Here is a 72,089-nt window from a genome sequence, read left to right as displayed (position 1 = left end):
ACACAGCTCAGCAGACAGTATCACACAGGATAGGATTAGATACACAGCTCAGCAGACAGTATCACACAGGATTGGATTAGATACACAGCTCAGCAGACAGTATCACACAGGATAGGATTAGATACACAGCTCAGCAGACAGTATCACACAGGATAGGATTAGATACACAGCTCAGCAGCCAGTATCACACAGGATAGGATTAGATACACAGCTCAGCAGACAGTATCACACAGGATAGGATTAGATACACAGCTCAGCAGACAGTATCACACAGGATAGGATTAGATACACAGCTCAACAGACAGTATCACACAGGATAGGATTAGATACACAGCTCAGCAGACAGTATCACACAGGATGGGATTAGATACACAGCTCAGCAGACAGTATCACACAGGATAGGATTAGATACACAGCTCAACAGACAGTATCACACAGGATAGGATTAGATACACAGCTCAGCAGACAGTATCACACAGGATGGGATTAGATACACAGCTCAGCAGACAGTATCACACAGGATAGGATTAGATACACAGCTCAGCAGACAGTATCACACACCATGACAGGCTCCATGAGAACAGGGTGAGGTACAGGGGTTTCTTTTCATTTCCCAGCACACTTCCACTATTTATGGCCTCTCGCAGCCTATGATTTACTATGATTTATAGTATTTCCATTTCTGGAGCAGAGATTGCTGAGATACACATCCATCATTTTTAGATACACCCTTACAGTATTTATTAGAAACTGCTTAGACACCCCCCAAATTCAGTGTCTCTAAAAACACGTTCTATGGCCATTTTCCGCAGTCATAGCGCAGATATAAGACTCTGTAAATATCCCAAAGAATCCATAGTAAGACCTGTAAACTTCCACTAACTACTTGCTGATAGTTTCCAGGTAGCAAAAAATCCTTTACAAACTATGATGTCTCCATGGTGACCCATTTATTATTACTCATTATGTGGAGACCCCCACAGCCCCCCGACTCTGATAACGGCTTCTGAAGTTGTCTAGTTCCTGATTTCCAGCTAAGTTGCGCCTTTGACCTCCATGACCCCTAACGTGGTATCCAAGATGATTTCCCAGAGCTAAATATTCCAGTGGTAAATGGATCCGGTGTCCTGTAGGTCAGGGACTGTGTGATGTCTCCCAGTGGGACCCTCCATATTGTCCTATCAGCTGCCCAGAGGAGGTGACACCTCGATGAGAGACCCTTCACTTATCTCCATTCAGAACTAATCCTTCATATAATACTTTTCCATTATTGACAGCTCATCTATTATAAGTAAATGTCCCTCATACAGGACCCCCACAGGCCGCCATTCAGTGGTGTAATGAATCCTGGGAGTCTCCCGCTAACAGGATTAATGGATAATCCTTTACAAATAATATGAAGGCTCTTAACATCCAGACGGGTTCCCCCCACAGATACAAGACGTCTCACAACAATAAGCTTAGAGTCTAGAGACTAAAAATATGTACCGCATCAGCCCGACCTAAAGAAATAGTACACACAGTAGTTGTAATATAATAGTGTACATCAATAATACCGCCATACAATGTCCTATTACTGGGATATTAACGGAAGATTAATATCACAGTTTTCTAAAGAAAATCCCCACAATAGTAGATAATTATTAAGAATATAACTACTATAAATACTGCTCCCTATGTACAAGGATATACCTATTATAATACTGCCCTCTATGTACAAGAATATCACTACTATAATACTGCCCCCTATGTACAAGAATATCACTACTATAATACTGCCCCCTATGTACAAGAATATAACTACTATAATACTGCCCCCTATGTACAAGAATATAACTACTATAATACTACCCCCTATGTACAAGAATATAACTACTATAATACTGCCCCCTATGTACAGGAATATAACTACTATAATACTGCCCCCTATGTACAAGAATTTAACTACTATAATACTGCCCCCTATGTACAAGAATATAACTACTATAATACTGCCCCCCTATGTACAAGACTATAACTACTATAATACTGCCCCCTATGTACAAGAATATAACTACTATAATACTGCCCCCTATGTACAAGAATATAACTACTATAATACTGCCCCCTATGTACAAGAATTTAACTACTATAATACTGCCCCTATGTACAAGAATATAACTACTATAATACTGCCCCCTATGTACAAGAATATAACCACTATAATACTGCCCCCTATGTACAAGAATTTAACTACTATAATACTGCCCCCTATGTACAAGAATATAACTACTATAATACTGTCCCCTATGTACAAGAATATAACTACTATAATACTGCCCCCTATGTACAAGAATATAACTACTATAATACTGCCCCCCTATGTACAAGACTATAACTACTATAATACTGCCCCCTATGTACAAGAATATAACTACTATAATACTGCCCCCTATGTTCTATAATGTTATTTCTATAACAACTTTATAATACCGCTATATAGTGCAGTGGAGTAGTTGTGTTTTCAGGTTATCTGTGGGTTTGAAAGGGGTTAAACAATTAGGCTATTAATTAGCGATCTCACATTCTGTGCACTGGGTAGTAATGAGCAGCTTCCTGTAATTTGGTGGTATAACTAGGTGTGACCCGGCGGGCGCTGTGTGCAGCACAGTGTGACAGGTTTATAGCGCCAGCTGCCATCCAGCGCAGTAAATGGACATGTAAATGCTCACAGCCAAATCACTTGAGAAAGAGAACATTCTACTCAGAGATTTCAGGTCCAGACGTTCTTGTTACTAATTATCTTTTGAAAATTTACAGAGAAAAATGAGAAATTAGTGTAGATGTGTCCGGGGTAAACAGGAGGGCGGTATGTGAATATTTAAAGGCGCCGATTTATTTTTGTACCCTTATGTAGAATGTGGTGCAAATGTTGTGCATGCTATGTGCACAAGCTGTGGGACGTTACATGTGACTATATAATGTCCTGTTGGGCCATTTAATCCCAGAGTTCTTCCTTAATGGACCCAGTAGCACTGATCACCCTACTGGACTCCACTGGCTAGTAGTTCGAACTCATGTTCTTCCAGGTCCTATTACAGTATTATAATTCTCCTAATTAGGTTACATGGTACAACAGCGCTACCTAGTTTTGGAAACAGGCAACGTCATGCGCAATACTTTTTTAATGTCTGTATGTGATAACCTAAGGGTTAACAGTTTTATTTATGTAGTAATTGTAACTTTGATCATTTTCCTGAGGTGTAGCATGCTGTGATTGGCTGACACCCTGAGAGCTTTCTAGACTGAGCAGAAGTCTATAAATACAAGCTCAGCTTAGGGTTTTGGGTCTCTGTCTTGAGAATTCTGTCGGAACACAGCGCCAGACTTCTTGCTGATGCAACAGAGCTGATCCGGCTCCCTGGAGATTGATTCTAATGTAGCGGACCATTGGTTTCTGCTACCTAGAGGACTATTATCTGACTACAGCTAGCCAGGTAACAGCCCTGCTTGCCCTCAGAGAGAGGAGTTCTACCAGCCTGTTACCTGCTGCTGATGGACTGTATCATGTGAGTTCTCCTGTAAGCATCTCTGGGCTGCTGCTACCATCATGAGCCTCCCTTTTACCATCTTCATGCGGCATCGCCCTGTTCTTGCTTCACCCTCCTAGTTCTGACAGGTGATAAAACGAGTTTAGAACAAACCAAAAAAATAGGGTAAAGTGGAGTGCAATGTATTATGCAATGTATTATATTATAGCATGTAGCTATTCTATATTAGATGTTATAACCCTAAATGGATAGGCACCATGTAGCTATGTTGGCAACTATAATGATAACCTATTGTACCTCCTAACGCATAGGAGGAATGTGATCCAAACAAAAGCATGAGATGAAAACGATATGTATTAAATAAAGTTTATTAGTGAGACAAATAACTGGTTAAAAATACTTGGCCCCACAACAGGGGGAACGCAAGACAATTTGAAATCCAGGCGAACAGATCAGGTATTTTGTACAGAAAATAATGATGCTATAATAGCAATGAGGATACATGCACAGTAAGAAATGGGAACACAAGAGAGTAGCATATGAACAAACAATAAGAGTGTAATTATCAACAATGTGAAAACGGCTTACCCATATTGAATCTGATCGCTGCCTGGAAGTCAAACGCCCCGACGCGCGTTTCGGCTGGTAAACAGCCTTCGTCTGGGGGTGGAGTCTTCAGGGCAGCGAGCCACATTAAAAAATCTTTTTAGAGCCAATGAGTGTGTTGAATGGTTGACACGTGACCATGTAGTTGATCACATAGCGGCATGGAAATATCGCGTGATGTTGGGAATGCCGCGCGTGCGCACAACGCTCAAAGCGCCCGGTGAGCAACGCGATGCCAGAGAACGCTGCGATGTGAGAGATATCGCGAGTCTTAATGTGCCGCACATGCGCATCACAGAAAAACAGCTGGCACAGAAATAAGGGTGAGTTTACATCGTAAAAAAGGCATAAAAGAAGTCATATTAAATTGTGCATAAAAGACATTTCATATTATAATGGCTAGAATGAGAAAAATTCATTAAAAACCCACAATTGTGCTTATTGAGTATACATATAGGGGGGGAAAATGTTCGTCCAACCCCTATGTAGAAAGTATATATATATACACATATGTTCATCGAAAGGCTGTCCAAACAGCGGAAAAGGTGCATAATTAAGAGTGTAATATTGTGATTGGCGTATATAACGCGACTTGAAACAAATGTTTCTGTTTATAATAATACAAATAGTAAAAATAATACCATGAGTGATAAAAGAAAAAAGAAAAAAAGGAATAAAAAAGGTCAAAATACCAATGGCAAAGATCAAATTACATTCTATCTTTTTACATCATTATAATAAATCAGTGTTCTAAACCTTAACACATAATGGTCAATTAGGCTAAAAATACAAGTAAAAATTGCTTATCATTATTGATAAACTGCAATTTGAAAATGCAAAAATTACAAATGAAAAATGTGAATTAATGCATTACATGTTGTACAAATTATTTAAGAAACCAAAAAGGTAATTGTGAAGGTGAAAAGGAAAAGGGGAGTGAAGGAGTGATGGACGTGATAGTGAGGGGAGTGAGGTCGGTGCCAAGGGAAGTGTGCTAAAACAAACATATGATAACAATACAGCAGAATTAATTCCTTTCTTGATTGAAATAAGACATTATGAACAAATTTGAAACGGAGAAGGCCCAGCTATGCAGATGATCGGTTTTTCTAAATGTTGAGACACATCATAAAGGGCAAGTTATCCACTCGAAACTTATCATGGATAATTGTTCGTAAAGAATATATAGCAGATGAGAATATTAAGATAGAGAATTCCTGCAGCGCCCATACATCTAAACATGGAAACTCGAATGGCTCAAGGAAAAACTGTGGCAAGACAAAATTAAAAAGTAAGTTAAAAACATAGAATAACAACAACAAATAAAATGTGAGGGAGAACCATAAACGCGGTTACCTCACTAGCACCCTGAGGGATAACTCAGGTCAGGAACGGTGGAGTGTGATGCACAGAGCAGAAGCAGATGTGATCCTATAAGAAAGGAACAAAGCTTAATGTTTCATTTAAACCTTTGGGTTGAAGTGTATCCAATGTCCAGATCCATCGCGCTTCTTGTTGCGCAAGTCGTTTTTGTATAGGGCCTCCTCGAATATTGGTCATGACTCTGTCAATGCCCCGCACATAGAAACCACGAGGGTCAGCATTATGATGGATTTTGAAATGTTGGGCTATTGGTCGGCCCTCCGTATTGTAGTCATCTTTTTTTGCCAAAGTGATGTCCCTCATGTGTTCCCGTACGCGAATTTTTAACTCGCGTGTGGTGAGGCCTATATAGATCATGCCACATGGGCAGGTAGCATAGTATATGACTGCCCTAGTATTACAGGTGATTGTTTGAGTGATTTTGAACTCCTTTGTACCTGTGGAATCATGAAAAGTTGTGGCACATACTATGTTAGGACAGGCAATGCACCTGCCACATGGTCTACAACCCCACGCTGGTGGTCTAGAGTTAAAGATGGTTTTCGGTTTAGCTGTCTCGTAATGGCTTCGGACCAATAGGTCTCGTAGGTTTTTCGAGCGACGTGCCGTGACGCTGGGTTGGACATTAATGTATTGGGATATTGTGGGATCAGTTTGTAAGATTGACCAATGTTTTAGCAAGATGTCCCTCATGTGTTGCCATTGTGAATGATAATCGGTAATAAACCTTACCTTGGCTGGACTAGATGTCTTAGGCAACGGATGTAATAGGGCTTGGCGTGTTGTAGATTTCGCTCTTAAGTATGCTTGTTTTATTGATCGATTGCTATACCCACGCTGTTGAAAACGCATTTTGAGTTCCTTAGCTTGTGTCTCGAACTCCACATCCGTGGAGCAGATTCTGCGTATCCTAAGGAACTGACCGGTAGGGATCGCACGGATCGTCTGGGGAGGATGAGAAGATGAAGCGTGTAATAATGCATTGACCGCTGTCTCCTTTCTAAATACATTGGTTTGTAAAAAACCATCACTGTCTTTAGTTAACTTCACATCTAAAAAAGTCACAGTGGTCTTGTGAACCTCATAAGTTAATTTGATGTTGTATGGGTTGCGATTTAATTGACAGAAAAAGTTGTTCAATTCCTCCAAATTGCCTCTCCAGACGATCAAAATGTCGTCAATGTACCGGGTCCAAAAGACGACCCGGTCCATTAACGACAGATGATCGTCCGCCAGAAGGTCCCTCTCCCACAGCCCCAGGAACAAATTTGCATATGAGGGAGCGCATGCTGCCCCCATAGCTGTCCCCTGGAGCTGTAGGAAGAAGGACCCGCCAAATGTGAAGAAATTATGGAAGAGAATAAATTCCAGAAGTTGTATTAGGAAATTAGTGAAATCCAAGGGCAGATTTTCCATGGAAAGAAAAAAACATGCTGCCCGTATGCCATCGGCATGTCTAATGCACGTATATAGTGATTCTACATCACATGTCACTAGATACGTATTGTCGTCGATGTGTAATCCATCGATTTTGCACAATAGATCAGTGGTATCTTTGGTATACGAAGGCAGACATTCCACAATTTTTTTCAGATGATGATCGATAAATTTACTTACATTCTCTGTCAATGATCCTCGTCCAGAAATTATTGGTCTTCCCGGAGGTTGTGTGGCATGTTTGTGAATCTTCGGTAAAAGATATAGTGTAGGGGTTACAGGGTCGGAGACCTGGAGACAAACAGACAGTTCTTTACTGATAGTTTTACTGTGAACTGCTTGTGCCAGTATTTTATTCAGTTCATTTGTAAATTTGATGGTTGGATTGTAAGTCAGACGCTTGTAACAATGCGTGTCATTACGTTGGCGATATGCTTCCTTCTCATACATTGTATATGGCCAGATTACCAAGTTCCCCCCCTTATCTGCTTGTTTAATCACAATAGATTTGTCACGTTTGAGATTGTTGATACAATATCTCTCTTGATTAGAGAGGTTGTCACGACTGACCTTATGTTGAATTTGTGAAAATTCCTTAGAGACAACCTTGACAAATAAATCAACAGCTGGACACGAATTGAGTGGAGGAAACCGTTGAGATCTTCTCTTAATGCATTGTGGAATATCATCTTGTGGGATGTTCTCATTGTATAGTTCTTCAAGAATCCTTACCGCTTCTATTTCTGCCTCGCTGCCCGCTGCCCTGAAGACTCCACCCCCAGACGAAGGCTGTTTACCAGCCGAAACGCGCGTCGGGGCGTTTGACTTCCAGGCAGCGATCAGATTCAATATGGGTAAGCCGTTTTCACATTGTTGATAATTACACTCTTATTGTTTGTTCATATGCTACTCTCTTGTGTTCCCATTTCTTACTGTGCATGTATCCTCATTGCTATTATAGCATCATTATTTTCTGTACAAAATACCTGATCTGTTCGCCTGGATTTCAAATTGTCTTGCGTTCCCCCTGTTGTGGGGCCAAGTATTTTTAACCAGTTATTTGTCTCACTAATAAACTTTATTTAATACATATCGTTTTCATCTCATGCTTTTGTTTGGATCACATTCCTCCTATGCGTTAGGAGGTACAATAGTTCTGACAGGTGTAGGACAAGGCTACCATAACACCTGTGGCCCAGCCACCATCAAGCCAGCCACTCTGTTCCTTGTCAGCTGCCCCCCAGCCCCCAGTTGGGTTGTTGCAGTTACAAGATCTGACTACACTGGTTTTGTTTGTAGTCTGTTACCATGGAGACACCTAGGTCTACCTAGGAGCTTTATAAAACAAACAATAGACTTTTTTTTTTTATTTCCCAAGGCTTTTTTGAAAGTGTCTTCATTCTTGATGTGCAGGACTCATAGAAAGTTTGTTTACAAAAGTTCACACCCCATTTACAAAATTGCAACCTCCCTTTAAATTCTATAAATCCACCCCAGATTTCGGCAGTAATCACCCTTCACCCTGTTCACCGAGGGCATAGACCTGGGCATCCAATGAAGTTTTCCTTACAATACCCACTTTTTGTATGAAGTATTAGATGGAAGCCGTTCGTTTGGAGTACGCAGCTCCCATTCACACCCATACGTCTCCATAGATATAAATGATAAAACCTCGTTTTGCCTGTTCTCGTCAGAAAGACGTTCGTTAGTTTTGATGCTGTAATGCAGCGGTTTTTCGTTACAATGATCGTCTTTTGTGTGAAGGATTATGCGGCTGCTTAAAGATGACATAATGAGGGGTGAGGCATCTGAGGGGTGCTCCTTAAAATCTCATTTTAGTTTAGTTACAAGATTAATAAGCGTTGGCCCCCAGTGTGGAAAGGAACGTTCCAGGAAGGTCCCCCTGACTCCCATGAATAATGAGCCGGCCCGCTATCTCAGTTTTGGTTTGGCCCGAGACTCCTGACATTACAGATTTTGGATAACCCTCCTTAAAGGGACTCAGAGTATCTGTCATCACCTTTCCCCTCACAGATGGCAGACGCCCCGTCCCTCTTGTCTGTGTGGGAATCACTAATGGAATGATACTAAATATCAGGATATACATTGTTACAATATAACCAGTGGAATTAAAGGGACAGTACACCTAAAATGAATGGGGGTTATTACAATTTCCAGGATTGCATATAAAGGTATAGTCAACTAATATGACTCAATGGGGCACATTTACTAAGGGTCCAAATCACATTTTTCCACTGGGTTTCCCGAATTTTGCCGTTTTGTGCCGAATTGCTTCGGGATTTTGGCGCACGCGATCGGATTATGACACCGGCTTTCACACGACAGAAATTGGGGGACGTGGCTGTCGGAAAACCCGACGGATTCGGAAAAGCCGCGGAATTTGTGTCGCAAAAATAGCACTCACATACACCGAGGAGAAGAAGGTGAACTCTGGCGGACTTCAGCGCAGCAGCGACACCTAGTGGACATTGGGCGCACGACCTTAGTGAATCCCGGCAGAACCCGAATCAGCGTCGGAGAATGCACCGCTGGATCGCGACTGGACCGGGTAAGTAAATCTGCCCCAATATGTCAACAGTGTTTCCTTAAAGGTGATTTCCAAGCTAAAAATATACATTTTTGGGTTTGTGAACTGTTCCTGATACACGCTGGTTTTATGGTTTTAATACATTTTTCACAAATTAGGTCCTCAAAACTTTAAAGAGGTTGTCCCATGAAATTATATTTAACCATCATTGTGGACCTTCGCTGTCAAACCATCAGTGTTGTGTAACTTATCCACAAGATAGCATAGCATAGCAGGATAGCATAGCATAGCAGGATAGCATAGCATAGCAGGATAGCATAGGTTACTTGTGTGAAGCAACCCCTTTAAGGAACCTATAAAAAAAAAATCAAGCCCATGATAATGACACAGTGACAGTGACCAACTACTAAAACCCCCACGATCAGTGGTAATTTGTAGGGTTCCTGTAACAGTAACAGTTCAATCACCCAACAGTGCCCCCGCAGGAGAAGATTGGTATTACACTGTGCCTATTCACATCAATGGATTATCTGGTCCTTTATATGTTCCTATCAACCCCCTTCTACTCTGTCCATACATAAAGGACCTTCCCCTGTGTTATATTTGCTTGACTTTGGGGAATATTCTTTATAGGTAATCGGGTGAGATTTCACATAAGTCATGATACATAAACTTCATTCGCTAAGTGAAGTAATTTAGTGCGGTAAAACCTGGTGACAGGTTCCCTTTAGTTGTTTTCATTCTACATCCCATTAATTGTATAGTCTTTGGTGAATAGTTGTTCTCCAAGCCTCATCCTTCTCAAACCTAATATTATACCCCTTCCTTTGATACCCTCCCCCTACCCCAGACAGGTGAGAGTTTAACCCCTTCCATTGCCCACCCAATGACTTCCTTACCCTATGCATCTAAGTTAACCACTTCATTACCCAAGCCAGTCTCTATCATGTTCCTTATACATCGCCTTGCACTCATCATCCATGGACAATAGGGTTCTAGTTTTCGGGTCCTAGTACCCCTAACATCCATTTACCCCACATACCCCAAGCACAGGACCCGGAACACCCAGTTCTTCTCCCTTTCCTACAAAACCTCTAAAAAAAAAAAAAATTTTCATGACGACCGATCCCTGTATTATTGAACCTAAGCAGGAACAGCGCCACCTACAGGCTCTGACACAGTATGACATGATTCCAGGTCTGTGTGTACTCCACCGCTGCCATGAATTTCAGCCCTTAATGACAGATCATTACACAAAATAGACCTAGAAATCATATTTTTAGAAGCGAATCAGTAATAATTATCTACAGGTGGATTATACACGAGACTTCCAGTAAATTCTCTTTTACCAGGTTACAAAATTGCTGTCAAATGTGTTCCCTCTCGCCTCTCACTTCAGTTTTATGACCCTCTATCCCACCTATGTGCGGGGAGGTTTTTATAGGTTTTCTAATGTATATGGCCTCCTGCTCACCCCCGGCCTGAGAACACAGAGACTTCTACAACCGCTGAAGGCAAAGTTTTATAATGTCATTTTTTATATATAAATTCCACTCAAATTTATTCTTTCTTTTAAACCTTGTCCAAATTATTTAACTTTTCTGACGCCAACAAAAAAAAACACAAAGGGGGTCATTTACTAAGGGCCCGATTCGCGTTTTCTCGACGTGTTACCCGAATATTTCCGATTTGCGCCGATTTCCCCTGAATTGCCCCGGGATTTTGCTGCACGCGGTCGGATTGTGGCGCATCGGCGCTGGCATGCATGCGACGGAAATCGGGGGGCGTGGCCGAACGAAAACCCGACGGATTCGGAAAAACCGCCGCATTTAAAACAAAAAATCTGTCGCGGAGCTTGCACTTACCTTCACTCTGCCCGAGCCGGTGAACTCCAGCGCGTTCCGATGCTTATCAGCGCAGCAGCGCCACCTGGTGGACGGCGGAGGAACTACCTTAATAAATTCCGGCCGGACCCGAATCCAGCGCACAGAATGCGCCGCTGGATCGCGAATGGACCGGGTAAGTAAATCTGCCCCAAAATCTTCAATATACAATTAAGTAACATCATTGAAAATATTTTATATATTTTTTTTTTTCATTTTAATTCATTTTTTGTCAATTTTAAATATATTAGTAAAAAGTATTAATCTTTTTATTTTTTTTATATTTTATTTTCACGCATTTCCATAATTATTTTGTAATTTTTTTTTACTATTTTACATTTGAATAGTTATACTACTTTTTGTTTACTTTGAACCTAATGTCAGTCTTTGGGGGTCATTTACTAAGGGCCGAATCACGTCTTTCCGACGGGTTATCTGAAAATTTCTGATTTGCGCCGATTTTTACCTGAATTGCCCCTGGATTTTGGTGCACGCGATCGGATTGTGGCGCATCGGCGCCGGCATGCACGCAACGGAAATTGGGGCGCGTGGCCGTACGAAAACCCAACGGATTCGGAAAAAACGCTGCATTTTTTTTAAAAAAAAGTGTCGCTTCACACACGCTTACCTGCACCCGGCGTAGGACAGTGAACTTCAGTGAACTCCGACGGAATTCAGCGCAGCAGCGACACCTGGTGGACATCGGGCGCACTACCTTAGTGAATCGCCGGCAGAACCCGAATTCTCCGCAGAGAGCGCGCCACTGGATCGCGAATGGACCGGGTAAGTAAATCTGCCCCATTATTTTTCAAGCATTTTTATCTACAAATGATGGAGATTTTATTTGATTTATTTCTTAAATTTCACTGCTTTATTTTATTTAAATTTTTTTTTATAGATCTCTATTTTTTTTTTTTTTACAACTTTTTACTCTCAAATTACAACTTTAAAGTATAAAAACTTTTGCCTAACTCTGCACTAGGCAATAATAAGCAATTCTCTAATTTTGCAAGCGTGGCACCCGCGCCTCTTACCTGTTCTTATTCCTGTTCCCGGTGCTCCGGCCATGAACATGCTTCCTCGTCTCCTAGCCCTCCTCTTCCTCTACCTGCGTCCTCGCACGTTCCTGCAGTGGTGGAGTTGGTACAGGATCTGATATCCATTTGGGAGCAGAGTCGCCTTTCCTTGCTACAGGTTTCTGCTCCAACCAAGCTCCAGGCTGATAAGAGTCACAGGCCTCCTCCTGTCTTCTCTCCAGGTGACCAGGTCTGGTTGTCCTCCAGGTATGTCAGGCTAAAGATCCCTGGCTACAAACTTGGTCCTCGTTTCCTGGGTCGTTTCGAGGTGTTGAGGCGCATTAATCCAGTAGCCTACTGTAGCCCCAGTAGCTGCTGGACAGGAAATACTGTTGTCTGTAGTGTGTAGTGCTGGTCTCCTCTGCTGCTGGACAAGAAGTGCTTGTGTCTGTAGTGTGTAGTGCTTGTCTCCTCTCCACCTGCTGGACAGAAAGAGCCTGTGTCTGTAGTGTGTAGTGCTGGTCTCCTGTGCTGCTGGGCAGGAAGTGCCTGTGTCTGCAGTGTGTAGTTCTGGTCCTCCTCTGCTGCTGGACAGGAAGTGCCTGTGTCTGTAGTGTGTAGTGCTGGTCTCCTCTGCTGCTGGACAAGAAGTGCTTGTGTCTGTAGTGTGTAGTGCTTGTCTCCTTGCACTTGATGGACAGGAAGTACCTGTGTCAGTAGTGTGTAGTGCTGGTCTCCTCTGCTGCTGGACAGGAAATACTGTTGTCAGTAGTGTGTAGTGCTGGTCTCCTCTGCTGCTGGACAGGAAATACTGTTGTCAGTAGTGTGTAGTGCTGGTCTCCTCTCCACCTGCTGTACAGAAAGAGCCTGTGTCTGTAGTGTGTAGTGCTGGTCTCCTCTCCACCTGCTGTACAGAAAGAGCCTGTGTCTGTAGTGTGTAGTGCCGGTCTCCTCTCCACCTGTTGGACAGAAAGAGCCTGTGTCTGTAGTGTGTAGTGCTGGTCTCCTCTCCACCTGCTGGACAGGAAGTGCCTGTGTCTGTAGTGTGTAGTGCCGGTCTCCTCTCCACCTGCTGGACAGAAAGAGCCTGTGTCTGTAGTGTGTAGTGCTGGTCTCCTGTGCTGCTGGGCAGGAAGTGCCTGTGTCTGCAGTGTGTAGTTCTGGTCCTCCTCTGCTGCTGGACAGGAAGTGCCTGTGTCTGTAGTGTGTAGTGCTGGTCTCCTCTGCTGCTGGACAAGAAGTGCTTGTGTCTGTAGTGTGTAGTGCTTGTCTCCTTGCACTTGATGGACAGGAAGTACCTGTGTCAGTAGTGTGTAGTGCTGGTCTCCTCTGCTGCTGGACAGGAAATACTGTTGTCAGTAGTGTGTAGTGCTGGTCTCCTCTGCTGCTGGACAGGAAATACTGTTGTCAGTAGTGTGTAGTGCTGGTCTCCTCTCCACCTGCTGTACAGAAAGAGCCTGTGTCTGTAGTGTGTAGTGCTGGTCTCCTCTCCACCTGCTGTACAGAAAGAGCCTGTGTCTGTAGTGTGTAGTGCCGGTCTCCTCTCCACCTGTTGGACAGAAAGAGCCTGTGTCTGTAGTGTGTAGTGCTGGTCTCCTCTCCACCTGCTGGACAGGAAGTGCCTGTGTCTGTAGTGTGTAGTGCCGGTCTCCTCTCCACCTGCTGGACAGAAAGAGCCTGTGTCTGTAGTGTGTAGTGCTGGTCTCCTGTGCTGCTGGGCAGGAAGTGCCTGTGTCTGCAGTGTGTAGTTCTGGTCCTCCTCTGCTGCTGGACAGGAAGTACCTGTGTCTGTAGTGTGTAGTGCTGGTCTCCTCTGCTGCTGGACAGGAAGTGCCTGTGTCTGTAGTGTGTAGTGCCGGTCTCCTCTCCACCTGTTGGACAGAAAGAGCCTGTGTCTGTAGTGTGTAGTGCTGGTCTCCTCTGCACCTGCTGGACAGAAAGAGCCTGTGTCTGTAGTGTGTAGTGCTGGTCTCCTGTGCTGCTGGGCAGGAAGTGCCTGTGTCTGCAGTTTGTAGTTCTGGTCCTCCTCTGCTGCTGGACAGGAAGTACCTGTGTCTGTAGTGTGTAGTGCTGGTCTCCTCTGCTGCTGGACAGGAAGTGCCTGTGTCTGTAGTGTGTAGTGCCGGTCTCCTCTCCACCTACTGGACAGAAAGAGCCTGTGTCTGTAGTGTGTAGTGCTGGTCTCCTGTGCTGCTGGGCAGGAAGTGCCTGTGTCTGCAGTTTGTAGTTCTGGTCCTCCTCTGCTGCTGGACAGGAAGTACCTGTGTCTGTAGTGTGTAGTGCTGGTCTCCTCTGCTGCTGGACAGGAAGTGCCTGTGTCTGTAGTGTGTAGTGCTGGTCTCCTCTGCACCTGCTGGACAGGAAGTGCCGATGTCTGTAGTGTGTAGTGCTGGTCTCCTCTGCTGCTGGACAGGAAATACTGGTGTCAGTAGTGTGTAGTGCAGGACAGGAAGTGCTTGTGTCAGTAGTGTGTAGTGCTGGTCTCCTCTGCTGCCCGGCAGGAAGTGCCTGTGTCTGTAGTGTGAAGTGCTGGTCTCCTCTGCACCTGCTGGACAGGAAGGGCTTGTGTCAGTAGTGTGTAGTTCTGGTCTCCTCTGCTGCTGGGCAGGAAGTGCCTTTGTATGCAGTGTGTAGTGCTGGTCACCTCTGCTGCTGGACAGGAAGTGCCTGTGTCTGTAGTGTATACTGCTGGTCCCCTCTGCACCTGCTGGACAGGAAGTGCCTGTGTCTGTAGTGTGTAGCGCTGGTCTCCTCTGCACCTGCTGGACAGGAAGTGCCTGTGTCTGTAGTGTGTAGTGCTGGTCCCCTCTGCACCTGCTGGACAGGAAGTGCCTGTGTCTGTAGTGTGAAGTGCTGGTCTCCTCTGCACCTGCTGGACAGGAAGTGCTTGTGTCAGTAGTGTGTAGTTCTGGTCTACTCTGCTGCTGGGCAGGAAGTGCCTTTGTATGCAGTGTGTAGTGCTGGTCACCTCTGCTGCTGGACAGGAAGTGCCTGTGTCTGTAGTGTATACTGCTGGTCCCCTCTGCACCTGCTGGACAGGAAGTGCCTGTGTCTGTAGTGTGTAGTGCTGGTCTCCTCTGCACCTGCTGGACAGGAAGTGCCTGTGTCTGTAGTGTGTAGTGCTGGTCTCCTCTGCACCTGCTGGACAGGAAGTGCCTGTGTCTGTAGTGTGTAGTGCTGGTCCCCTCTGCACCTGCTGGACAGGAAGTGCCTGTGTCTGTAGTGTGTAGGAAAAAACGCTGCATTTTTTTAAAAAAAAGTGTCGCTTCACACACGCTTACCTGCACCCGGCATAGGACAGTGAACTTCAGTGAACTCCGACGGAATTCAGCGCAGCAGCGACACCTGGTGGACATCGGGCGCACTACCTTAGTGAATCGCCGGCAGAACCCGAATTCTCCGCAGAGAACGCGCCGCTGGATCGCGAATGGACCGGGTAAGTAAATCTGCCCCATTATTTTTCAAGCATTTTTATCTACAATTGATGGAGATTTTATTTGATTTATTTCTTAAATTTCACAGCTTTATTTTATTTTCATTTTTTTTAATAGATCTCTATTTTTTTTCTTTTTTACAACTTTTTACTCTCAAATTACAACTTTAAAGTATAAAAACTTTAGCCTAACTCTGCACTAGGCAATAATAAGCAATTCTCTAATTTTGCAAGCGTGGCACCCGCGCCTCTTACCTGTTCTTATTCCTGTTCCCGGTGCTCCGGCCATGAACGTGCTTCCTCGTCTCCTCGCCTTCCTCTTCCTCTACCTGCGTCCTCGGACGTTCCTGCAGTGGTGGAGTTGGTACAGGATCTGATATCCATTTGGGAGCAGAGTCGCCTTTCCTTACTACAGGCTTCTGCTCCAACCAAGCTCCAGGCTGATAAGAGTCACAGGCCTCCTCCTGTCTTCTCTCCAGGTGACCAGGTCTGGTTGTCCTCCAGGTATGTCAGGCTAAAGATCCCTGGCTACAAACTTGGTCCTCGTTTCCTGGGTCCTTTCGAGGTGTTGAGGCGCATTAATCCAGTAGCCTACTGTAGCCCCAGTAGCTGCTGGACAGGAAATACTGTTGTGTGAAGTGCTGGCTTCCTCTGCTGCTGGACAGGAAGTGCATGTGTCTGTAGTGTGTAGTGCTGGTCTCCTCTCCACCTGCTGGACAGGAAGTACCTGTGTCTGTGGTGTGTAGTGCTGGTCTCCTTGCACTTGATGGACAGGAGGTGCCAATGTCTGTAGTGTGAAGTGCTAGTCTCCTCTCCACCTGCTGGACAGAAAGACCCTGTGTCTGTAGTGTGTAGTGCTGGTCTCCTCTGCTGCTGGGCAGGAAGTGCCTGTGTCTGCAGTCTGTAGTTCTGGTCCTCCTCTGCTGCTGGACAGGAAGTGCCTGTGTCTGTAGTGTGTAGTGCTGGTCTCCTCTGCACCTGCTGGACAGGAAGTTCATTTGTCTGTAGTGTGTAGTGTTGGTCCTGCAACTGCTGGACAGGAAGTGCCTGTGTCTGTAGTGTGTAGTGCTGGTCTCCTCTGCACCTGCTGGACAGGAAGTGCCTGTGTCTGTAGTGTGTAATGCTGGTCTCCTCTGCTGCTGGACAGGAAATACTGGTGTCAGTAGTGTGTACTGCAGGACAGGAAGGGCTTGTGTCTGTAGTGTGTAGTGCTGGTCTCCTCTGCTGCTGGGCAGGAAGTGCCTGTGTCTGTAGTGTGAACTGCTGGTCTCCTCTGCACCTGCTGGACAGGAAGTGCTTGTGTTTGTAGTGTGTAGTGCTTGTCTCCTTGCACTTGATGGACAGGAGGTGCCAATGTCTGTAGTGTGAAGTGCTAGTCTCCTCTCCACCTGCTGGACAGAAAGACCCTGTGTCTGTAGTGTGTAGTGCTGGTCTCCTCTGCTGCTGGGCAGGAAGTGCCTGTGTCTGCAGTTTGTAGTTCTGGTCCTCCTCTGCTGCTGGACAGGAAGTGCATGTGTCTGTAGTGTGTAGTGCTGGTCTCCTCTGCACCTGCTGGACAGGAAGTACCTGTGTCTGTAGTGTGTAGTGCTGGTCTCCTTGCACTTGATGGACAGGAGGTGCCAATGTCTGTAGTGTGAAGTGCTAGTCTCCTCTCCACCTGCTGGACAGAAAGACCCTGTGTCTGTAGTGTGTAGTGCTGGTCTCCTCTGCTGCTGGGCAGGAAGTGCCTGTGTCTGCAGTTTGTAGTTCTGGTCCTCCTCTGCTGCTGGACAGGAAGTGCATGTGTCTGTAGTGTGTAGTGCTGGTCTCCTCTGCACCTGCTGGACAGGAAGTACCTGTGTCTGTAGTGTGTAGTGCTGGTCTCCTCTGCACCTGCTGGACAGGAAGTTCATTTGTCTGTAGTGTGTAGTGCTGGTCCTGCAACTGCTGGACAGGAAGTGCCTGTGTCTGTAGTGTGTAGTGCTGGTCTCCTCTGCACCTGCTGGACAGGAAGTGCCGATGTCTGTAGTGTGTAATGCTGGTCTCCTCTGCTGCTGGACAGGAAATACTGGTGTCAGTAGTGTGTACTGCAGGAGAGGAAGGGCTTGTGTCTGTAGTGTGTAGTGCTGGTCTCCTCTGCTGCTGGGCAGGAAGTGCCTGTGTCTGTAGTGTGAAGTGCTGGTCTCCTCTGCACCTGCTGGACAGGAAGTGCCTGTGTCTGTAGTGTGTAGTGCTGGTCACCTCTGCTGCTAGACAGGAAGTGCCTGTATCTGCAGTTTGTAGTTCTGGTCCTTCTCTGCTGCTGGACAGGAAGTGCCTGTGTCTGTAGTGTGTAATGCTGGTCTCCTTTGCACCTGCTGGACAGGAAGTGCCCGTGTCTGTAGTGTGTAGTGCTGGTTCACGCTGCAGTGCTCTTTGCCTCCTGCCCCTCCCCTGCTCCTGCAATACAAGAGAAGCCACAGGAATCTGCCCGACCATAGTCAGGAGTTTACAGTCGGATCCTTGGTACGAAATTGCAAAACACCTGGACTGATATAGACAGGTTGGATTTTTGTTAATAACAGTGAATTAGAGAATGTATTATTTTGTTATCCTGAGTACATTTAAGAATGTTGTCTTCATAGGAATACCTCTTTAATATCTGCTCTAAATAGAATTTATATTCCTCTAAATGAATACTGTCACTGACTCTTAGCGTAGCGGGGGGAGGGGGGGACTGTGGAGCATCTCACTGCAGAATGCACAGAACACAGCAGTGTGAGAGCAAGCCTCAATTGTACTTTGAGAAGCTACAATCCTGGAATATAAATCAATATTTCAAAGTCCTGCTGCTCCTAACTATATACACAAAAGTCTGATTACACTTAGTTCAAGAAAAATACCAAACACCATTGCAGAGAGTACAGCAGTGTTAGGATTCACCTCTAGTGCACTTGGAGAAGCACCAACCCTGAAATATAAATCCATATTTCACAGTCCTGCTGCTACTAACAACACACACAAGGGTATGATAACACAGCTGTCCAGGGACAATTCCTAACAGTGGCTGCAGAGAGCACAGCAGTGTGAGGGTACACCTTCAGTGCACTTGCAGAAGCTACAATCCTGGAATATAAATCCATTTGCTAAATTCCTGCCGCTACTAACAACATACATAAGGCTATGATTACACATCTCTCCAGGGACATTACCTAACGCTGGCTGCAGAGAGCACAGAGCACAGCAGTGTGAGGACACCTCCCCAGTGCACTTGCAGAAGTGACAACCCCAAATATAAATCCATATTTAACAGTTCTGCTGCTACCTACAACATACAAAATGTTATGAATACACATCTCCCCAAGCACAATACCCAATACTTGCAGCAGTCTGCATGGTCCAACAGATCCCTTTAAGCAGGGCATGGTAAATACAGGGTTATGTATAGTATGGGGGTTGGTATATTTCGGTGGACTGCATGTCTGGTTCCTCTTGCAGGTTACAGGCCCCTATTGTAGCAGTCGGTATCTCGTCTCAGCACGCTGCAGACACTTTTAATGTCCTCTGTGTGAATTGAGGTCTAAAGGTCAAGCTCCATAAAGAGTGGATGACGGGCGCCCTCGTCCCAGGGGTCATGTACTATATATAATTTAGAGTAATTTTGCTTTTTCTAAATTTAACAGCAACATCCTCATTGTCAGACTCTGCACCCCCCCTCCCCCTCTCCATACCTCGCTGCCCCCCTGTCATATCCAGCCTGGGGATAGGGAGAGGGATGTGTGTGTGGGGGGGGGGGGGGGGGGGCTTAGGCTGGGGCTCTCTATGTGGTCCTGGTTACCAGCTATAAAGGTTTTAGAGGTCATTGTAAGACTGTCATGTTCACACCTTGTAAAACACAAATAATGGGAATCCTGCTCCTCTGAGCGGGCAACATGTAGTACATGAGTATAGAAGGGGATTGTTACATAGACAGGGTAATCCTGTAACTACCAGACATACTGTAAACGTCAGATGGTTGGGGGTCCCTATTGCCATGTTAATTTGAGCTCAGTTTCACCAAATCCCCTGCATAGACATAATCATTCGATATCAATCTGGCTACCTACAGTCACCACTAGGGGGAGCTATTGAGCCTTTTGCATACTAGGTTAGAATGAGCCTATCTGTTACTGCAGCACAGGTGGCTTTGGGAGACCAATTACAGGACCTGTGGTTTAGCTCTGTCTGTGGGTGCAATTAAAAAAAATTTATACTCACCTTGATCCGGAGTCCTTGGTCCACAAGGACCTGTGTGTGGGTGGTTTCGTTTCCCAAATCGACCTGACAAGTTTACTTTAAATAGATGCTAAACTGCAATACCTTGTCCAGCCACTATATAGAAAGAGGAGCTGCTCTTCTGGCTCTTCTGTACTTTATGATGCTTACAGAGGAAATCAGCCACCTGATTGGGTATCGGGTTTGTAGCTTGTGGATATAATTGTATCCAGTCTAGACAATGCTCTGTGAGCTGCACAGCCTGGACTACACATTGATACATTGGGGCAGATTTACTTACCCGGTCCATTCCCTATCCAGCGGCGCATTCTCTGTGGTGGATTCGGGTCCGGACAGGATTCATTAAGGCAGTTCCTCTGACGTCCACCAGGTGGCGCTGCTGCGCTGAAGAGCATCGGAACGCACTCAAGTTCACCGGCCTATTCCTAGTGAAGGTAAGTGCAAGCTCCGCAACACTTTTTTTTTAAATGCGGCGTTTTTTCCGAATCCGTCAGGTTTTCGTTCGGCCACGCCCCCCGATTTCCGTCGCGTGCATGCCGGCGCCGATGCAACACAATCCGATCGCTTGCGCCAAAATCCCTGGGCAATACAGAGAAAATCGGCGCAAATCGGAAATATTCGGGTAACACGTCGGGAAAACGCGAATCGGGCCCTTAGTAAATGACCCCCAGTGATATCTACTTCTCAGATGAGGGAACGACTGGTTATATCCAGGGGTCTCCCCAAAAAGCATCCAGGGGCCAGTGCTTTACAAGGACACCAGTTCTGTTCAAATCCCCCTGCATCCAAATCTGTCCAAATTTCAATGATCCCCCCGAAGGATCCTGGGGTGGGCTGTTTAGGACAGGACATTTTGGTGTATCCCTTTAAGACATGCCTTATGGATACAATGGTTTTCCTCTAATTTGTATCTCGTGAGCAGATGTCGGGTCAATCTGGAGCAAATGAGGATTTAATGACATGACAATACCCCCTGCGCCCCCCCCCCTGCCCCCCCTCATACAATTGCCCGTTTCAGGAAGACAAAGAATAAACGGGGTGTCGCTAAAATTTAGAACCTCATCCACCCTCAATTACTCCAAAATGAAGACATCCGGAGCGTTCCTGCGCCGTGTTTACGGGACCTGGTAATCTTCTTCAGATGTTGGAGAAGACTCCATGGCCGGCGCTCGTGCAGGGTCAGGGGTCACAGATAATACCTCCACTCATTGTATTAATCGCCCTAATTACACCAGGAGTCCTCCACACTTCCTACAATCCGGGGAATTTATCGGAGTAGGTTTCTAATTAGCCAATGGAGATGAGAGGAGCGAGCGGCGGAGACATTGAGAGGCTGCAGCCTAATTAACTATAATTAGTATCTATGTAAACGAGCGGCGGGGAACGTGTGTGTATGAATAGATTTCTCTAGAAGTGACGGAGGAAAACACGATGCAAGGGAATCCCCAAAATATGAGAAATTAAAGGGATTGTCCAGGATTAGGAAAATAATGCTGCTGCTTAAAAAAAAAACAGTGCCAGCCCTCGCCTAAGGTTGTGTGTGGTATTGCCACTCCTTTCAATTTATGTGCACTAGGGTGCAATACCAAACATGACCCATAGAGAGGGTTGGCAACCTTTACAGTGCCCCCATAGTAAGGCTGCCCATAAATGTGCCCCCATAACAGGGCTGCCCATATCAGTGCCCCATAACAGGGCTGCCCACATCAGTGCCTCCATAACAGAGCTGCTCATATCAGTGCTCCCCTAACAGAGCTGCTCATATCAGTGCCCCCATAACAGGGCTGCTCATATCAGTGCCCCATAACAGGGCTGCCCATATCAGTGCCCCATAACAGAGCTGCTCATATCAGTGCCCCCATAACGGAGCTGCCCATATCAGTGCTCCCATAACAGGGCTGCCCATATCAGTGCCCCCATAACAGGGCTGCTCATATCAGTGCCCCCTATAATAGAGCTGCTCATATCAGTGCCCCCTATAATAGAGCTGCTCATATCAGTGCTCCCATAACAGGGCTGCTCATATCAGTGCCCCCATAACAGGGCTGCTCATATCAGTGCCCCCTATAATAGAGCTGCTCATATCAGTGCTCCCATAACAGAGCTGCCCATATCAGTGCCCCATAACAGGGCTGCTCATATCAGTGCTCCCATAACAGAGCTGCTCATATCAGTGCCCCCATAACAGGGCTGCTCATATCAGTGCTCCCATAACAGAGCTGCTCATATCAGTGCCCCATAACAGGGCTGCCCATATCAGTGCCCCCATAACAGGGCTGCTCATATCAGTGCTCCCATAACAGGGCTGCTCATATCAGTGCCCCCATAACAGGGCTGCCCATATCAGTGCCCCATAACAGGGCTGCTCATATCAGTGCCCCCATAACAGGGCTGCCCATATCAGTGCCCCATAACAGAGCTGCTCATATCAGTGCCCCCATAACAGGGCTGCTCATATCAGTGTCCCATAACAGGGCTGCCCATATCAGTGTCCCATAACAGGGCTGCCCATATCAGTGCCCCCATAACAGGGCTGCCCATATCAGTGCTCCCCTAACAGAGCTGCTCATATCAGTGCCCCCATAACAGGGCTGCTCATATCAGTGTCCCATAACAGGGCTGCCCATATCAGTGTCCCATAACAGGGCTGCCCATATCAGTGCCCCCATAACAGGGCTGCTCATATCAGTGCTCCCCTAACAGAGCTGCTCATATCAGTGCTCCCCTAACAGAGCTGCTCATATCAGTGCCCCCATAACAGGGCTGCTCATATCAGTGTCCCATAACAGGGCTGCCCATATCAGTGTCCCATAACAGGGCTGCCCATATCAGTGCCCCCATAACAGGGCTGCCCATATCAGTGCCCCCATAACAGGGCTGCTCATATCAGTGCCCCCATAACAGGGCTGCTCATATCAGTGCCCCCATAACAGGGCTGCTCATATCAGTGCCCCCATAACAGGGCTGCTCATATCAGTGCCCCATAACAGGGCTGCTCATATCAGTGCCCCATAACAGGGCTGCTCATATCAGTGTCCCATAACAGGGCTGCCCATATCAGTGCCCCATAACAGGGCTGCTCATATCAGTGCCCCCATAACAGGGCTGCCCATATCAGTGCCCCCATAACAGGGCTGCTCATATCAGTGCCCCCATAACAGGGCTGCCCATATCAATACCCCCATAACAGGGCTGCGCGTATCAGTGCCCCATAACAGGGCTGCGCATATCAGTGCCCCCTAACAGGGCTGCCCATATCAGTGCCCCATAACAGGGCTGCCCATATCAGTGCCCCATAACAGGGCTGCCCATATCAGTGCTCCCATAACAGGGCTGCCCATATCAGTGCCCCCATAACATGGCTGCTCATATCAGTGCTCCCATAACAGAGCTGCCCATATCAGTGCCCCATAACCGGGCTGCCCATATCAGTGCCCCATAACAGAGCTGCTCATATCAGTGCCCCCATAACGGAGCTGCCCATATCAGTGCTCCCATAACAGGGCTGCCCATATCAGTGCCCCCATAACAGGGCTGCTCATATCAGTGCCCCCTATAATAGAGCTGCTCATATCAGTGCTCCCATAACAGGGCTGCTCATATCAGTGCCCCCATAACAGGGCTGCCCATATCAGTGCCCCCATAACAGGGCTGCTCATATCAGTGCCCCCTATAACAGAGCTGCTCATATCAGTGCCCCCATAACAGGGCTGCTCATATCAGTGCCCCATAACAGGGCTGCCCATATCAGTGCCCCATAACCGGGCTGCCCATATCAGTGCCCCCATAACAGAGCTGCTCATATCAGTGTCTCCATAACAGGGCTGCTCATATCAGTGTCTCCATAACAGGGCTGCCCATATCAGTGCCCCATAACAGAGCTGCTCATATCAGTGCCCCATAACAGGGCTGCTCATATCAGTGCCCCCCATAACAGGGCTGCCCATATCAGTGCCCCCATAACAGAGCTGCTCATATCAGTGTCTCCATAACAGGGCTGCTCATATCAGTGCTCCCATAACAGGGCTGCTCATATCAGTGCCCCCCATAACAGGGCTGCTCATATCAGTGTCTCCATAACAGGGCTGCCCATATCAGTGCCCCATAACAGAGCTGCTCATATCAGTGCCCCATAACAGGGCTGCTCATATCAGTGCCCCCCATAACAGGGCTGCCCATATCAGTGCCCCCATAACAGGGCTGCTCATATCAGTGCTCCCATAACAGGGCTGCCCATATCAGTGCCCCCATAACAGGGCTGCTCATATCAGTGCCCCATAACAGGGCTGCCCATATCAGTGTACCATAACAGGGCTGCCCATATCAGTGCCCCCATAACAGGGCTGCTCATATCAGTGCTCCCATAACAGGGCTGCCCTTATCAGTGCCCCATAACAGGGCTGCTCATATCAGTGCCCCATAACAGGGCTGCCCATATCAGTGTACCATAACAGGGCTGCCCATATCAGTGCCCCCATAACAGGGCTGCTCATATCAGTGCTCCCATAACAGGGCTGCCCTTATCAGTGCCCTATAACAGAGCTGCTCATATCAGTAATCCCATAACAGGGCTGCTCATATCAGTGCCCCCATAACAGGGCTGCCCATATCAGTGCTCCCATAACAGGGCTGCCCTTATCAGTGCCCCATAACAGGGCTGCTCATATCAGTGTCCCATAACAGAGCTGCTCATATCAGTGCCCCCATAACAGGGCTGCCCATATCAGTGTCTCCATAACAGGGCTGCCCATATCAGTGCCTCCATAACAGGGCTGCTCATATCAGTGCCCCCATAACAGGGCTGCTCATATCAGTGCCCCCCGTAACAGGGCTGCCCATATCAGTGCCCCCATAACAGGGCTGCCCATATCAGTGCCCCCCGTAACAGGGCTGCCCATATCAGTGCCCCCATAACAGGGCTGCCCATATCAGTGCCCCCATAACAGGGCTGCCCATATCAGTGCCCCCATAACAGGGCTGCTCATATCAGTGCCCCCATAACAGGGCTGCTCATATCAGTGCCCCCCGTAACAGGGCTGCCCATATCAGTGCCCCCATAACAGGGCTGCCCATATCAGTGCCCCCATAACAGAGCTGCTCATATCAGTGTCTCCATAACAGGGCTGCTCATATCAGTGCTCCCATAACAGGGCTGCTCATATCAGTGCCCCCCATAACAGGGCTGCTCATATCAGTGTCTCCATAACAGGGCTGCCCATATCAGTGCCCCATAACAGAGCTGCTCATATCAGTGCCCCATAACAGGGCTGCTCATATCAGTGCCCCCCATAACAGGGCTGCCCATATCAGTGCCCCCATAACAGAGCTGCTCATATCAGTGTCTCCATAACAGGGCTGCTCATATCAGTGCTCCCATAACAGGGCTGCTCATATCAGTGCCCCCCATAACAGGGCTGCTCATATCAGTGTCTCCATAACAGGGCTGCCCATATCAGTGCCCCATAACAGAGCTGCTCATATCAGTGCCCCATAACAGGGCTGCTCATATCAGTGCCCCCCATAACAGGGCTGCCCATATCAGTGCCCCCATAACAGGGCTGCTCATATCAGTGCTCCCATAACAGGGCTGCCCATATCAGTGCCCCCATAACAGGGCTGCTCATATCAGTAATCCCATAACAGGGCTGCTCATATCAGTGCCCCATAACAGGGCTGCCCATATCAGTGTCTCCATAACAGGGCTGCCCATATCAGTGCCCCCATAACAGGGCTGCCCATATCAGTGTCTCCATAACAGGGCTGCCCATATCAGTGCCTCCATAACAGGGCTGCTCATATCAGTGCCCCCATAACAGGGCTGCTCATATCAGTGCCCCCCGTAACAGGGCTGCCCATATCAGTGCCCCCATAACAGGGCTGCCCATATCAGTGCCCCCCGTAACAGGGCTGCCCATATCAGTGCCCCCCGTAACAGGGCTGCCCATATCAGTGCCCCCATAACAGGGCTGCCCATATCAGTGCCCCCATAACAGGGCTGCCCATATCAGTGCCCCCATAACAGGGCTGCTCATATCAGTGCCCCCATAACAGGGCTGCTCATATCAGTGCCCCCCGTAACAGGGCTGCCCATATCAGTGCCCCCATAACAGGGCTGCCCATATCAGTGCCCCCATAACAGGGCTGCCCATATCAGTGCCCCATAACAGGGCTGCCCATATCAGTGCCCCATAACAGGGCTGCTCATATCAGTGACCCATAACAGGGCTGCTCATATCAGTGCCCCCATAACAGGGCTGCCCATATCAGTGCCCCCATAACAGGGCTGCTCATATCAGTGTCCCATAACAGGGCTGCCCATATCAGTGCCCCATAACAGGGCTGCCCATATCAGTGCCCCATAACAGGGCTGCCCATATCAGTGCCCCATAACAGGGCTGCCCATATCAGTGCCCCATAACAGGGCTGCCCATATCAGTGCCCCATAACAGGGCTGCTCATATCAGTGCCCGCATAACAGGGCTGCTCATATCAGTGCCCCATAACAGAGCTGCTCATATCAGTGCCCCATAACAGGGCTGCCCATATCAGTGTCCCCATAACAGGGCTGCCCATATCAGTGTCCCCATAACAGGGCTGCCAATATCAGTGTCCCCATAACAGGACTGCTCATATCAGTGCCCCATAACAGAGCTGCTCATATCAGTGCCCCATAACAGGGCTGCCCATATCAGTGTCCCCATAACAGGGCTGCTCATATCAGTGCCCCATAACAGAGCTGCTCATATCAGTGCCCCCATAACAGGGCTGCCCATATCAGTGCCTCCATAACAGGGCTGCCCATATCAGTGCCCCCATAACAGGGCTGCTCATATCAGTGCCCCCCGTAACAGGGCTGCCCATATCAGTGCCCCCATAACAGGGCTGCCCATATCAGTGCCCCCATAACAGGGCTGCCCATATCAGTGCCCCCATAACAGGGCTGCCCATATCAGTGCCCCATAACAGGGCTGCCCATATCAGTGCCCCATAACAGGGCTGCTCATATCAGTGCCCCAAAACAGGGCTGCTCATATCAGTGCCCCCATAACAGAGCTGCTCATATCAGTGCCCCCATAACAGGGCTGCCCATATCAGTGCCCCATAACAGAGCTGCTCATATCAGTGCCCCATAACAGGGCTGCCCATATCAGTGCCCCCATAACAGGGCTGCTCATATCAGTGCCCCATAACAGGGCTGCCCATATCAGTGCCCCATAACAGAGCTGCTCATATCAGTGCCCCATAACAGGGCTGCTCATATCAGTGCCCCATAACAGGGCTGCTCATATCAGTGCCCCATAACAGGGCTGCCCATATCAGTGCCCCCATAACAGGGCTGCTCATATCAGTGCCCCATAACAGGGCTGCTCATATCAGTGCCCCATAACAGGGCTGCTCATATCAGTGCCCCATAACAGGGCTGCTCATATCAGTGCCCCATAACAGGGCTGCCCATATCAGTGCCCCATAACAGAGCTGCTCATATCAGTGCCCCATAACAGGGCTGCTCATATCAGTGCCCCATAACAGGGCTGCTCATATCAGTGCCCCATAACAGGGCTGCCCATATCAGTGCCCCCATAACAGGGCTGCTCATATCAGTGCCCCATAACAGGGCTGCTCATATCAGTGCCCCATAACAGGGCTGCTCATATCAGTGCCCCATAACAGGGCTGCCCATATCAGTGCCCCATAACAGAGCTGCTCATATCAGTGCCCCATAACAGGGCTGCTCATATCAGTGCCCCATAACAGGGCTGCGCATATCAGTGCCCCATAACCGGGCTGCCCATATCAGTGCCCCTATAACAAGGCTGCTCATATCAGTGCCCCCATAACAGGGCTGCCCATATCAGTGCCCCCATAACAGGGCTGCTCATATCAGTGCCCCCATAACAGGGCTGCTCATATCAGTGCCCCCATAACAGAGCTGCTCATATCAGTGCCCCCATAACAGGGCTGCCCATATCAGTGCCCCCATAACAGGGCTGCTCATATCAGTGCTCCCATAACAGAGCTGCTCATATCAGTGCCCCCATAACAGGGCTGCCCATATCAGTGCCCCCATAACAGGGCTGCCCATATCAGTGCCCCATAACAGGGCTGCCCATATCAGTGCCCCCATAACAGGGCTGCTCATATCAGTGCCCCCCGTAACAGGGCTGCCCATATCAGTGCCCCCATAACAGGGCTGCCCATATCAGTGCCCCCATAACAGGGCTGCCCATATCAGTGCCCCCATAACAGGGCTGCCCATATCAGTGCCCCATAACAGGGCTGCCCATATCAGTGCCCCATAACAGGGCTGCTCATATCAGTGCCCCAAAACAGGGCTGCTCATATCAGTGCCCCCATAACAGAGCTGCTCATATCAGTGCCCCCATAACAGGGCTGCCCATATCAGTGCCCCATAACAGAGCTGCTCATATCAGTGCCCCATAACAGGGCTGCCCATATCAGTGCCCCCATAACAGGGCTGCTCATATCAGTGCCCCATAACAGGGCTGCCCATATCAGTGCCCCATAACAGAGCTGCTCATATCAGTGCCCCATAACAGGGCTGCTCATATCAGTGCCCCATAACAGGGCTGCTCATATCAGTGCCCCATAACAGGGCTGCCCATATCAGTGCCCCCATAACAGGGCTGCTCATATCAGTGCCCCATAACAGGGCTGCTCATATCAGTGCCCCATAACAGGGCTGCTCATATCAGTGCCCCATAACAGGGCTGCTCATATCAGTGCCCCATAACAGGGCTGCCCATATCAGTGCCCCATAACAGAGCTGCTCATATCAGTGCCCCATAACAGGGCTGCTCATATCAGTGCCCCATAACAGGGCTGCTCATATCAGTGCCCCATAACAGGGCTGCCCATATCAGTGCCCCCATAACAGGGCTGCTCATATCAGTGCCCCATAACAGGGCTGCTCATATCAGTGCCCCATAACAGGGCTGCTCATATCAGTGCCCCATAACAGGGCTGCCCATATCAGTGCCCCATAACAGAGCTGCTCATATCAGTGCCCCATAACAGGGCTGCTCATATCAGTGCCCCATAACAGGGCTGCGCATATCAGTGCCCCATAACCGGGCTGCCCATATCAGTGCCCCTATAACAAGGCTGCTCATATCAGTGCCCCCATAACAGGGCTGCCCATATCAGTGTCCCCATAACAGGACTGCTCATATCAGTGCCCCCATAACAGAGCTGCTCATATCAGTGCCCCATAACAGGGCTGCCCATATCAGTGCCCCATAACAGAGCTGCTCATATCAGTGCCCCCATAACAGGGCTGCGCATATCAGTGCCCCATAACAGGGCTGCTCATATCAGTGCCCCCATAACAGGGCTGCGCATATCAGTGCCCCATAACCGGGCTGCCCATATCAGTGTCCCCATAACCGGGCTGCTCATATCAGTGCCCTATAACAGGGCTGCTCATATCAGTGCCCCCATAACAGGGCTGCTCATATCAGTGGCCCCATAACAGAGCTGCTCATATCAGTGCCCCCATAACAGGGCTGCTCATATCAGTGCCCCCATAACAGGGCTGCCCATATCAGTGCCCCCATAACAGGGCTGCCCATATCAGTGCCCCATAACAGGGTTGCCCATATCAGTGCCCCCATAACAGGGCTGCTCATATCAGTGCCCCCATAACAGGGCTGCCTACAACTGTGTAACCTATAACAGTTCTCTGCCAGCCATATATTGCCCTCCACTTCCCTCCCCCAGGGGGCGCTCACATGTGTTGCACTTGATCTGCCCAGATTTCTATGCTCATAGATCAGACTGATCAGATAGTGCTCGGTTAATGGCGCCTTTGTCCGACTAATCCATTGTTTACCTAAAATCCCATTTATATTGCAAAAAAAAATTTAAAAAGTACAAAAAGATTTTTCTTTTTGGATATACAACCCCCTGTATAAACCTTGGCCATGAAATATTTCTTAATACTTCATTAGGACTAATGCAGAGTAAACAATTCATGTTGATTTTGGATTCTGATATCAGAAGTTTGTTCCAAATGGCAGATTATCCCTCCAGTATTTTAGGGAGGTTTCAGAGGTGAAAGACCAGGTGGGTTCAAAGCAAAGAGGAACATCTGGTCTCATCACTGGGATCACAGTGCAGGGTATAGGAGCAGCCAGGACTGATTGATGGACATTGCATTACAGTTATAAGGAGTTTTAATCTTCATTTTCTTGTCTCGTTTAGATTAAAAATTCTGAGACAAATTATTTTTTTTTAGTAAATTTACATACTATTCTACATAGTGTTAATACAGCCACCACTAGGGGGAGCTCAAGAGGTTTTTACATAGTGTATATTCAGCCACCACTAGGAGGAACTCAGGAGATTACTACATACTGTATATACAGCCACCACTAGGAGGAGCTCAGGAGATTACTACATACTGTATATACAGCCACCACTAGGAGGAGCTCAGGAGATTACTACATACTGTATGTACAGCCACCACTGGGAGGAGCTCAGGAGATTACTACATACTGTATATACAGCCACCACTAGGAGGAGCTCAGGAGATTACTATATGCTGTATATACAGCCACCACTAGGAGGAGCTCAGGAGATTACTACATACTGTATATACAGCCACCACTAGGGGGAGCTCAGGAGATTACTACATACTGTATATACAGCCACCACTAGGAGGAGCTCAGGAGATTACTACATACTGTATATACAGCCACCACTAGGAGGAGCTCAAGAGATTTTTACATAGTGTATATTCAGCCACCACTAGGAGGAACTCAGGAGATTACTACATACTGTATATACAACCACCACTGGGAGGAACTCAGAAGATTACTACATACTGTATATACAGCCACCACTAGGGGGAACTCAGAAGATTACTACATACTGTATATACAGCCACCACTAGGGGGAGCTCAGGAGATTATAATATACTGTATATAAAGCCACCAGTAAGGGTAGCTCAGCAGATTATTACGCACTGTATATACAGCCAACTCTAGTGGATGCTTACGGCATACTGTAATATTATTTAGGTAAATACAGTATGCAGTAAGCACCAGAGCCCCACCTGGTGGTGATTTTAGGCAGTTAATATGTGCAATGTAATATCTTACATCATTAGTCACATACAGCACAGTCACCTCACCGCCTCTCTCTAATATACAGCACCCTATGGATCACAGATCTCTGCTCCTGAACTCAGCTGGACTCAAATATTGAGATCAGGATTTCAAGATTTCTGCTTGCTGATAACAAATCCTGGTCATGCAGCAGGTTTGTCACAATATTTTAGTCTATACCAAACAATGAAATCATGAAATGTGCCATCTGTTTATTAAATTTTGAGGTGTTCTAATGTTGGGTCATTCAGCAATTATATTACAAGGAGTTTCTTTGATGGACCCGGAGGCGGAGCTTAGCATGAATGTTTCCATATCGTAGTCAGAGCAGTGGGGGAGGGGTCCTGCTGCAGCCAGTTGCCTTAAAGAGACACAAGGTTGCAAGCAGTGTCGGACTGGCACGTGTTGGGCCTACCAAAGGTGGTGATCTTGAGGGCCCACCCTTCAACCATAAAATATCATTAAAAAAAATCATATCATGTAGTAGGTATCATCAAAAAGATCTAATAATCTCTAATATCGGAATCATCCTATATGAAATAGATCATAATATCTAATACTTACTCCATTAACTTCCAAATGAAGATCTTTGGGGCCCATTATAAAGTGTCATAACCTGGGGCCCACCGGAGGATTCTCCGATGCTCTGGTGGGCCAGTCCGACACTGGTTGCAAGGAGGAGACGGGGAAGAGAGTTATTTCTGCAATTCTCACTATTACGATTCCAGTAAAAGACAAGATGAAAGAGGAGGAGAGAACTGGAGGAAAAGTTGTTTTTTTAATATTTTTATGACGATCCCTGACACTTTCCCTGCAACTTCTTGACACTTTAAATCTGTAAATCTAATTTTACACAACTTTATTCTGCATTTTTTGCCATTTTTAGGATGACCAGGATGTCATTGAACCCCCGAGATGTTACAGAGGACGGATCGCTTTTATTTCTTTTGGCAAATAATATAGGATTGTGTATAGTACAAAACTAATATTTATAGGGGAACACAATCTTTTATGGTTTTAAGTGTTTTAACCCATTAAATGTCTTCTAGCGCTGGAACTTGAATGGCGTCCTGAATGCAAAGTGATGCACACCTGACTTACATACGTCCCCTAGTTACAAACGGACCTCTGGATTTTGGTAATTTACTTTACTTTAATCCTAGGCTACACTAAACAGCTATAACAGTCATTAAGCTTTACTGTTAATCCTGGTTCTTATGAGAATCCTACATTTTTAAAATCCAATTGTCACAGAGACCAAAAAAATTTTGACTGGGGTTACAATAATAAAGTATAGGGTTCCGACTTACATACAAACTCAACTTAAGAACAAACCTACAGAACTCATCTTGTATGTAACCCGGGGACTGCCTGTAGTGACCTACCGTGCTAGAATCCCTTTATTGTATATGGGTATATGATTGTTACATATATATTACATTCAAATACCCTAATAAAAATAATATTTATAATCAGTAATAGATGATTGTTTGAAACTAATTGTAACATCTGATGGATGCGCTGATGGATGTAATTTTACTCTTGGGTTATATTTTGTCTGCACTAGTCTGAACACAGCTTTATTTCACTCTTGTCTTTTGTAATTGATTTTCACTAATATTTGTCTCCTGTGGATTCTGCCCTGGGTTGCTGACAGTTAAGTTAGCTGAGACGGACAAAATCTTCCTGCACTCACACGTCTCTCCTGCTGGTCTGCTTTGTCTGAATGTGAGAGTACTGGTGCCATCACTTTCTGGACTGGGACTCTGACATGTTATATAGGGGTTTCCTGTCATTTCTCCTCTGCTTGTAATAAGTCTTATTTGTTGTAAGTGATTTCAACACCTATCTGTCTCCTGTGGATTCTGCTCAGGGTTGCTGACAGTTAAGTTAGCGGAGACGGACAGAATCTTCCTGCACTCACACGTCTCACCTGCTGGTCTGCTTTGTCTGAATGTGAGAGTACTGGTGCCATCACTTTCTGGACTGGGACTCTGACATCTCATATAGAGTTTTCCTGCCATTTTTTCCCTGCCTGCTATAAGTCTTATTTGGAGCTTGTTGGAGTTTATCTTGACTTAACTACATTTTTTTGTCCTTGACCCTCCGCATGTTCTAACCATCCGTTTTGCCTATTGATTCTTTATTTTTCGGCTACTCTTCTGTGTTTGTTTTCTCTTGTCTCTGTGTTTGCATTCAGGTGCAGAAAGGGAACATTGACTAGTTGTCACCTACTGCTCAGGGTTGGTGGGGAAATTAGGCAAGGACAACTGGGAAGGAAGTGAAGCCTTGGGGCTCATTTTTTGTATTTTGGAAAATCAGAAATTTTGTAGCCTATGAGTCAAACCTTTACGCTGAGGAAGAGCATTACCAGGATATGGTACTGTTAGCCCTTGTTGGGGGATCTTAAAGCTGTAGGTGGGAGCCATAAAGGGTAAATTCTAAGAAGCTGCCTACCTACCCCTTCAATGTACCCAATCATGTCTGACTTTGCTTTGGCTTGTGGCCATATTTTTTCCAGTTTTTGTCTTGGCCAATAGTATTAATGACCTATCCTATAGATCAGATGCATAGGAAGGGAAGTGCAGTAGGAAAGGCATGCAGACAGCTCCTTTATTTATGTAGAGACGCATCAGGGTTAGTACAGACACAGCTCCCTTCGAAGTAAATCGGTTCTATCTTCAAGTTCCCCTAGTGGGTGAGGCAGGGCATGGCATCCGTGCATGCTCTGAGGAAGTGCTGAAGAAGGATCCAACGAGATTCTTGGGGCTGTCCCTGAAACACTTCTCAGTATGGGATAGGTGTAAAAGAGGATTCACCACAAGCCCTTATATTAATTATAATAGTAATAGTAATTATAATGAATGAAAATACTTTTTTTTTATTACAGTGATATTGTAGTTATATTCTTGTACATAGGGGGCAGTATTACAGTAGTTATATTCCTGTACATAGGGGGCAGTATTATAGTAGTTATATTCTTGTACATAGGGGGCAGTATTATAGTAGTTATATTCTTGTACATAGGGGGCAGTATTATAGTAGTTATATTCCTGTACATAGGGGGCAGTATTATAGTAGTTATATTCTTGTACATAGGAGGCAGTATTATAGTAGTTATATTCTTGTACATAGGGGGCAGTATTATAGTAGTTATATTCTTGTACATAGGGGGCAGTATTATAGCAGTTATATTCCTGTACATAGGGGGCAGTATTATAGTAGTTATATTCTTGTACATAGGGGCAGTATTATAGTAGTTATATTCCTGTACATAGGGGGCAGTATTATAGTAGTTATATTCTTGTACATAGGGGCAGTATTATAGTAGTTATATTCTTGTACATAGGGGCAGTATTATAGTAGTTATATTCTTGTACATAGGGGCAGTATTATAGTAGTTATATTCTTGTACATAGGGGGCAGTATTATAGTAGTTATATTCTTGTACATAGGGAGCAGTAATATAGTAGTTATATTCTTGTACATAGGGGGCGGTATTATAGTAGTTATATTCTTGTACATAGGGGCAGTATTATAGTAGTTATATTCTTGTACATAGGGGCAGTATTATAGTAGTTATATTCTTGTACATAGGGGCAGTATTATAGTAGTTATATTCTTGTACATAGGGGGCAGTATTATAGTAGTTATATTCTTGTACATAGGGAGCAGTAATATAGTAGTTATATTCTTGTACATAGGGGGCGGTATTATAGTAGTTATATTCTTGTACATAGGGGGCAGTATTATAGTAGTTATATTCTTGTACATAGGGGGCAGTATTATAGTAGTTATATTCTTGTACATAGGGGGCAGTATTATAGTAGTTATATTCTTGTATATAGGGGGCAGTATTATAGTAGTTATATTCTTGTACATAGGGGGTAGTATTATAGTAGTTATATTCTTGTACATAGGGGACAGTATTATAGTAGTTATATTCTTGTACATAGGGGACAGTATTATAGTAGTTATATTCTTGTACATAGGGGGCAGTATTATAGTAGTTATATTCTTGTACATAGGGGGCAGTATTATAGTAGTTATATTCTTGTACATAGGGGGCAGCATTATAGTAGTTATATTCTTGTACATAGGGGGCAGTATTATAGTAGTTACTTTCTTGTACATAGGGGGCAGTATTATAGGAGTTATATTCTTGTACATAGGGGCAGTATTATAGGAGTTATATTCTTGTACATAGGGGGCAATTTTTATTGTAAAAACCAACAAAATACAATTAAACAAAATCATAAATACATTCTTCTGTATACACAATTAGGAATCAAACAAATATAAACTCAGAGTAAATGTAACTTAGAGTCCATAGCTGCTGCTGCTGGAAAGGAAAAAGAAAAATGCTAAATCAATATATATAGAAATTAAACACCAGATATATTCCTCCATAATTTCCTATTTCTCTGGTCTTTTCTGACTTCCAGTGATTTTATCCACCTTAGCTCAGACAATATTTGGGATACCACAGCCGTGTAGTTATAGTCCTCTCTGTGTAGGGACACCCGGGTTCTGGCGTGCCAGTGGTAATACTTTATCACTGTTATTATAAGATACATAGTTCCCGGATCTATAATACCATCTGGAGATGGGACGCCATAGATGATGTCCGGGTACTGGAGGAATTGCAGCCTCGGGATGTTCAGCAGGTCAGATACTTCCTTCCAGATCTTCCTCCCTCCCCAGCACTCAGAGATGAAATGCTCCATTGTCTCCTCCTGCTGAGACCCCAGGGGACACTTCCTATCTGCCACACTCACAAACTTTAGGTTCCCTCTCACAAATAACCTCCCATGTAGTGACAACCAAGAAATATCAAACAACTTGGGGGGAAGTCGCTACGAATTGAGGAACCTGAGACTCTTCTGTAAGGTGGTGGTCACACAGTCTCTAAGAGCAAGTGGTGAGTGGTAGAAAGCCCGACATATCCTAGAGTAGAGATCTCTCCTGGTGTTACTGACAATGTAGGACTTCTCCAGCTTCCACATCCTGACACACTTCAGACCATATACCAGATACTGGGGGAGGAAGCCAGGAGTCCATCGGCCCCTCTTGAGACTGCCGCCTCGCACCCAAGACTCTGCAAAAGGCAATATCCAGTCCCTGACACTACTTACCCACAGGAGACCATTGTTTGAGTCCAGGCAACCAAAATTAACTTTCAGAAACATGGAGTCAAAAAAAACCCTTGGATTTAACATATCCAGCCCACCCTCTCTCCTCTGCAGGTAGGTGATCCCTCTTTTAACCGGGTTCAACCTGTTGCCCCATAAAAGTTGGAAGAACAGGCTAAAGAGCCTAGCGGAGAAAGATTCTGGCAAAGGAAATACGACAGAGACGTAGAGGAAGACAGGGACCAGGTAAGTCTTCAGCAGAGTAACCCTTTCTCTATAGGTCAGCCTCCAGTTCTTCCATCGCTGAACCTTTGCATTTCCGGCTTCCAATTTCTCTTCCCAATTTAGTTTGGCATTATCTTCCCTCCCGAATTTAACCCCAAGGATCTTAATATGGGTGGAGGCCTTGGCGAACTGCGGTAGATCAAAGCCAGGAGCAGTATCCATTGTCCAGAAAGCTTGACTCTTCTCAAGGTTGACCAAAGACCCGGAGGCCTCTGAGTAACTTCTGATGGCTGCAGACAACATCTCCACCTCACGAGGTTCAGATATCACCACAGTCACATCATCCGCGTAGGCGACTACCTTCAAAGGCAAGCAATGGGGGACCGGCACCCCCTGAAAATCACACCGCTGCAGTGATCGCAGAAACAAGTCTATAGCAAACACATACAGCAGTGGACTCAGGGGGCAGCCCTGTCTCACCCCCGCCTCTACTTCAAAAGTGTCCCCCTGCCAACCATTGATCAGAGGAAAGCTCTTCGCCTCTCTATATAAAGTTCTCAGCCAATCTATAAATTGTCCCGGAATACCGTACTTTGACAAAGTGGCCCATAGATAATCGTGATCAACCCTGTCAAAGGCTTTAGCCTGGTCCAGACCTACAACATATCTCCCACACCTCAGAGCTTTACATCTCTCAAACATCTCCCTTATCGAGATGACTGCTCCAGAGATGTTCCGCCCTCTTACTGTGCCGTACTGAGAGCCTGCCAACAGTGCCGGGGACAAACAGACTAACCTAGAAAACAGAATTTTTGCCAGAATTTTCGTGTCGACATTCAAGAGGGCGATCGGCCTCCAGTTCTTGATGTCACTAGGCTCCTTACCTTTGGACAGCAGAATAAGGGAGGACACTCTCATGGATGGAGGCATCAGGTGATTCTCTAGACAATTTGTAAACACATCCACAAGGATCGGGGCTAAGAGGTCTCTGAACTTCTTATAGAATTCAGCTGTAATACCATCAGGACCTGGTGCCTTCTTCATATTTAACTTATCAATGGCCTCTTTTACCTCCTCCTCTGTTATTCCTGCTGTCAAAGGAGAGAAATCCAAATCTTTAGTGTCAGGACCTGGAGTTGCCTCCAAGAATTGAGCCATTTTGTCTTTGTCCAAAACCTTCTTCTGAAATAACTCAGCATAGTAGGATCTCACCACCCCCAGGATTCCCTCCCGAGATTCCTGCAAAACTCCCTGGGAGTCAGTGAGACCTGTGATTGATTTCTTAGCCACACGTTCCCGGCAACTCTCATATGGATCTGGCGTGACTACGTTTCCATAGTCACGCTCCACAACCAGGGACGTGTAGCGGCTGTACTGATACTGCTTTATTTCAGATTTCAGTCGGTCTATCTTTTGTTTTTCATCCCCACCCACCGAATAGAGTGACTCCAATTCTTGAGATACTGGCTGTACTTACTCTTCCCTCTCTTTACTGACAGTCTCTTTAAGAGGGACCGGATCTCCTCCTTGACATCCTCCCACCAGTCAGATGTATGATTATAGAAATACACTCTCTCCAATTCCCCCTGTATAAGAGAGTGGACTTGTTCCTGGACAAAAACCTCTTCTAATAGGGTAGAATTTAGTCTCCACAAGCCTCTTCCTATATCTGGCCGTTCTGTATTACCTATGTAGAAGTATAGGGCCAGGTGATCCGAGTATGGGACAGACCTCTCACTTCTATCCCCAATGACTTCTGTGGGACTCACCAGCGCCAGGTCTATTCTGCTATACCTCCCAGCACAGGAGTAGGTAAATTTGGGTTTTCTACCACCCTGCACAAAGACATCAGACAAACCTGACTGTGTTATAATGTCGTTTAAGACCTTAGAGTCTCTAGCAAGAGGTCTACCGGTGGATCTGTCACTCAATGTCCTAGTGGCGTTGAAATCACCCGCCATGATGACTGGGAGAGATGTAAATAAATATGGCTTCACCTCATTAAATAGATTGACTCTCTCAGTCACTGTCTGTGGACCATAGATATTGATAAGCCGGAGCCTTCTACCTCGGATAGTAACCTCCAGCACCAAACATCTTCCCATCGACACCTCGGTTAGTCTGTGAATGGTGACATCGTGGGTATTAAACAGTATGGAGACCCCGGCACACGGCTCCACAGACAGTGACCAGATGGACGGCCCGGAGCGCCATTCTCTCTCTGCTTCTTTTAACAAACTAAGACTATTAAGATGAGTCTCCTGTAGGAAAAAGACATCGGCATCGAGATAATGTAGATGTTCATACACCGCATGTCTTGTCCTTCTTGCCCTAATGCTGTTGACATTGCTAGATATTATTTTCAGGTTGAAGTTCGCCATTAGAGCTATAACAAGAAGCAGAGAGAGTGTCCCCATCATCATAAATCTGGATCAGATCCCTCCTCTTCACCACCCGTCTCCATGTCTGATTCAGACTCTGGCCCCACCCTATGGGGTCTCCGTTTTGAGGGGGGGTCACCATCGGGATCCTCATCATACTCTGCCACCATCCTCTGCAGTTCCCTCTCTAGTTCCTCCTCTGCGTCTGACTCTGAGAGGACACTGAATCTATTCACTGTCATAGTCATGTCTGTTCCACTGTCCACTCTGATCTTTGATGACTTGTGAACTGTGGTCCACTCACCCTCAGGCTTCCGGGTGGACCTATCTTTTTTTCTCCTCTTATTAGCAGATGTTGTGGCTTGAGAGAGAATGAGCACTGAGGGTGGTGCAACCTGCTGGACAACTTCCATATCTCCCTCTGTGGTTTGGGTCTGAGGCTGGTCTGGTGTTGGTATAGCATCACTTGACTCTAGGACCTGCTGAGGTTCTGGTGTAGCCTGATCTGACCCTAATAACAATGCCTCCTCCTCCCCCAGGTCATCTGCCCCTGCCAATAGGTCTTCATCAGGGAAGCTCTTACATATGTTGTGCCAGGCATTGGGACAATCCCTGTGGGCATGCCCGATCTCACCGCACAGGTTACACCTGATGTTCTGGCAGTCCGCACTCACATGGCCGATATCCCCACACAGGCTGCACTTGACCACAGAGCAATTACTGGCGATGTGACCGACTCTACCACATTTGAAGCATCTACGGGGCTGACCCGGATAGAAACATACCCCCTTCTCCCGGCCAATGAAGAAGGAGTTGGGCAGATGCTGGGTTATGTTGTTGTACTGTCTTAATTTCACCAGGACCTTCCACCCTCCTGTCCAGATCCCGTCCTCATCCCGGGTCTTGGCGAGCTCTGACATGAGGTCACAGTGCCTCCTGAGCCAGAGCACAATATCCTGCTGGGGAACAGACTCATTCCAGAAGATGACTGTGACAGTGACTGTACCAGGCCTAGAGATGGGGATGAAGCTGAAATTATTCCACCCCTCTGCATCTCTAAACCTGGGGAAGATGGCCCAAAACCGGTCCAGATTGCACATCAGCTTAAAGCTCACGTCATATCCCTGGCGGTCGGGGAGGTTAATTACTGCCAAAATGTCACTTGGTGAGAACCCCACACAATAGTGATCTGACCACAAACCGCCTGTCAGGTAGGTCCTCCTTGGCCCCTCTGTGCCTAAATCTCACCACATTCCTCCTTTTAAACGCCTGACCGGTGTAATGAGAGCCGGATGAAAAAGATGGTGCACCCCGGCTCCAGGCGTTGCCAGAAGAAGACTGGTGAGGGCCCGTACCCTGCTGTGTCTGGGGGCGCTGCGGGGGCTGCTGGGCTCCTGCACTCTGAGGGTCTGCTACCTCAGCAACTAGAGGGGGGAAGTCCTGAGCATCAGACTGTACTACCCCCTCCCCACCATCAGCCTCCATACACTGCTCTGCCTGCTCTATGGCAACATCCCACACAGACTGCGCTTCCCCTGTTGGAACATTATCACACACAATGGTATCAACATTGGTAAAAGGAACAGACGCAGATAAATCTGCATTATCACCAACATTGGGGGCAGCAGTGTTACAGACATTAGGGGCGGCAGTGTCACCAACATTGGGGGCAGCAGTGTCACAGACAATAGGGGGAGCAGTATCACAGACATTAGGGGCAAAGGCATTAGGCACTGATGTATGAGCAGTATCAGGCACTGAAGTCCCATCAATGTCAGTACCATCAGTCCCAGCAGAGTCCTGATGATCCTGCTCAGATGCCACAGTGTTACCTTCCGGATCAGGTGCACAGTCCTGCTGCAGTGAGCCGTCATCTGGGACTTGTGGTGCTTTTCCTCCACCACTAGCATCAGGCAGATGTCCACGTTGCACGCTGAATGCTGGGACATGTGGTGTTTTCACTGCTCTAGTGGCATCAGAGGGACGGCTGTGATCCTTTTGCAGATTGCAGGTTGCTGGGACTTGTGGTGCCTCTGCTGTGGGTGGTTGCTGTTTCATGGCTTCATCTCTCTTGTAGAGAACCCTTTGTTGGTACGGGAAAGTCGCAGGCTGAAGTATAGGTTTCCCCTGGGTCTGCTGGACACCACCAGCACAGGTCTCAGTTGCCGGATTAGATGTTCCTCCATGATGTCTCTGGGCCTGGAAGCGCTCCTGGTTCCTGTAGGTCTCTGCCAGGGGACCCATCTGCTCCAGGACAGCCTCAGTCTGGGCGACATTGTCAGCGAGCTGCTTGGCCAGGGTGGTCAGCTTCTTGTCTAACAGCTCATGTCTCTCCGGATTTGCTGCTTTGAGCTTGTAGGCACAGTCAATGTTTTTTTGTAGCAGCAGCTTTTGTTCTCTCAGGTTTCCCAGTCTCTTTACCAGTGTTGGGATCTGATCAGCCAGGAGGAGCTCAGGTGCACGCTCAGCCGCTGCATAGGGAGTTGCCGCAGGTGCACGCTCAGCCGCTGCACATGGAGTTGCTGCAGGTTGCTTACTGGTGGTAGGTACTGGCACTCTGTTGGGTCCGGGCCTCTGCGCCACTGTTGGGTTCTGGCGCGCTGTGGCTCTTACTGCTGGGGGATGACACTGTCCAGTAGCAGCACTTGTGGCAGCCTGAGGCCTCCCTGCTAGTTTGGTCTCGGCCTTGCTGCCTCCACTCCCATACCTTGTGCGCTCAGATCGGATGAGCACAGGCTGCTGCAGGTTCTCCAGCAAGGTCTGCTTCTCCAGAGATGTCCTCCTCTGCCTGGCTGATGGAGGTGTACACGGCACAGGTGAGGCCGGGGCTGGAGGCTTCCTCTGCTCCTGCACAACCTGCTCGCTCCTCTGTCCTGGATGACCCGACATTGTGTTCCCACTCACTGGCTTCTGCTGCACATTCACACTGGTAGGTGACTTCACCAAACTGGAACTTACTACTGCTGCTTCTTTCTTCACAACATCTTCACTACTTCTGGCTGAACTGCAGCCGCTGACATGACTTACTGTACCGGAGACTTTTGGATTTTCATCCATTGGTTTGGGTGTATGGGAGTTATTTCCCAGATTAGGCCTTGGAGCCTGGGCCTTGCATGGGGAAGATCCCCACCCAGGGTGGCCCCGCCCTGGGCTAGCTCCAGACATGAGGAGACCTCAGGAGCTCACACTGCACACAACCTCTCAGCAAGGGGGCAGTATTATAGTAGTTATATTCTTGTACATAGGGGGCAGTATTATAGTAGTTATATTCCTGTACATAGGGGGCAGCATTATAGTAGTTATATTCTTGTACATAGGGGGCAGTATTATAGTAGTTATATTCTTGTACATAGGGGGCAGTATTATAGTAGTTATATTCTTGTACATAGGAGGCAGTATTATAGTAGTTATATTCTTGTACATAGGGGGCAGTATTATAGCAGTTATATTCTTGTACATAGGGGGCAGTATTATAGTAGTTATATTCTTGTACATAGGGGGCAGTATTATAGTAGTTATATTCTTGTACATAGGGGGCAGTATTATAGTAGTTATATTCTTGTACATAGGGGGCAGTATTATAGTAGTTATATTCCTGTACATAGGGGGCAGTATTATAGTAGTTATATTCTTGTACATAGGGAGCAGTATTATAGCGGTTATATTCTTGTACATAGGGAGCAGTATTATAGCAGTTATATTCTTGTACATAGGGGGCAGTATTATAGTAGTTATATTCCTGTACATAAGGGGCAGTATTATAGTAGTGATATTCTTGTACATAGGAGCAGTATTATAGCAGTTATATTCTTGTACATAGGGGGCAGTATTATAGCAGTTATATTCTTGTACATAGGGGGCAGTATTATAGTAGTTATATTCTTGTACATAGGGGGCAGTATTATAGTAGTTATATTCCTGTACATAGGGGGCAGTATTATAGTAGTTATATTCTTGTACATAGGGGGCAGTATTATAGCAGTTATATTCTTGTACATAGGGGGCAGTATTATAGTAGTTATATTCTTGTACATAGGGGGCAGTATTATAGTAGTTATATTCTTGTACATAGGAGGCAGTATTATAGTAGTTATATTCTTGTACATAGGGGGCAGTATTATAGCAGTTATATTCTTGTACATAGGGGGCAGTATTATAGCAGTTATATTCTTGTACATAGGGGGCAGTATTATAGTAGTTATATTCTTGTACATAGGGGGCAGTATTATAGTAGTTATATTCTTGTACATAGGGGGCAGTATTATAGTAGTTATATTCTTGTACATAGGGGGCAGTATTATAGTAGTTATATTCCTGTACATAGGGGGCAGTATTATAGTAGTTATATTCTTGTACATAGGGAGCAGTATTATAGCGGTTATATTCTTGTACATAGGGAGCAGTATTATAGCAGTTATATTCTTGTACATAGGGGGCAGTATTATAGTAGTTATATTCCTGTACATAAGGGGCAGTATTATAGTAGTGATATTCTTGTACATAGGAGCAGTATTATAGTAGTGATATTCCTGTACATAAGGGGCAGTATTATAGTAGTTATATTCTTGTACATAGGGGGCAGTATTATAGTAGTTATATTCTTGTACATAGGGGGCAGTATTATAGCAGTTATATTCTTGTACATAGGGGGCAGTATTATAGCAGTTATATTCTTGTACATAGGGGGCAGTATTATAGTAGTTATATTCCTGTACATAAGGGGCAGTATTATAGTAGTGATATTCCTGTACATAAGGGGCAGTATTATAGTAGTGATATTCTTGTACATAGGAGCAGTATTATAGCAGTTATATGCTTGTACATGGTTAGAACATTATTTTCAGTGTTTCCATGTATAGAGCAGACATTATACATCTTTGTGCAGATTCCTTTTCCTCACTTCCAGCTCTCTGCACTCCTGGATAATGTTCGGGAATAATCGCTCCGTTGCTTTATATCTGTCGGAGCTCAGGGACTACTAAATCCTTTTATGGATAATCAGGGACCCCGCTCTGTGTCTCCCCCCTTTACGAGCGCCGTCGACTCATCCATTCCATTTGTCGCACATAATATACATGGCTGCAGTCTCCGTCAGATCTGTTTTATATACCTGTCAAGCTTGAGTCAAACCCATCAGGGAAAATCCATCATAAACACGGTCGCGGCTGCCATATATATCGCTGGCGTTGGGGCCCCGCGCACGGGAAGGTGGTTATTTCTGCTGTAATGTCATTAATTTATTCCACAGAATTATTGCTATTTGAGCTGAAGGGACAAACTCATCCAGTTCGGTTTTTAAGGTTCATCTGCCCATACATGGAAATAAAATAAGGTATATTGGCCCTCAGGAGGATGGGCGCAGCGCCCCCATGTGGTGACCCAGGTAACGAAAGGTTAGACAGGATTTAGGCTCCTCCCTCATTTCGACATTCTGATTGCCCCGAAATGGTTCTTTAAAGACAACAAAATTGTTGCCATATTTAGCAATTTTATTTTTAAACTAATTAAACCACACCTCTTGCCCCACCCCTTACTCCACCCCCTTGTGTAAAACCCTTTCTCTTAGGCTGTGTACACACACAGGGGGTCATTTACTAAGGGCCCGATTCGCGTTTTCCCGACGTGTTACCCGAATATTTCCGATTTGCGCCGATTGTACATGAATTGCCCCGGGTTTTTGGCGCACGCGATCGGATTGTGGCGCATCGGCGCCGGCATGCGCGCGACGGAAATCGGTGGGCGTGGCCGAACGTATTCGGAAAAACCGCCGCATTTAATAACCGAAAATGTGTCGCTTGACAAGCGCTCACCTTCACCTGGTCCGAGGTGGTGCATTGAGGCGCGTTCCTATGATTTTCAGCGCAGCATCGCCACCTGGTGGACGGCGGAGGAACTGCATTCATAAATCCCGGCCGGACCCGAATCCTGTGCAGAGAACGCGCCGCTGGATCGCGAATGGGCCGGGTAAGTAAATCTGCCCCACAGTGTTTGTTAACACCATTTTAAAGTGATCATTTACATTAACAATGTGTTTACACAGGGTTAACACCACTTTTACATAAACGTGATGTAAAAGTGATGACATGTTAACATGATGTTAACACATTTTAACTGTAAATAATTGTGTTTACAATGCTGCGTGTGAATGTGGCCTTAGAGGCCGCAATGCTATGCTACCCCCCGGGAGGGTAACCAAGTATTACGCCCCTCACTGGCCCTCTCATGGTACAATGCTTTGGCACTTCGTCCTGTGGACCCCAACTGCCCCCCAACCCAATTATAGACGAATAATGAATCCCTTTCTATTGTGCTTATTGACTTCATTGGGCTCCTAATCTCATATTACCCCAGATATGACCCCTTTATACATTGGGGCCCCCAAATTTACAATGGCCCCTCACCATGTTAACATATTCTGGCCATTTATTCAGACTCCTCCCCTTTACTCCATTCCATATTACTTTGGGACACACCTACCACCCCCCAGTGGGACAGACCCAAAAATCCGGTAGAGTCCTAAAAATCCAGTACAGTCCCAGGAGGATTTGTGAGAAGTGTCTGACAGCGAGATTGCCCTAGTTGCCCATAAACCAATCAGAGCTCAGTTTTCATTTTCTCACAGCTGTTTATAAAATTAATGCTGAGCCCTGATTGGTCGCCATGGGCAACTAGAACAGTTTTGCTCTCAAGACTCTGATAAATCTCCCCCTATGAGGATATTTGGCACCCTTGTCTTCAGTTGAGGGGCTTTGCCTCTGTTTGCCTTCCTTGGCCCTTACCGCTTCCCATAGTTTGTCCTGCGCCGGTTCCCCTATGAAAAATGTAAACGAAACTAAGTTTTCTGTCTCGAGCCTTGTGAGGATACAGGATTTTCCGATTAATTCTCCGGACTATCGGATGTCTAATATAACACTGTAATAATTTCCATTCTTCTATTGGATTAGACGGTATTTTGCGGCTCAGCGCAGTCTCATCGTAGGATCGCACCGTGATCAGTATTTGTGGTATGTAATTACATGTAATGAGGGGGGTGGGGGTGGGGGGCTATAAACTGCTGAGACTGTGATCCAGGGTCCTGTATATTCCAGCTTCTCCAAATAAGCTTTAAGAGAGCGAGGTGTGAATTTGATACATTTGCTGAATGTGAACACAATGGTGCCGAGGGGGAAAGCGCCGGCGGATGGAGAACATTCCGGACTGTAACACGTACGTCACGATAATTCCATGTCCTCGGCACACGGCGAACCATTAACACCCGAAAACAGAGCACTGCCACTTTTTTTTTTTTTTTTATTCGTTATTTAACTTTTTAATTGCAATAAATGTATTTTTCATTTTAATTATTTTTTTGGTATATTTTACTTTAGAATTTGTGATTAATTTTTTGGGGTATTTTATTAGTCAACTATGACTATTTTTGTATTGTTTATCTTATCGTATAATGACTTATTCCGTGATACTTTATCCGTATCTTAACATGGTTATTATCATTGAGAATAATTTTTTGGGGGATTATTTTATTATTTATTTTAGGCTTCGGTCACAAGTGGCGTTAACGCATACGTTTTCAAGCTGAGAAGAGATTTGCCTGATTACGTTGCTGTCAATATGGCGTTTACAAAACGCATGCGTTTAAGATATGTTAATGCATGTGACAGCAATGTAAAGGCTATGGTGACACATGCGTTAACATATCTTGTAAACACAGGGCAGCACAGAGGCTTATTTGTTCGCATTACAGCCTTGCAGCGCTGGGGTCCTGGGTACAAGTCCCAGGGTCAACATCTGCAAAGAGTTTGTATCCTCTCTCTGTGTTTGCGTGGGTTTCCTCCGGGTCCTCCGGTTTCCTCCCACACTCAAAAACATACCGGTAGGCTGATTAGATTGTGAGCCCTATGGGGACAGGGACTGATTTGGCAAGTTCTGTGCAGCGCTGCGTAATCTGTGTGCGCTGTATAAATAAAGGAATTATTATTAAACGCCATGTTGACCGCAACATAATCAGGCTTGAAACGCATGCGTTACTGCCACGTTTGACCTGCATCTTAAAAACTTTCTCTTCCCTTTTGTTTAGATTATTTTACAACGAGTAAAACTAGAGAGTTCTGCCGGGTTAAGGAGACAGAACATTTTATGACCGTCATTGATCCGAAAGTGATGCCCAATGTAGCCACTTACAGGCAGTGGGGCAAATTTAGTTACCTGGTCCTGTCGCGATCCCCGATTCGGACGGTCTGATGAAGATGATGTCCGGCGCGATTTACGAAGCTCGTGCGCCCCAGTTCCTGCATCTATCGCTTCCCCGCTCAGGTCCGCCGGAGTTCACCTTCTTCTTCCCGGTGCTTGTAACATCGTGTCTTGCGACACAATTCGAAATGTTAAATCCCGCGCGTAGTCCGAATACGTCGGGCTGTCCGACGGCCACGCCCCCCAACTTGTGTTGCGTGCAAGCCGGCGCCGATGCACCAAAATCCGATCGCGTGCGCCAAAATCCCCTGTTAAATTTGTCGGCCCCAGCCGAAATCTTTTTGGTCTCAGTGATTTTAAAACTTTTGGGTTGTCATAAGAACCAGAATTAACAATACAGGCGGTCCCCTACTTAAGAACACTCGACTTACATACGACCCCTAGTTACAAACGGACCACTGGATATTGGTAATTTATTGTACTTTAGTCCTAGACTACAATAATCAGATGTAACAGTTATCAAAGGTGTCTGTAATGAAGCTTTATTGTTAATCCTGATTCTTATAGCAACCCAACATTTTTAAAATCCAATTGTCAAAGAGACCAAAAAATGTTCTGGCTGGGGTTACAATGATAAAATATACAGTTCCGACTTACATACAAATTCAACTTAAGAACAAACCTACAGTCCCTATCTTGTATGTAACCCGGGGACTGCCTGTAAAGCTTAATTACAGACACCTGTGATTACTGTTACAGCTGATTATTGTAGCCTAGGGCTAAAGTACAGTAACTTACCAACATCCAGAGGTCCGTCTGTAAGTAGGGTGTTCTTAAGTCGGGGTCTGCTACATTATGGAATCCTTACTGTAAGTACAGACTACGGGAGAGATGAGATCCTGTCATAAATCTAATATCCAGCAGATTTTCCTCCTGATGCGCAGCAGCGGATAACATGAGCTCCTCATCTGTAACACATGGAGGCATCAGGACCAACCTGGGACGGACGAGATGATAACATCTTGTAAAAACCAAGGTTCACAAACCTCCTGTCAGCAGCTGACAAGCCCAATGTCATCGCCCGCCGCAGAGCGTTTCATCATGTCATTGAGGCACTGACGCTGGAGATTTCTCGCCAACATCCAGCTGTCAGTATCGGACCCCTCGGAGCCGCCATATGGGAGCACCTTCCTCTCTCATGGTAGTGTCTCCCGAAGACTCACAAAATGAGGGAAGAGGCCCCCAAGATGCCAGAATTGTCTTGCTATGGAAATTTCCATAAATTCAGAATTTAATACAAAAGTACCCACATTTTCAAAAGGGTTATCTGCCCCTGTTATTGATTCAGTATTCTTTACCTCTTGCCAGGGGCGTAAAAAGAAGCGGCACAACCCCATAGCAGCTCTTCTGAATGGGGCCCCCATCCCCCCTTCCAAAGTCACACATATATACATATATACATACAGCATATACACACCTTATGCAGACATTCTGCATACAGTATACACACACACCACATGTACTAACATACAGTGTATACACACATACTGCATAAACATACATACAGTATACACACACCACATATACTTACATACAGCGTATACACACATACTGCATAAATATACATACCATATACACACATAACATATACTTACATACAGCGTATACACACATACTGCATAAACATACATACAGTATACACATCACATATACTTACATACAGCATATATACACATACTGCATAAACATACATACAGTATACACACACCACATATACTTACATAACCATATAAACACATACTGCATAAACATACCTACAGTATACACACACCACATACACTTACATACAGCATATATACACACTGCATAAACATGCATACAGTATACACACATCACATACACTTACATACAGCATATATACACACTGCATAAACATACCTACAGTATACACACACCACATATACTTACATAACCATATAAACACATACTGCATAGACATACATACAGTATACACACACCACATATACTTACATAACCATATAAACACATACTGCATAAACATACCTACAGTATACACACACCACATACACTTACATACAGCATATATACACACTGCATAAACATGCATACAGTATACACACATCACATACACTTACATACAGCATATATACACACTGCATAAACATACCTACAGTATACACACACCACATATACTTACATAACCATATAAACACATACTGCATAGACATACATACAGTATACACACACCACATATACTTACATAACCATATAAACACATACTGCATAAACATACCTACAGTATACACACACCACATACACTTACATACAGCATATATACACACTGCATAAACATGCATACAGTATACACACACCACATACACTTACATACAGCATATATACACACTGCATAAACATGCATACAGTATACACACACTACATATACTTACATACAGCGTATACACACATACTGCACAAACATACATACTGTATACACATACCACATATACTTACATACAGCCTTTACACACCTGATACACATATATTGCATAAATATACATACCATATACACATATGACATATACTTACATACACTGCATAAACATACATGCCATATACACACACCACATATACTTACATACAGCATACACACACACACACACACATACAAAACCATATACCATGGTTACACCCCTACCTCTTACAATGGTCATAACCAGATTATTTTTTCCCATAGATCCTACTGTTTAGAAGAGAATAAGTTCAATTATCCTTCACAATCTCCCATTGGACAGCTAGGGTATACACAATAAAGGCTTGCCCCACCCCTGAGCAACCGGGTAGACACTTATCTCCATAGTTCTGTGATAATAAATGGGTCAGGAAGGTAGGTGATTAATCACATGACATCTACTTACCTACAGACTTGTGAGAAGGGGCAACCGGGATATTTCCATAAAGTGACTGTTACACCTATTTACATAGGATATTTCCCCATCCCAAGACTTTGAACAAATATTGCATAAGACCCCTATCATCATGCAAATACTCAAACTCAAGGCTTCACAAGCCAGTGACCTACATATATAGAAGTATATGTAGACCAGAACCCCGAAATAAACACAGACCCAAAAACGAATGAAGATTCTAGAATCTCTGAAAGAATATAGACTCCCAGATCTCCAAAATTAATTTGTTTTTTATAAACTAAGGACCCCAGACCCTAAACAATGGGGGAGATTTATCAGAAGCGTCTGAGGTAAAACTGTTCTAGATGCCCATGGAAACCAATCCGAGCTCAGCTTTCATTTTATAAACAACTGTGGGAAAATGAAAGCTGAGCTCTGATTGGTTACCATGGGCTATAACTAAAACAGTTCTTCTTGTAAAAAAGACCCTCAGTCACATCCTGAAGATTCTGGACTAAATAAATTCTCAATTTTTGACCAATAAGGAGTGCCAAATTATCTTTACTCTATATATATGGTGTAGTAACCTACTTGTGCACCCGTATACTCCGAAACATTGAGTGACGTGTATTTTTTCCAACCTAAGGTAAAAAAGACCCTCAGTCACACCCTGAAGATACTGAAACTAGCGCCACTGATTGCTCAGGAATGGTGGAACCTAGAAAGAAAATTCCAACTGCGTTGGATTCAGTGGAACGGCCTCTATAAGAGGGGGCCAATATTTGGAGTTGATGGAGGTGATGAAAGCCCTCCCCTTTAAGATGTTACAGGTAAGTGAAGTGTAGATATCACTCATTGCACCCTGGCTAATGCCGGCAATATGTTTTTAATCAGTGTTCAGGACCCCCGATCCCCCGTTGCTGTGGAACCACCGAGCACCTTAATGTAATCTCCTCTTCACATTTCTCTGACTTGTTGCCTCAACAAATTAAATCAGTGGAAAAAGGTTTGTGAACCTGATGTGACCCATAAACACTATTTGCATGGCGGCTGATAAATGTGCGCTCTAAATTCTGCCTCTAATGACAAACACATGGGGAAAGATTTACACGGCACCTCGAGGACCCTCAGGACAACAACGGGGCCCCACTGCATGTGATGGACCTGGCGCCCCCTCTGGGGAAGTCCCAGCATTTCATCTACATTTGTCACATCTGAGAATGTCCAGAGATATATATCTCCGAAATTGTATCCACCAATCCGCCATAAATAACTATACGTACAAGGGCGAGCGAGGGGAACGACCTCACTTACAGCATGGGGCTTCCTGTAGATATAGGAGCGGAAACATATATAACGTAATATATATCAATTATACAGAAATATTCAATTCATTATTAAAGTAGATATAGAAAAAGAGATGTAAATGTAAAAAAAAAGTCACATTTAAGATATTACACACATTTAAGTTTTTTTTATTCAAATATATTTTATATTATTATTTCTATGTAATTAATTCTTATCGATTATTTTTAGTATTATGTTTTATAGATTAGTTTTTAAATGCAACATTTATAGTAATATTGTAATGATTATTTAAAAAAATTGTATATATAATTAATATAGTGAGATGTACTGTATATGTGTGTATATATAAGTGTGTATTTGTGTATGTGTGTATATATGTGTGTATTTATGTATGTGTGTACATATATATATATATATATATATATATGTGTGTATTTATGTATGTGTGTGTATATATATATATATATATATATATATATGTGTGTATTTATGTATGTGTGTATATATATACTGTATATATATATATGTGTGTATTTATGTATGTGTGTATATATATATGTGTGTATTTATGTATGTGTGTATATACCGGTATATATATATGTGTATTTATGTATGTGTGTATTTATATAAATATATGTGTATTTATGTATGTGTGTATATATATATATATGTGTGTGTATTTATGTATGTGTGTATATATATGTGTGTATTTATGTATGTGTGTGTGTATATATATATATATGTGTATTTATGTATGTGTATATATAAATATGTGTGTGTATTTATGTATGTGTGTATATATATATATGTGTATTTATGTATGTGTGTGTATATATATGTGTATTTATGTATGTGTATATATATATGTGTGTGTATATATATGTGTATTTATGTATGTATATATATATATGTGTGTATTTATGTATGTGTATATATATGTGTGTGTGTGTGTATTTATGTATGTGTGTATATGTGTAGTGTGTGTACACTAGTACATACTAAATATAAATGTGTATATACTCATATACTCAGGGTCGGTTGTAGACAAAGGGGGGCCCTGGGCAAAACTAGATGTGGGGCCCCAAAATAAAACTATTTTATGAGCAGTCATAGTCAGGAAGAGGCTCCTTTAGTCCTGCACAATAATAACACTTTGTAGTTACACACAGTAGTAGGTAAGTATCCGTAATATGGGAGTGTAGGAGAATGTGCAACACCCTCGCCGATCCAATGGCGAGGTAGGGTTTGCGAATACGTCCCACCTGCATGTAGTCCCATTACACAACATGGTTCTGATAGGACATAGGGATATTGCAGTGGTGAATCCTGCCTGGCAAGGCAGAGGTTAAGTATTTTGTATGATGCAAGATGCTGTTGTCCAATGATACGTGTTACATCCTGTGTTCTGTAAGCTGAGATGTGATTGGAGGAGCAGCCACCACCTGACCAAAGGGAGGTAATAAAACCTCTGGCCAGGAATGTTCTGGAGACTAGATTATTCTAGTAAGGATTCAGAGAGATTCTAGTGTAGGAGAATCCTAGAGAGTGAGTGAGTGAGTAATCTCTGTCTAGCCCATACCAGAGCAGGAAGAGCCTAGCCCCTGCCTCTGAAGAGTGGAGTCTAAGACTAGAGTTAGTGTAGTGAGGAAAAGGGGTATTATCTTACCTTTGAAGGTGATACCTGAAGCCCTACAGGACAAGCTGAAGCTTCCTACCAGGACACAGCTGCCTCCCAGCCTGCCCTATACATCCAGGCTGGTGAACTATCTCCTGAGGCTCCCTCCAACTCACATCTCGGCACCCCATCTACCTGTTAAAGGCACGTTTGCTGCGGTTCCTGCGGTTCAAATAAAGAACTGTAAGTTGTTTTCTTCAACTTCTGTCTCCGTCTGGTCCCTGCTAATACGGCTGCCTTCATCACCGGCACCCTGTCCATCACCCAGAGACTCACCCTCGGGACATTAAGGGGTTGCCCCAGGGAGATCCGCTATAGCAGCCTCTCCCTCATCTTTTCTTGCCAACACCACCCTGCTGGAGACCTGCCAGGCTGTAGGACAGCCCTCCGGTTCCCCCGTACCAAGCACCGTGACAATAGCGTGCTTAGGCCGCAACCGCCAGCCACTCCGGTACCGCGGGCCCCGGCTGACTCCAGGCCTCACCTCAAGGGCTAGGCCCCGGTGGGGGATGTTGCAAGTGGCGTCACGAACAGGATTGATACTTCTGTGCCTTATTACGGCATTAAAGACTTTCCTTTATTAAAAAGACTGTGCTGCCTAACCCTTCTGCCATCCGGGTTTAGGCCCAAGTGATTGTACGTTTCTGCATTGAACTGTTATACTGCTGCCACGTGCTGTCGAGCGCCGCTCCAGCACTCAAGAGGTTAATCCCCGCAAGAACTGTACCAGCTCTGCTACATCCGGCGATGCCGCGCCTGAAGATTTTACCTCACGAAACTGTGGCGCAGCAAGTAATTCCAGCCCGCCAAAACTTTCACTGGCGGGAAACCCAGAGACATCGCTAAGCTCCGCCCCCTGCGCGTATGGCGCGAATCCTGCCTCAGCGCGCTGTGGCGCAGCAGAAAATTGAGCCCGCCACAACTCCTGGCAGGAAAGACTCAAGCTCCGCCCTCTGGCGCGAAACTCTCCCGCGCTGCAACGCCAGTGAGAGCCCACGAGGTACCTCAGAGTCAGCGCAGCCGCCATCCAGCATCAGAGAGGTTAATCGGCCATCTTGGATTTCTCCACGTGCTGTCTCCTGTCCTGCCGACATGCCGCACAGCCTCCGAGATGAAGAACCAAGTGTCGCATGGCTTGCCCACGAGCTTTGGGCACCTTCCTCTGCTGCACCGCTTACTGCTGTCTCCCGTACGCAGTCTTCAATGGCGGATTCTCCACAGCGGCTGCCTCCTCCGATTCCGGACCTCCAGAGGACCACCGCGGATGTGAGTACCATGGCCCCCAGGGCCTATATCACAGTGACTGTCACTATATCTCCCGTAGCCCCGGCTGGGGTACAGTCCGGCCTCCCTGCAGAGGGTCAACATCTCCCCATGGGAGGCCCGGCTACAAAAGGGACTCTCTTAAAGGGGCCTGACCCCTTATCTAATGCTGCTGACCGTCCTGCGGAGTATCCAGGACCCCCTGCTAAGAGGCCCAGGCTGTCCGGTGAGAACGCCCTGCCAGTTACAGAGGTTACCACCGCCAGCGCAACAGCGCCCCCAAGAGCTACAGGTCAGTCCAGGAACAACAATCCTTCAGCTGTCAGCAGTGAAGAAGTTACAGCTCCTGCGGTCATCATCATGCGTTCCACAGCGCCCCCAGCTACAGAAGGTCAGCCAGAGAAGTGCCTGTCTCCTTCCTTTGCTGAGATGCCTGCCGCCGTAGGTGACCTCCCTGCTGGTCCAGCTCCAGCTTCTGGGTGCTTCATGTCAGCAGTTCCAGTGTCTACCACCAGATGTCTTCAGGTGACAGATCTCAACACTGCTTTCTTCACCCAGACTGATGATGTCCCTGCTGCAGTTCCTGCTCCCATGCCTGCAGCCATTGCTCTTGAGCAGCAAGATTAACCCCTGAAGGGCTGAAAGCCCTCTTCAGGTACTTTGTCCAGTGTACATATTGTATATTTGCTTTTTCCTACCCTATAGAGCCAGAGACTTTCCTGAGACTCTTACCCTTATTTATCTCAGTCAAGAGATTTTCCACTATTATGTGCTATGATAGCACCCCTTCCTCTGCCACAGCAGAGATTTCTTCAAAGGACTCTGTCCCTCTGCACTAGAGGAGACCCTTTGCAACTTTATTGCACTTTTCCCCACATCAAGGGCTGTGCCCAGAAGATGGACTTTCCTATTGGAGACCTTCTGAGAGACTTTTGCCAGATACTACCAGGAAAAGTTGCCACTTTATTTATTAGTATTTTGCACTTAATGCCTTCCTTTTTAGGTACGGACATTATGTTTGCACTCCCATGCCTTTTCTTTGCAGGAAAGAGACATTTGCTGTCGCGCTACCCTGAGTAGCCTATCTACCTCTGTAACGTTTGTAACGTTTTAAGATGTGTACCCATTGGGCTCCTAAGCCAATGTGATCTTAACCTGTTTGCACACTGTCAGAAGATATGCCAGTAGTCTGCATTAACCCTTTCATAGGCTTTTCAGGTTGTAGTGTGGCTGTGTCGGACCGTCTTTTATGTAAAACACTGACCGCTACCTGATCCCTCAAACCGAGGTTTGCACATGGGGGTAGTCCGTAAACTGCGGGTCCTAAGGGGACCGGGGGTGTTACACAGTTAGCACCTGGATGCCACTCATACATGGGTAAGGATACCAGTCAGGAGGTACTTGTGTCGCATATGCTAACGCAATGCAGATAGACACCTTATATAATTGCCGCCAGGGAAGAAGCGTTGATATAACAAATATACAGGCCTTGGTGCAAGGAGTGGATTACAGGACATGACACCACACCTTTCCTACTGTACAGTTCGGTTTAATGGCGTCAGCGACCAACTGTCATACAGCTACATGTTTTTTGTCTTAGTCCGACACCAACCCAGGTGCCTGTCTCCAGGACCATGGGCGGTTTGTCCCTACACCTCACATAGCCTGCACTTCCTAGAAGTGCCCTTAGCCCCCTCTGTGCCCCAAAACATCTGTAGTCGAGCCGAGGGCGGCTCTTTCAATTGCCCCCGGGGTATGCAACACCCTCGCCGATGCAATGGCGAGGTAGTGTTTGCGAATACGTCCCACCTGCATGTACCCACATCACACTACATGGTCCTGATAGGACATAGGGGATATTGCAGTGGTGAATCCTGCCTGGCAAGGCAGAGGTTAAGTATTTTGTATGATGCAAGATGCTATTGTCCAATGATCTGTGTTACATCCTGTCCTTTGTAAGCTGAGATGTGATTGGAGGAGCAGCCACCACCTGACCAAAGGGAGGTAATAAAACCCCCTGGCCAGGAATGTTCTGGAGATCTAAGAGAAAGGAGTTAGTGAGAGAAGTCTCTCCCACAGGAGAAGATCTTGTAGACTTAGAGTGAGTGAGTGAGTAATCTCTGTCTAGCCCATACCAGAGCAGGAAGAGCCTAGCCCCTGCCTCTGAAGAGTGGAGTCTAAGACTAGAGTTAGTGTAGTGAGGAAAAGGGGTATCATCTTACCTTCAAAGGTGATACCTGAAGCCCTACAGGACAAGCTGAAGCTTCCTACCAGGACACAGCTGCCTTCCCAGCCTGCCCTCTACATCCAGGCTGGTGAACTATCTCCTGAGGCTCCCTCCAACTCACATCTCAGCACTCCATCTACCTGTTAAAGGCACGTTTGCTGCGGTTCCTGCCGGTTCAAATAAAGAACTGTAAGTTGTTTTCTTCAACTTCTGTCTCCGTCTGGTCCCTGCTAATACGGCTGCCTTCATCACCGGCACCCTGTCCATCACCCAGAGACTCACACTCGGGACATTAAGGGGTTGCCCCAGGGAGATCCGCTATAGCAGCCTCTCCCTCATCATTTCTTGCCAACACCACCCTGCTGGAGACCTGCCAGGCTGTAGGACAGCCCTCCGGTTCCCCATACCAAGCACCGTGACCACAGCGTGCTTAGGCCGCAACCGCCAGCCACTCCGGTACCGCGGGCCCCGGCTGTCTCCAGGCCTCACCTCAAAAGGCTAGGCCCCGGTGGGGGATGTTGCAAATGTTATAGGAGACAGATGATAGGGAGATTGATGATGGAAGATAGATATGAAGGATGATATAGATTTATAGATGATGCATAATTATAAAGTAGATTATATATAGATAAAAAGACAGATAGATGATAGATATATAGACAGGAGATAGACTATAAGCATCTTCACCCGGGGATTCACATACAGGGGGCCCTTTAGGACAGAGGGCCCTGGGCAAATGCCCAGTTTACCGCCCCCTAACGCCGACCCCGATCATGATATCATGAGTTTGCTGCTGCTATTTTGTGAGGAAGCAGGGATTACTTGCATCATATATCACATTGATGCTCAGAGTCCCATCCCCGCACTAGGCCCCTTTCACATGAACATATATGGTGGCCATATGCTAACTGTCCGAACGGTACCTAGCATACGGCTGCCATATAAGTGCACACACTTGTGTCACCATACCGTACCGCCCGGTCATAGCACAGGTTCATTTGCAAGAATCCTTAGGCTACATGCACACAGCTGTATTTTTGGTGGGACATGATCCAGCGCATAAGGGGTAATTGTTCCCTGAACACACATTAATTTACACCAAAACACTTGCGATCACGAATTAGCACCAAGCGTTTTGGTGAATATGTTACTGGGCCAAGCCCCCAAAACTTCTTATACAGCCCTGGGCCCATGATACCCTTAATCTGCCCCTGGACCCGTAGTATTTATTTGGGGTCCATTAAACTTTTTGATCGTTTTTAATATTCAATATTTTGTGTGATGTTTGATTAAATAATGTCAATTTGGGCATCATTTTTCCTTTATTTTTTAAAAGTTTGGTGTCGTACGGGATGAATACTATTTTAGATTAAAGTTATAAAAAGATATTTTCTAATGAAGTTATCACATCACTTAAAGTATATATATATATATATATATATATATATATATATCGTATTTTTCGGACTATAAGGCGCACAAAAAATCCTTTGATTTTCTCAGAAATCAAAGGTGCGCCTTATAGTCCAGTGCGCCTTATATATGAACCGTACTTACAGAAAACAGCTGCCTTGAACTGTGCACAGGTCTGCCACCTGCTGGTCATTCATCCTTATAATCAGGTGCGCCTTATAATCCGGTGCGCCTTATATATGAACCTAGATCTTTTAGCAGGCATTTATTGATGGTGCGCCTTATAATCCGGTGCTCCTTATAGTCCGAAAAATACTGTGTATATATATATATATATATATATATATATATATATGAAGAATAAAAAGAATCCCAATTACACATTTACATCTAAACTTTTTAAAAAATTTGAAAAAAAAGAAATTAATTTTTTTTCCATTTCTTCCAGTTAAAATATTAGTATTGGCTGAATGTGAATTCCTATAGCCACTCCCCACTCAGATTTGAATTCTTAGATTTTACATTTTTGAAACTTTTGAAATAAGAACTTTATATATAAATTACATAACAAAATACCATAACTACATGTGTTTCTAAACTTTCCCCCCCCACAAAAAAAATTCCTTGCTTCATCCTCCGGATTTCCCGGCTGTGGACTTTTTTTCTCTCTTTCAGGCCTGTAATTGCCTTCCCGCCGGTCCCTGGTCACGTCTGAGGGGCTGTCGCTGGCAGCTAATCACAGGTTTATTTATCCAGCATATTTCGGGACATTCAGTGGAAGTCATCTGCAGAATATGTACACAAATCTGTCAGTGCAATCATTTCCAATTCAGGGGAAGATTTGCTGTAATTCTCCGATGCCTGTGTCAAGAAACGAGCTATTGTTGGAGGCTTCTCCCAATGACAGATTGATATCCCCCACAATGGGCGACGTGTTGGGTCTGACACTGTTGCAGCCTCGGGTTCGCTCCTGTGTGATCATTGTAGACATTGTGGTCGGGTCTTGAGTTTTTGTCTGCGGTTTCGGAAATGTCATCTTGATCCGGTGATAATCGTGATAGAGTGGGACTGAATAAGCATCACATTGTAAAATGGGGATTTTCTGAAAAATTTTGGAGTAAAGCTTTGATGTTCTGACCATCTGTGATGGTAACCCCTTCATATCTGGTCTATTGTCTATAATGGTTGTGGACCTACAGAGCCACCAGATTGACTTGGCTTTGGACTAAACTCAAGAACATTATCCAAGTGCTCTTGTTGGTTTTTACTCTTGAACCCTGTATGGAGATCTGGACTTTGCTGTGTCGGGATCATGAGGATGTAACATTTCGGAATAGTTCTGATACTGGTGACACTTGCCACCAGGAGAGACAATAAGTTACCTGCCCATGACCACCACAGTCAGAAGGCCTTTGTTGGTATCCTATTACCACTTGGATTTACTTCCTAGTACCTGGGTCTTCTCCTGGTTACCATCCATCTTCTGGCTATTTCTTTGTCTCTTTATTGTTGCAACCATGTTTTCCTGGTCGTGAACTCTGTCTATGTTCTCGTTGACTTTGTACTTTTTTTACCAACTCCAGCCTACAATCAGAGTTGGACTGACACAACAAAGAACTAGAGCAGTGATGGCGAACCTTTTAGAGACAGAGTGCCCAAACTGCAAACCAAAATCCACTTAATTACCGTGAAGTGCCAACATGCCATTTTAAGCTGCAACTTATTGCTACCAGTTCTTCCACATCATTCAATTGTATCGGCCCCCTGAGGCCACCAATACAGTTGAAGGAAGGAGGACAAGACTTTCATGGTAGCTTCTCTCCAGGGTCTCTCTGTGCAGGAAGAATGGTGGCCCCAGCAGGATGACTTCCAATAACTTCCAGATAATGCACTTCTGTCAACTCCTGGGGCGATGGCCTGAGTGCCCACAGAAAGGGCTCTGAGTGCCACCTCTGGCACCCGTGCCATAGGTTCCCCACCACTGAACTAGAGCGTCGTTTGGTGGACTCAGACTCTAGCACAACAATGAATTTTAAAGGAAACCAACCAAATTTGTAGCCAATTATGGTCTATTTCATAAAGACTCCTAGAGGGCAGGACCTCCGGCAAAAGGGTCCTCTACTCTCTGTGTGCACCACAAGAGTACCAGGAGTTTTCTGGTTAGACATAAAACTCCTTTAGTAGGTGATACAACACTTGGTATGAGTTGATGATTCCTTATTTTACCTATTCCCATCTTATTTGTTTATGTAATATCCACATGATCCACGTCTCGAGAACTGGGATTCCCTGAGCTCCGTCCTACATCCAGGCCAAGAATTGTGATGGCCACACATCATGTCATGTCTACTTAGACAATGGGGCAGATTTACTTACCCGGTCCATTCGCGATCCAGCGGCGCGTTCTCTGCGGTGGATTCGGGTCCGGCCGGGATTCATTAAGGCAGTTCGTCCGATGTCCACCAGGTGGCGCTGCTGCACTGAAGTTTCCCGGAATGCACTGAAGTTCACCGGCCTATTCCTAGTGAAGGTAAGCGCGAGCCCCGCAACACTTTTTTTTTTTTTAGATGCGGCGGTTTTTCCGAATCTGTCGGGTTTTCGTTCGGCCGCGCCCCCCCCCGATTTCCGTCACGTGCATGCCGGCGCCGATGCGCCACAATCCGATCGCGTGCGCCAAAATCCCGGGGCAATTCAGGGAAAATCGTCGCAAATCGGAAATATTCAGGTAACACGTCGGGAAAACCCGAATCGGGCCCTTAGTAAATGACCAACCACTTGGCTGTGGATTGAAATAAGCTCCTCATCCAGTCCAGAACTTGTGGCAGATTTGCCATTCAGAAAGTTCTAAAAGTTGAATGTCAAAAACTTTATTGGAAGCCATAATGTTTTTCATCAGCTTTGCTTGAATAAGAATGGTTGACTAAGAAGAACTTTTATTTACTAGTGATCATTTTCGAAATTTTCTCCTATTCAGGACATCTGGAGGTTGGTGGTTTGTATTAGGTGCCGTTCTACATTAAATCCACCGCCTAATGTATGGGAGAAGTCATGTGCATTCTTAGACAACCTGTTCAGTATTAGGGCTGACCACAAAGTGTAGATAAGGTGAGCCCCAGGCAACAAGTGTCTGATCCCAGACTGGAAACAATTTTCTAGTCACTTACAAATCCAGGCAATTGAGCGAGTCTTTCCTCTTGCCAGCACCATGACACCATTGTAGAGGTGAACGGCCCGTCTGGTAGACCACCACATGTCTAATTGTCCTAGGTGACTGTCTGATTGTTGTGAATGGACGTCTAATGGAGCACATTCATATCTCATCGTTTTTGATCTTCCACCATTACCTTGTAGGAAATTGAGAAGATACATACATCATCATTACTGGATGTCGGGGGCGGAGGAGATAGGGTGTAAATGACGGTCCCTGGGTACATATAAGTTCCTGTAATGATTTAGAGGAACCATTTGCTGAGGATTCTGCAGCTGTCAAGAGTTTTGCTCAGACTTCATGTGAATTAGAGCTGGTTCCTGGCTGAGGGTCTATGGTGGGGTTCCCGAGAAGAACCTGTTTATTGGATAGAAGAAAATTTTTCTTTACTCTGGGACTTGGCTATTTGTTCACATTTTTGAGAAAGAGCTGATATTAAACAAGTCTTTACATGGGGGCAAAGGTATTGTTCTTCGTGACTTTGTTAGGGGTTTCCGATACAGGAGAACTCCACCACCAGGAACACTTCTAGAAAAACCGTATTATAGCTGTCAAACAGGTCCAATAGGCTGAAAACCTGCTCCTTCCACTTCGTGCATTTGCGTGGGGTATGTAGGAAAGCAATTCACAGGGTTATATCTAATTGGTAGGCTTCACAATGTTTGAGCCCCTAAACTAGACCCAAAACTTTATGCAGATCCTAGGCTAGACCATGCACTTCTCCTTCTGGCCCGATGTTTAAATTTAGTACCTGGTACTATTGGACTGTGCTCTGTGACTGATAGAGGACATTTTGTAAATCCTCAATGACTAATGGAATCCATGTAGCTGCTAAAAATGGATTAGCTCTCCCCCATATAGAATAGAACTGGGTTCCCAGCAGTGGCGTAACTAGAAGCCGATGGGCCCCAGTGCAAAGTCTGTGCCAGGGCCCTGACTATAATGTCTGGTTTATAGTAATAGTCTTCTCATATGGGAAAGTGACACCATAAGGGCCCCCTAAACCTCTTGGGCCCAGGTGCGATCGCAACCTCTGCACCCCCTAAAGTTACGCTCCTGGTTCCCAGGCTCTTCAGTAGGTCAGGCATTGATCTCATTGTAACTACCTACCCATGGCAACACAGACATATTTTTTTCCGTTATGGAAACAAAATAATTAGTATTTTCTCATGAACCCGGATCTCTACAAGGAGAATCCGAACCCAAATCCCTTCATTAAAAAAAAAAAATTTTGACCATCAATGGATACGGTTGGTTTTTGGAGAATAAATCTTTTGTCACAAAAAATATTCTCAATAAAGCCCATAAAATTTTTAAAAAATGATCCTAAAGAAGTCCAATCTTCTGTGCAGAGCTACCACCCCATCTCACCACCTCCATTTGCTTTGAAACTCCTGGAACAACATGTCCATCTGGAACTGAATTTGTGGTCTATTATGGTTTATTTCATGAAGACTCATGGAGGGTGGAACCTCGAGCAATAGGGTCTTCTACTCTTTGTGTGCACCACAAGAGTACCAGGAGATTTCTGCTCTCCATTGGCCGTGTTGACCATTCTCTCCTGCCATTCATGGATCTCCTCATACCTTCTCCAACCAGACTTTCCGGGGGTCATTTATTTTGGATTTTTTTTTTCTCCATTCTGCTCCACTTGTGCCTGCATTTATGGATTGTGGGCACCACAATATTGGTGTTTTCCGGCACTCCCAACTTGTTCAATTTTGGGCACAAATTTTTAGCATCAAATGTGAATCCACCAGTTTTCTGCCACTTCTATTTTTACGACACGTTTATTGGTGCAATTTCAGGCACAAAAAGAGACAAGCAAAAAGCTGGACTGGGGGGTTCTAAACCTTTTAGTCCGTGCGCCAATTCATTAATCCCTCGCGCCACAAACTTACATCCCACTGAAAAATATAGCACGGGTCCAGCGCTACCCTGCACCTAAATTTATAAACGCCCTTCTCAGTGTCTCGCACCATCACTCTCAAACCACTTCTTCTACGTCCCCTCTCTGTTGGCATCTCACAAGGTTCCATCCTGGGACTCCAACTCTTCTCCATCTACACCTCTGGCCTAGGACAGCTCATTGGGGCTCATTTACTAAGGGCCTGAATCGCTCATTTTCGTTGGGCTTCCCGAAAATTACCGGTTTGCGCCATTTTGCCCTGTGTTTTTGGCGCACACGATCAGATTGTGTCGCAATGGCGCCGGGTTTCATGCAACGGAAATCGGGGGGCGTGGCCATTGGAAAAACCACAGTATTTTTTTTTTAAATGTGCAGCTTGACACGCACTTACATGCACCAGGAAGAGGATGGTGAACTCCGGCGGACCTCGGCACAGCATCGGGCGCACAACCTTAGTGAATCCCGGCAAGCTCTGAATCAACGTCGGACAACGCGCCGCAGGATCGGGAATGGACCGGGTAAGTAAATGAGCCCCAATAGGTCCCATGGCTTTACGTCTTCTATACTGATGACACAGAGATCTATATTTCTGGTCCAGATATCTCCTCTCTTCTAGCCAGAATTGCAGAGAGTCCATCAGCCATATCCTCCTTCTTTTCTTCCCGTTTTCTAAAACTGAACATGGACAAAACAGAACACATAGGGGCACATTTACTAAGACCAGTGCAGTGTGTACTATGTGCAGTGTCCTGAGTAGTGTGCAGGAGGCGCCAGATTCAGGATTTCTGGCGCACGTTCTTCATGCATCTGCCGCCCCCTGCACTGCCATGACAGAGTGCACCAACTTTTTTTTTTGGTGCACCTTTAACATGGGGTGTGCAACACATGTCTGTCAGACGCTGCATGATAAATGTGTCGCACGGTCTGAATGAGCACTGGAGCGCCCCCTTCAGTGCAGAAATTTGTGTTGTGTGAACAATAGTGCACACACGACACAGAAGGGCCACGCACGACACATATGAGGCTCGGACACTTCTTAAATAGTGCACATAAAAGAATGTGCAAAGTCCGACAGAAAACAGCACTCGGCCCCATAATCTTTCCACCTAACACATCCCTCCCACTAGACCTAAAGGGTCACAATTCCTGTCTCCGCGCTCTCCCCGGTCCTTGGCCTACCTGGCCAAGCATGAGTCAAAATGAAGGGACCTCTATTACACTGAATTACTCTTTTTGCAAAAGGAGGTGCTGCAGCAACCTGTGTGCCTGTGTCTCAGTCTCCTCCACACTCATCAAGCTCCCTCCCCCCTCCCCACTTAAAGGGCTTTGCCTTTGAAAGAAAGTTCTCAAAATTGAATCCCCTTGTGATGTTTACACAATAAATATCATTACTTAAAGGGAACCTACCACCACAAATCTACCTATAAAGGAAGATCGGGTGGTAGGTGGATCAATGGGCCATGAGGATTAGCCCTTCTTTAGTAACTTTTATTTGACTTTTATGGTAATTTTATTATGCGGCTACTGGGGCGTGGAGTAGCCGCATCTGAGGTTACACGAGGCGGCTACTCCACGCCCCGGTTGCCTCTTTTCTCCTCCTACTCACCATCTTCAGCGCGCAGCTGATCGTAGCTGCACGCCCTCGTCCGACGATCCTGCAGTCTGCGCATGCGCAGAAAAGCAGGTCCGTGCCTGTGCAGCCCCGGCTTCTGAGCAGTGACCGCGCAGGCGCGGGTCTGCTGTTCTGCGCATGCGCAGACGGCAGGATCGTCGGATGAGGGCGCGCAGCTACAAGGATGAGGAGACTGAGATACACAGATGACAAGGATCCCACTAACCTCTAATATCATAATAAAGAAGGTCCATAGGTCCCCTGTAGTGCCCCAGCTTGATAGTAGTGTGGGTGCACATGCTTGACCCCCGATCTTCACCATCCATGTGAAGTCAAAACATTTTCCCGAAAAAAGGGGTTGTGTCATGGATGGGGTATAAATGTAGGATGGCAGGGAGTCCACCATATGAGACAATCCAGAAGTTATATAAAAGTAAATATGAATCTGAGCGCCGTGAAACGGGCCGATCATTGGCCAATTTTTTGGAAATTTTTTTCCATTTCAGTTCTAAAACTTCCAGGCACTGACGGCCGTGTACCTGTGTGTGGCGCCGTGTCCCTTCCAGTCTGCGCAGTAACACGACCCCATCTGACCCTTGTCACCACATACCTGATTTGCAACGCTCAGCTGCAGAGCTGACAATCTCTGGGGTTACGGCCGCGTCCTCCAGGAGGTGCCGTCACTTATTGTTATCTCTTATTAATCCCTGTTGGAACTTCTGGGCTGCAATTTTAAAAAAAGTTTTCTTAGAATTACAAAAACTCCGTTTTATTTGTCTGTTTTTTTTGGTTCCGCACGACCTGGAAATTATAATTAGCCACCAAATTCCCCGAATTTGGAGATTGGCAGCCGCTGACCCCCCTACTCGCTGGTGCAGTGTGGACCTGTCACACTCTCGCTTCGCTTACGTTGCTGTGAAGTGATATTCTTGTGCGGCGATGGGTCCGGGAGGGGGGAAAACATCTGCGTCGCTGACTACGAGTCACTAAGAAGGTGAAGACGCGGATCAGCAGGAAACTTCCAGGAGGGACGAGACGTATCGTCCATCAACACAGCGAAGGCCTGATGACAGGGGAACAGCCGAGGAGAAGGTTTCCAAAAAGATTCAAAAATGTTAAAGTTTTCCTTGGGTCGCTACATTGTATCATTCAACTTTTACAGTTCAAGTCTTTCTGGGACTCTGATGGGAGTTGTAGTCTGATTGTGGGAAACATATAAATTTACATATCAGTCCTAGAAAGAGGTGAAGGGACGGACCCCAATGGTAAAGCACATCCGAAACTCACAACTCTGTCAGAACTCAGCAGGCAGTATCACACAGGACAGGATTAGATACACAGCTCATACGGCAGTATCACACAGGATAGGATTAGATACAAAGCTCAGCAGACAGTATCACACAGGATAGGATTAGATACACAGCTCAGCAGCCAGTATCACACAGGATAGGATTAGATACACAGCTCAGCAGACAGTATCACACAGGATAGGATTAGATACACAGCTCAGCAACCAGTATCACACAGGATAGGATTAGATACACAGCTCATACGGCAGTATCACACAGGATAGGATTAGATACAAAGCTCAGCAGACAGTATCACACAGGATAGGATTAGATACACAGCTCAGCAGCCAGTATCACACAGGATAGGATTAGATACACAGCTCAGCAGACAGTATCACACAGGATAGGATTAGATACACAGCTCAGCAACCAGTATCACACAGGATAGGATTAGATACACAGCTCAGCAGACAGTATCACACAGGACAGGATTAGATACACAGCTCAGCAGTCAGTATCACACAGGAGAGGATTAGATACACAGCTCAGCAGCCAGTATCACACAGGACAGGATTAGATACACAGCTCAGTAGACTGTATCACACAGGATAGGATTAGATACACAGCTCAGCAACCAGTATCACACAGGATAGGATTAGATACACAGCTCAGCAGACAGTATCACACAGGACAGGATTAGATACACAGCTCAGCAGACTGTATCACACAGGATAAGATTAGATACACAGCTCAGCAGACAGTATCACACAGGATAGGATTAGATACACAGCTCAGCAGACAGTATCACACAGGATCGGATTAGATACACAGCTCAGCAAGCAGTATCACACAGGATAGGATTAGATACACAGCTCAGCAGACAGTATCACACAGGATAGGATTAGATACACAGCTCAGCAGGCAGTATCACACAGGAGAGGATTAGATACACAGCTCAGCAGACAGTATCACACAGGATAGGATTAGATACACAGCTCAGCAGACAGTATCACACAGGAGAGGATTAGATACACATCCCAGCAGGCAGTATCACACAGGATAGGATTAGATACACAGCTCAGCAGACAGTATCACACAGGATAGGATTAGATACACAGCTCAGCAGACAGTATCACACAGGACAGGATTAGATACACAGCTCAGCAACCAGTATCACACAGGATAGGATTAGATACACAGCTCAGCAGACTGTATCACACAGGACAGGATTAGATACACAGCTCAGCAACCAGTATCACACAGGATAGGATTAGATACACAGCTCAGCAGACAGTATCACACAGGACAGGATTAGATACACAGCTCAGCAGACTGTATCACACAGGATAAGATTAGATACACAGCTCCGCAGCCAGCATCACACAGGATAGGATTAGATACACAGCTCAGCAGACAGTATCACACAGGATCGGATTAGATACACAGCTCAGCAAGCAGTATCACACAGGATAGGATTAGATACACAGCTCAGCAGACAGTATCACACAGGATAGGATTAGATACACAGCTCAGCAGGCAGTATCACACAGGAGAGGATTAGATACACAGCTCAGCAGACAGTATCACACAGGATAGGATTAGATACACAGCTCAGCAGACAGTATCACACAGGAGAGGATTAGATACACATCCCAGCAGGCAGTATCACACAGGATAGGATTAGATACACAGCTCAGCAGACAGTATCACACAGGATAGGATTAGATACACAGCTCAGCAGACAGTATCACACAGGATAGGATTAGATACACAGCTCAGCAGCCAGTATCACACAGGGTAGGATTAGATACACAGCTCAGCAGACAGTATCACACAGGATAGGATTAGATACACAGCTCAGCAGACACTATCACACAGGATAGGATTAGATACACAGCACAGCAGACAGTATCACACATGATAGGATTAGATACACAGCTCAGCAGCCAGTGTCACACAGGATAGGATTAGATACACAGCACAGCAGCCAGTATCACACAGGATAGGATTAGATACAAAGCTCAGCAGACAGTATCACACAGGAGAGGATTAGATACAAAGCTCAGCAGACAGTATCACACAGGATAGGATTAGATACAAAGCTCAGCAGACAGTATCACACAGGATAGGATTAGATACAAAGCTCAGCAGACAGTATCACACAGGATAGGATTAGATACACAGCTCAGCAGACAGTATCACACAGGATAGGATTAGATACACAGCTCAGCAGTCAGTATCACACAGGATTGGATTAGATACACAGCTCAGCAGACAGTATCACACAGGATAGGATTAGATACACAGCTCAGCAGACAGTATCACAAGGGATAGGATTAGATACACAGCTCAGCAGACAGTATCACACAGGATAGGATTAGATACACAGCTCAGCAGGCAGTATCACACAGGATAGGATTAGTTACACAGCTCAGCATCCAGTATCACACAGGATAGGATTAGATACACAGCTCAGCAGACAGTATCACACAGGATAGGATTAGATACACAGCTCAGCATCCAGTATCACACAGGATAGGATTAGATACACAGCTCAGCAGACAGTATCACACAGGATAGGATTAGATACACAGCTCAGCATCCAGTATCACACAGGATAGGATTAGATACACAGCTCAGCAGACAGTATCACACAGGATAGGATTAGATACACAGCTCAGCATCCAGTATCACACAGGATAGGATTAGATACACAGCTCAGCAGACAGTATCACACAGGATAGGATTAGATACACAGCTCAGCAGACAGTATCACACAGGAGAGGATTAGATACACAGCTCGGCAGACAGTATCACACAGGAGAGGATTAGATACACAGCTCAGCAACCAGTATCACACAGGGTAGGATTAGATACACAGCTCAGCAGACAGTATCACACAGGATAGGATTAGATACACAGCTCAGCAGCCAGTATCACACAGGGTAGGATTAGATACACAGCTCAGCAGACAGTATCACACAGGATAGGATTAGATACACAGCTCAGCAGACACTATCACACAGGATAGGATTAGATACACAGCACAGCAGCCAGTATCCCACATGATAGGATTAGATACACAGCTCAGCAGCCAGTATCACACAGGATAGGATTAGATACAAAGCTCAGTAGACAGTATCACACAGGAGAGGATTAGATACACAGCTCAGCAGCCAGTATCGCACAGGATAGGATTAGATACATAGCTCAACAGGCAGTATCACACAGGATAGGATTAGATACACATCTCAGCAGACAGTATCACACAGGATAGGATTAGATACACAGCTCAGCAGGCAGTATCACACAGGATAGGATTAGATACACAGCTCAGCAGACAGTATCACACAGGATAGGATTAGATACACAGCTCAGCAGACAGTATCACACATGATAGGATTAGATACACAGCTCAACAGACAGTATCGCACAGGATAGGATTAGATACATAGCTCAAAAGGCAGTATCACACAGGATAGGATTAGATACACAGCTCAGCAGACAGTATCACACAGGATAGGGTTAGATACACAGCTCAGCAGACAGTATCACACAGGATAAGATGAGATACACAGCTCAGCAGACAGTATCACACAGGATAGGATTAGATACACATCTCAGCAGACAGTATCACACAGGATAGGATTAGATACACAGCTCAGCAGACAATATCACACAGGAGATGATTAGATACACAGCTCAGCAGACAGTATCACACAGGATAGGATTAGATACACAGCTCAGCAGACAGTATCACACAGGAGAGGATTAGATACACAGCTCGGCAGACAGTATCACACAGGAGAGGATTAGATACACAGCTCAGCAACCAGTATCACACAGGGTAGGATTAGATACACAGCTCAGCAGACAGTATCACACAGGATAGGATTAGATACACAGCTCAGCAGCCAGTATCACACAGGGTAGGATTAGATACACAGCTCAGCAGACAGTATCACACAGGATAGGATTAGATACACAGCTCGGCAGACAGTATCACACAGGACAGGATTAGATACACAGCTCAGCAGACAGTATCACACAGGATGGGATTAGATACACAGCTCAGCAGACACTATCACACAGGATAGGATTAGATACACAGCACAGCAGCCAGTATCCCACATGATAGGATTAGATACACAGCTCAGCAGCCAGTATCACACAGGATAGGATTAGATACAAAGCTCAGTAGACAGTATCACACAGGAGAGGATTAGATACACAGCTCAGCAGCCAGTATCGCACAGGATAGGATTAGATACATAGCTCAACAGGCAGTATCACACAGGATAGGATTAGATACACATCTCAGCAGACAGTATCACACAGGATAGGATTAGATACACAGCTCAGCAGGCAGTATCACACAGGATAGGATTAGATACACAGCTCAGCAGACAGTATCACACAGGATAGGATTAGATACACAGCTCAGCAGACAGTATCACACATGATAGGATTAGATACACAGCTCAACAGACAGTATCGCACAGGATAGGATTAGATACATAGCTCAACAGGCAGTATCACACAGGATAGGATTAGATACACAGCTCAGCAGACAGTATCACACAGGATAGGGTTAGATACACAGCTCAGCAGACAGTATCACACAGGATAAGATGAGATACACAGCTCAGCAGACAGTATCACACAGGATAGGATTAGATACACATCTCAGCAGACAGTATCACACAGGATAGGATTAGATACACAGCTCAGCAGACAATATCACACAGGAGATGATTAGATACACAGCTCAGCAGACAGTATCACACAGGATAGGATTAGATACACAGCTCAGCCGGCAGTATCACACAGGATAGGATTAGATACACAGCTCAGCAGACAGTATCACACAGGATAGGATTAGATACACCCTCTGGCAGTCTATAATACAGAGGAGTAGCAGGAGATGAGATACGTCCCTCTTCTCGCTGTGGGAGTGAATACCTGAGGATGGAAACTTTTGCCACATGTAAGTTTCTTCAAACAGTGAGACTCGGCCTGGAATGGTAGCAATTACACGATACTCCTGAGGGCCGCAATATGTTTTACTTACTGATTGAATCCGAATTTATGACTTTTCAATGAATAAAGGGCAAATTCTTCAGTCAGAGAAAATGAAAATCAGAGGCTGGGAAGTGCACAGATTCACACAGCGTGCACCCACTCCTCACCTCCAGCACCCACCACCGCCAGGGTGCAGGGGACACCATCATACAGGAGGGAGGGAAAACCATCATAACACAAAAATAATAATAGAACATAAATAATAGTAATAATAATCATCAGATATAAAGATAATAGACATTTAGTGCATCAAAGCAGTAACGTAACAAAAGTTGTTACATTACATGGATATAGTACAGCAACTAAGCTTGTTACATAGATACAGCACTGGAAGCAAGATGACCACATAGATATAGTATCATAACCAAAATTACTACAAGCTTACTACATAAATACATCACTGAAACTAATCCTACTACATACATACAGGACCAGAGCAAGCTTACTACAAAGATACTTTACCAGAACCAAGAGTAACCTATTGATAATGTACCAGCACCAAGATTGTTACACAGATACACTACCAAAACTAAGCTTACTACATAGAAACAGGACCAGAGCTAAGCTTACTACATAGATACAGGACCAGAACCAAGCTTACTACATAGATACAGGACCAGAACCAAGCTTACTACATAGATACAGGACCAGAACCAAGCTTACTACATAGATACAGGACCAGAACCAAGCTTACTACATAGATACAGGACCAGAACCAAGCTTACTACATAGATACATTAACAGAACCAAGATTACTCTATAGATACAGCACCAGCGCCAAGAAAACTATTTAGATACATTACCAGAACTAAGATTACAATGTAGATTTGTTACCAGAACTAAGATTACTACATAGATAGGGTAACAGAACCAAAATGCTTGTTTACAAGAACCTAGATTACTACATAGATTATGTACTAGAATTAAGATTACTAAATAGATACGGTAACAGAACCAAGATAATGACATAAATACATTGCCATAAATAAGATTTCTACATATTTACAGAATCAGAATCAAGATTATTATGTATACTTTATATACAGGAACAGAATA

Source organism: Engystomops pustulosus, chromosome 2, assembly GCF_040894005.1.
Source record: "Engystomops pustulosus chromosome 2, aEngPut4.maternal, whole genome shotgun sequence".
Taxonomy (NCBI): Eukaryota; Metazoa; Chordata; class Amphibia; order Anura; family Leptodactylidae; genus Engystomops; species Engystomops pustulosus.
Note: the sequence above shows the minus strand (reverse complement) of the source record.